Below are 62,252 nucleotides of genomic sequence, written 5' to 3' on the forward strand. Positions count from 1 at the left end.
CACACTTCTTTTTCTCATTTTTAAGGTGCAGATTTTTGCTGCCCCTGTCTGAGGAATGCACCTCTCCAGCCAGATCTAAGCAGTCTGGGTGACAGGATGTGACTTTGTATTCATTACAGTTTGTAGAGGATTCACAGCTATTCAGTACCTGAAGAAGGCTTACAAGAAAATTGGAGAGGGACTTTTTGTATGGGCATGTAGCAACAGGATGAGGGGGAATGGCTTTAAACTGGAAGATTTGGACTAGATATTAGGAAGAAATTATTCACTGTGAGGATGGTGACACACTGGAACAGGTTGCCCAGAAAGGTGTGGATGTCCCCTCCCTGGAAGCATTGAAGGCCCGGCTGGATGAGGCTGTGAGCAATCTGGTCTAGAGGGAGGTGTCCCTGCCTATAGCAGAGGGTTGGAACTACGTGATCTTAAAAATCCCTTCCAACCCAAACCAGTCTGTGATTCTGTGATTGCTTTGTGAATAAGCAGGAATAGTAGTGAGATGTCCACACTGATCATAGCCTTTAGCCCTTGATTTATAAATGCATTACAGCACAAATATACATCTCTCTGTTACACAGGAGAGAATGTTTTCACCCCTCTCCTATTCCTTGAGACTTGTTTTTCTAGCTTGAGATGGAAGATGATAAAAGTTTGAAAGTTCTTAGACACTGACACCATGACAAAAAAATGTAGAAATGAGTGTCCACTGGAATGTACTATTTTGAAAAACCTAAAATGATTCCCTCTCAAATTAGAGTTGTTTTGTTGTTGTTGATGTTGTTTTTTGTAGCTTGAAATTATAAATTAAATTAATTCAAACTGAAGTACGGTCCTTTCAGTTTTGTCAAACTGCAAAATTTCAAGGTCTGAACATTTCAAAAGCTGCTTTTTAAGTAAGAGGTTTGTTATAAGCAGTCTTCTCCCCAAGAGAGTGTAACAAAAAGGCATTTTAAAGGAAAAAAATCAGAGTAATAGAAATGCACCACATTCAACAGACTTCATTTAGGGTGGTGCTGGATGCTGGGGATACAGAACTGGAGTAAATAGAGGTACTTCAGGAAAGATATCTGTCTGATGCAGTTTTACTTACCCAAAAGTTTGTCTTTTTTTGTACTGGGACATCAGTAGAATGCGTAAGAGCAGAGATGCAATGAGCTTAGGGAAGTGTGACATCACCTTTGATGTACTAAAGTTCTGAACTGCTTTATTACCAATAAAGCACGCATTGCAGTAACACACTACAGATAGAGCTGTAGAACTGGAGTTAGCACAGAATAAATATTGCACAAAGAAGAGGGAAAGTAGAAAACTTAAACAGGGAAATAGCAGTGTAAAAATTTTCCTGCTAGAAAATCCACAAGAGTATAAATCATTTTAAACCTTACAGTAATCCACAGTGAGATTTATGTTAAACTCATTGTGCCAATAGCTGTATTTAAATACATGAGCTAAAGCTGGTTTTAATTTCTTGTGTGCATTTCAGCGTGACCCAAGGGAATGTTAATAGTTCCTTTTGTTGCTTCTTTCCAGCATTGTCTGGCAAACTCGTAAGAGACGCTTCAATGCTGAAGTGCTGAACGCAGGAGAAACAACATGAAAAGTAGATGTTTGGTCAAAGCAGAAGATGGGAGGGGAAGTCAGTACAGGAAAAACAACATGGGCAATTGGAGAGTCTGAAACATTCCTGTGGAGGATTATTATGGGCAGCCAGCTCATGGCACACACCATCTGTGCTGGGTAGTGACAGGGCCCCAGTGCAAGCACCAAGGGCTGCAGAGCAGTGGGAGGACACAGGGAGCTGCAAGGTGCTGCTGAAGGTCAGACCCAGCATTCCCTGTCTGGAGCTTCAGGCATGGGACCATGCCATTCTCAGCTTCCTTCTTCTTCAAGCAACCAGTGAAGGGGACTGTGGTCCCGGGAGCCAGAAGGGTGGGAGTGGAGACTTCTGGCACTTCTCATTGGGGTGGGCTTCCCACGCAGGACAGATGGCAAACTGTCCTCTCCCTTTCTAGACCCAGGACTCTTCTCTTGGTTCAACTTCATAAGGCAGAACAAGACTCATGCTTTTGGTTGTGGAGCCTCATGAACATGCTAGGACAGGTCAAACTAGTAAAGTGGAGGAGGATATTTAGAGGATTAGTTTGAATTAAAGCATGTTAAGATTGATGGGTATTTTCCTGATTTCAGTGGCAGTTGGCTTGGTTCTCCAAGCACTCCTGTTAATTAGTGACTACCTGTGTCCTGTACAGATACATTACTCATGTCAGGCTTTATCATTGTGTGTAATAGCAGGTATCCTAGAGGAGGCTTGCACATGAGGATATTTCCCTCTTCACCATGAAAACTTCCTTGAAAGTGTATAAGTGCAAATGCTTTAAAATGTCCCCTGAGAAGGACTGGATTTTAAACAAAGCTGTATGCCTGTTAGTTCGTATGGAGTGACGGATACAAACCAGATGAGTAGCTTTGCATGTGCTGCTTCTAGACAGTTGGAGCAATGAGTCAGCAGAAGGCTGTCAGTGCATAAGAAAAGGAGGACCTGGGGCTACCAGCCAGCTCATGCTGTCAGCAGCAGCCTAACATAGAAGCACCCACTAAATCCATCACTCTGCCCAGTGCCTTTGGCCCAGAAGCAATCAGGAAAGAAGCCATGCCCTTCTGCAAGAATTTCTTTGCCACCAACTCTTTGATAAATCTCGTCTGAGCGGTACAAAGCACAAACCCTATACTCCCTCTATTTTTTTTTTCCTTTCCACTAAGGAAGTTTTATCAACTTGTTTTCTTTCAAAATAAATACAGATTCAGACTATTAATCCAGCAGTTACTGATGCCCTCCTGGATAGAACTCCTCCACTCTTGGAACACTGTTTCTACTGGGCACTTGCCTGTTGGGTACTGGCTCAAACTCTTCCCATCAGGCTACAGGACAATGAGCCATGCCTACATTCTTAGGGCAGCTGCCAGATCAGTCCCTTACTGGTTTAATTTGGGCTTGAGACTCCCTCAGCAGCCCGGGTTTGAGGTCACTCCTTTATAGAATCATAGAATCATAGAATGGTTTGAATTGGAAGGGATTTTTAAGATCACATAGTTCCAACCCCCTGCTATAGGCAGGGACACCTCCCTCTAGACCAGGTTGCTCACAGCCCCATCCAGCCTGGCCTTCAATGCTTCCAGGGAGGGGACATCCACAGCCTTTCTGCGCAACCTGTTCCAGTGTGTCACCACCCTCACAGTGAATAATTTCTTCCTAATATCTAGTTTAAATCTGCCTTGTTCCAGTTTAAGGCCATTTCTCCTTGTCCTGTCCCTACCTGCCCGTACAATAAGCCCCTCCCCAGCTTTTCTGTAGGCCCCCTTCATGAACTGGAAGGCTGCTATAAGGACCCCCAGAGCCTTCTCTTCTCCAGGCTGAAGAGCTCCAGTTCTTTCAGGTGCTCCAGCCCTCTGGTCATCTTCGTGGCCCTCCTCTGTCCCTGCTGCAACAGCTCCATGTCCTTCTTGTGTTGGGGGCCCCAGAACTAGATGCAGCACTCCAGATGGGAGTAGAAGGGTAGAATCACCTCCCTCAACTTGCTGGTCATGCTTCTCTTAATGCAAGCCCTTGTTGAGCTCACACCTGGTTAAGCCTTGTGGTTCCAGAGCTGAACTAAATGGGGTTTTTCTGCCAGATGCTGTAGTTTGCAGCCCTTTGGATGGCTGCTGATGGCTGACAGTGTGGCTGCTACCGAGCGTCCTGCAGTGGAGCCTCATGCAGATCCTGCTTGCTCACTGATGAATAAATAATGAGATGGTGCTGGGGCAGCAAGTCTACCCAGTGGCATTTGCTCTGATGGGTTAGCAACTGAATGAAACAGAACCATGTTTATAGCTGCTCTTATGTTTTTTCCCATGTGTTTTCTTTTCTAGACTAAACAAACTCTCTACTTGGAAAGTTGCGGTCCTATGGATCTTGCTTTTACCACTGTACTCTGAAATCTCTTCAGTTTGTTTACATCTATATTTAAGCGAAGGGCTCAGCAGCTGATAACTGCTGTCTACTTTAGCAGCACTGACAGCTGCATGTGTGTTTCCTGTATTTTACCATAAATGCTTCTACTGATACAGTGCAAAATGACATTTTTTTAATATATTGTATGCTGTTGATTCTCTTCCCCTGGTTTTGCTGTCAAGCCAGGTATTTACTCAGTGTGCAGGTACCTCATTTCCTCTTTGACAACATACTGTCCTTCATTGTATTTAGTTTGTTATTTCATTCCTAGCCATTTCTTTAAATTGTTCTGTTCATGCAAAGCCTGATTCAGTCCTTCAGAAAACTTGTGCTCCACTCTTTTCTTATGGCTGAGGTAATGTCACCAGCTTTGAATGAAGCAAAATCAAGAGAAGACTATTTAGAGGCAAAATTATGGTAACTTTGGTTTTCCATTGTTCTAGGAACACCAGCAGGCAAGAACGTCATTCTTCTATATTTTTATTTCATCTCTCTTATATTTTCCTTATTCTCCTGGAATATGAGTTCATGTGCTGTTGGGGAAATGGGAAAGACCATAAGGCATCCTGAAGGTATCAGTGTTCATAGTTACACATGGCAAAGTTTTATATCAGTAGATAAGCTTGTCAGTACATTTTATAGCACTGTCACTGGTTTATTGCCATTGATTATGTGATGTGTCACCCTTGCTATTTCGCAAGCTATTTAACATCAGATGATTCATTACTTTCAGTCACATGGGAGGAAAAATAAAATAGTGCATATACTGAGTACACCGCATGTGCATGCTGCTCTGTGTGCTGTAGGAATGGAAGAAAATTAAGGATTAACTTCATGGAATTTGGAAAGGACAAACAACAAAATCACTTGGAAGTCTACCAGTGGGGATGATTTTCTTGAGATAAGCATGTCTATAGTTTATAGTCAGCTCTAATGAGATGCATTGAGGGATCCTTCTGTGGTCATGATTGCAAACACTATTCAAGAGAAATAAATACAATTGTGAAAAGCAGCTTCTCTGGCTATGCTGGCCTCTTCTCTGGAAAGTGAACTCAGACTATTTGCCTCATTTTATCTATCTTGCTGTCTGTAAAATAAATGAATTCCTTACCCTACCAACACAGTAGCTGCACACAAATTTAGTTTGACATATTACTCATGTATTGGCATATTAGGACAAATAAGATTATCTTAAAAAATATGAGTGTTTGTTAATATCTTGCCTTTTTGTTTGTTTAATGGGTGAAACTTTCTATTACAATATTTTAAAATCTCTTGCACAAATATTAAGATATTATGTCCTTTAATAAAATCACTTATTTCTTCCTGTTCTTTCCCTGAATAGATCCTTGTTTCAAGTCCTGGAAGCACACATGAGCTGGGCTCTTGCACAAGTTTCCTGTTTTGCCAAAGGCTGGTTGCATAATTTAGGTCAAGCCAAGGTTTTGAGTTGTTGGTCACTGAATGACCTGCTTTTTTTTTCTGTACTCCTCAGGTTCTATTGACCAAAAAACTCAAAGGTTAAACACATTTTATTTATCTGGCATAGATTTATAACAAATGCTGTACTCGTTCAAACCAGTATAGTGCCAAAACTAGTGGCCAGAAGCAGATGTGCAAGAAGATTTAAGGGCATAACATGTGTATGATATTTTGTTTTGATATTTGCCCATACCTGCCTCTGCCATCATTAGTTCAGGAGATTTCCTGAATGTATTGTGGTTTGCTTACTTAGTAACGTGCATGGATTTCTTTTCCAAGTACTTGTTAGTCTCCTCTTGAATCTCAGAAAGCATTTCATAACTGCAACACAATTTATCAAGGCCTGCCATGTATGTAATTTCTAATTCTGTGTGAAGAAATAGTGGCTTCTATCTCTTTTGAGCCCTTTTTGTGCTATGTGGTACCCAGAGCTTGGAAACACCAATTCACACCAGTATCTGTCCTCAGACTTGTGTCGTATTTTCATCCTGAATGGCATTATGCTTGGACAAAGCTGTGAGGTGTAAACTGATGCCACTGGTGCATGACACCTCTGTGTTGGGTTTGAAGACAGAGAAAAGTGAGTGTGTGTATTGGTCCATGGTCCTATTTCATTCCTTGCACTGGGACAAGCTCCAGCAAGCCTGGGAAGATCTCTCTGTTTGCCTCTGCAGATACTGCTGTTTTCAAAGTGATGTGATGTACTAAGTATATATTTAAAAAAATACCATCAATATTTGTATTACAGCCCAGATATTTAGTAAAAGAGTTTGGTTTATGATTTCTTGGGAAGCCCACACGGCTCGAGAAGTCTAACATCAGAGTCATTTGTTGACATTATTTTTATTGAAGCATGGATCTTTAGCTTGGTTCACCATAAAGTGAAGCATTTTATTTATGATAATAGACAGTTTAGGGCTATAGGGGCATTATAACGTTGCTGGTGTAAATACAACTTTATCAGAAGATACAAACATGACCCGCAAGAGAAACAAACACCTAAGAGAACACAATGAAACGTTCACTGTTTACAAACCACTTCATTACTACGGACACCAAATGGCAGTTACTGTAAGTAAATCAGCTGCAGAGAACTGACTACATTTAGAGAAGGAAACGGAACTTCTGGTTGGGGCTTCATCCACAACTGCTTAGTAGAAAAAGGTTTCATGTCAAGCATTCTTTTTTTAATCCACAAAACAATGCTAACCAACAGACATATAAAAGAATAGGACTGAAAGATATCAACGTCTTTACAACTACTTTTGCAATTATCTTCTTGATTAGGTACTTTGATTTTTTAATACATTTTGTCAGAAGGTAAATAGCCCAAAAGTCAGCAGCAAAAATATTACAACAACAAAACAAGTAAATACAGTGCCAATGTGTCATTTTGTAGAATACAAAGAGGACAAACAATGATAACTTAATCATATAAAATGACACAGAGCTGAAATACAGTGCACTTAAATACCTATGTGACAAAAAATGTTAAATTCTGTACTTAGTATGTACGTTCTTAAACATAAAATCTGAAAAGTCTTTGTGCTTAAACTTTTTTTTCCTGTTAAACAGAATTAGTTGCTTACTTCCAATACTGCCACTGTAACTGATATTACAACAGATCACAATTTTCACAGACACGTCAACATTAAAACATTTACCTATGAGAAAATAAGTCACTTCTCATTAGTTCACAGTGCGAAAAAGTGGTGTACACTCTGTCTTGAGAAAGGCTTTCAGTTATTCATCAAGCCAGTTGCAGAAAAGTCCTGAAATCAGATGCAGTGCTAGGTTTAAAGAATGGGAAGCAACACATCACATATTGGGAGGAAAAAATAAATTTCTCATTTCTTCATGGATATCGTCTAAGTGACCTTCGTCTTCTGTTGTAGAAATGCCTGAGCCCATGTTGCCGTGAAAAATTCATCATGTAATTTTGTTTGCGAGTGCTGTTAAAATCAAAAGGCGAGGGGAGGAAGAGAAGAATGTCAGTTTGTTATAGGTACTTGAATTCTTCTGGAGCAATGAGTTAGTGGGACAGATTCTTCTTGTTTCTTGCATAATTTTTGAAGCCTGTGTAAAGTAGTGTAAAGCACACCCTTGGTACAACAAGGTACAAGGCAATCGAGAATCTGTCCCACTTTGCTTTTTATTTACTGTTCATTATCTTGGGGAAAGGTTAAGAGCTTTCAGCTAATTAAAGCTTGAGATGTCTGGGGCCATATTCACTAAAGCTATATGCACTTCATACCCTCTCAATATAGGGTGTTTCTCTATTGCAGTCTTATACTCCAGTCACCTTCTGTCTCAGAACATTGGTTGCTGTAACTTGAGAACAGAGGAAAAGCTTTACTTCATTATCTTCCACCTTTACCACAGAGGAAATGAAGTATAATGCTTTTATGCAGATTTAATATTTCCCTCCCCTGTACTCCTCATCTCAAATTGAAAAAAGATCTGGGAAGTCAGCATCATTACATGGGAAGAGAGCAGGCAGGAGACTGCATCCTGACCGATGGAGAGACATGTGTTAACACCTGTGTGGAGAAGAATCATGTCATCTTGTTAAGTTTTCTGCTTCTACTGAGGGAAGAAAGAGCCATGAGAGGGCAGCAGCACACAAGACTGCTCAGCCTGGGACTTTGATACCTGAAACCTATCTAATGCCAAAGGGCTGGATCCTACCTTCAGTAGGTTGTCATTTGTGAGTTTTCCCAGTCCGTAAAAAGTAAATACACATGCTGTAATTGGTTACACATTCAAGTGCATAAGCTTATTTTTAGTGAATATGGCCCTTAGGAAAAAGAAAAATTGCATGCTTTGCAAAATAAGTATGATCCTCCAAAGGCAAAGATACCTTATGCTTTGTACCATGATAACGTCATCTACAAAAATATGTGTAGCAAAATTATACCCTTTTCAACAGCTAATCTAGAATCTCAATGATAAAATTAAATAAAAGCAGTTGGGTCAAAATCTAGAATATAAGCCACCCATAAATTGCAAGCTGTCTCCCAACTAGTTTGAAAATTTCTTCATCCAATTTTATGGAAAAATGAAACTACTTTTTTTTTTGCCACTGGAACGTACATACAAGAATGAAATAAGCCCAGCTCCTGATGACAATGGATGCATCCAACACAACTTTTTGCACTCTTGCTTAAGTTAGTGCTCTAGAGCACTTGAGTTTGACTTGTCCTTGAATTTCACATGACTTTTTCAATTGAAAAGTTCTGTGCTAATTTGTAAGTTATGTGTGAGAGAGTGACAATGGTCAGTTTGTATGGTTTTAATGCTACTTGGTAGCTTAAGTGCAACGAAGCATCAAAGGCCAGCGTTTATTCTAATCACATACTCTATGCAGCATCACCCTCAGTGTGCTCAGTGCCCCACACCAACCCCAGCTGGCCTTGCTGCGGGCACGTGGCACAGAACGGAGCCTGGCAACGTGTCTGGCTGAAACATTTGCCCCTTTTGGAACTAATTAAATTCAGGACTGAGTTTGGCCGTGAGATCCTCAGCGTAGTCACAAAAAAAACCCTCAAGCAGCCCGGGCACAATGAGTTGCTGTCCTTGGTCCTGGCCCCACGTGGTACCCTGCTGCCTTTCGCTGCTCTCATTCAGCTGCAGCTCAACGGAGGTTTTCACCATTTTGGACACTTCTAGCTATGTCTGACCTATATTTCTCTTGCAGTGCCTAACCATTTTGTAACTGGCACGCATGTTGTGATGAGGACATTTAAAACTATGAACAAAGACAAAAACGACAAAAAAAGAGAGGAAAAGAAATACATGAGAAAAGGAATAAAGGGTTACTTAAAATTTAAAAGTGATCGTTTTTTAATGTATATTCAGACTGTTTTTGTTATTTTATGAGATGATCAAGATGTTACAAACAAAGAAAATATATATTCCTCGTCTTGCATGGAACACCACAGCAGTGCAATGTGTGAAAAACAAGAAAAATCTAAACTCCCTAGAACTAAATGCTTTGGTTTTTTTTGCTTGTATTGACATGGTTCAAACTTGTTCTCTCCAAAACCTGAGGTAGGCTTCCCAACTGCTGGATTGAATGGTACATACATAAAAACTTCATGTCTGCTATAGAAAGCAGCATGGTTTTCACTCTTGTTAGAGATAAATTAGTGTATCCTATACAATACAGTACAGTATCGTATTGTAGGTGTAGGCTGATATTCACAAAATAAGTCCACATTAATTTCTCTCTATATTAATTTCTATATACATTCTCTGAATTAATTTTAATTACTGGTAGGAGAAGAAGCACTGGATTACAGAGACTTGTAGCACAGTTTATGAGGAGGAGTCACTCTGCCTCTTTAGCAGATCATTCTGACTATTGGATATTTTCTAGAGCATCGTCTGAACTAAAGCCTGCAATTTAAAACTTGTGAAAATAGGACATAGCCAAATTCAATGAGAAAAATACAGTCAAAAATTAATTTATCTAATGTCACTTATTTTTTCATGTTTTTCTCATTTTTCATGTTTTTCTTTTTGATTGACAGGGCACAGTAGGAACGAAACAGAAGCAAAAATATTTGGATAGCAAAGGAAAGGAAAACAGCAAAGGCATGGTCTCAGGACTACACTTCTGTTGAATTTTGTGGCAGAATTACAAATTATTCATTAGGAGAGTCAAGAGAAAAGCGATGTGATCATTGGCTCTAGTAAGATCAAGACTTGAACCCACAGCTCAGTCATGGTGTTGGCTATTAGAATCTAACTGAGGCAGCACGCAGCAGCATAACTACAAGTAACAAGAACCACCAGGCACAATCTTACTGTGTGTCCAAGAGACATGCATGCCTAGGCACCAGACAGATTCACTGACGTATGATACCTGGCCAAGGCTTCTGCTCTGTAGTCATTAATTACAGAAAAAAGTGGGAATTCCCCGTTGGAGCTGAGAGATTGCCCATGCAATAGGACGGGTGTCCTCCATTTGTACAGCTTATTGTGCTGCAGCTCCAGTAAAACGGATGTTGTCCAGTGGTGAGATGCTGAACACCTTTGGCTAATGTTAGCTATCCCTGATACTCCCTGGGACAGAGCTGCAGGATCAGGGCCCTAGAGAACGGTGTGGCACATCTCAGAGAACACAAAGGATTTTCCATGGACCCATCACCCACAAAACTTTGTGAAAGTACTGTAGCTGTAGCAGCAAGTTATATTTCATATTGATTCAGGGAAAGTACTTACCTTATTCTAGTGTAAAACCAATGACAGCAAACAATGAAATACAACACAAGTTAGAAAATGCCTTTCAATGCATGCAGCACTGTGATTAGTCATAAAACCCTGATGAGGTTTAGAGGCAATATAGGATTTTTCATCTCTTTTGAAAATAAAAATTGAACAAATTATTTCCTGATATTTCAAATCAATGCTTACATTTTTATTTTCTATAAAATTCAGCATGCACTTTTTAGAAACATAATAAAAATGTCATAAAAGCACAGACTGCATCAGTTTAAATTTGGCATAAATGTTGTGAATATTCAGATAATTACCTAATGTTTTAGTATTTCTGTTCTCTGTTATAACTGCGTTTGTACTTCAATTTAGATGCATTTTTCAAATAATTGCTTTTTATTAAAAAATAAAGCAGATGAAAACGCTTTTCCACATAAACACTCTTTGCTAGAGCTGGGATATATAATTTATATTTTAATGTTGCAAAACAAGGATAAGCATCCTTTGCACCAAATACAACTGAGTTCCTCACTAAATCATTTGTGCCAAAAGTGTGAGAATATCTTGACAATGAAGAGCATGGAGTGATGGCCATGGAGGGATTCGTTCTGTTTCCCAACAATTAACCATAATAAAGTAGGTGGGGTAATATTACTTGCATTCATTGCACAGCTCCAATTCCCATGGTTTACATCATGAGTTTTGGGGTACAAAGAAAGCAACACCAGACCATTAGTATTCAGTTTATCATTGTCCTTTTATTCTCAATATCTTTTATTAGAATTCAGATTTGAAGAAGTCAATAAAGGCCTTCCCTATATACAAAGAAATGGCAGTTCAAGTGCACATGCAAAGAAGGGTGTGGTATCTGTGCAGCAGACAGGCTGTGAGCTCTCCGAGAGAGGAACAATGTGCAGATGAAATGCAGAGTTGGAAATGGGCTGTTCTTAGGGCAGAAATACAGGGACACAAAAAAACACTCTTAAGTGTGGAGTAAAATCCATTTTTTTATCCTAAGAAGAGCCACAGTCATGGAACACGTGAGGGCTGTGCCCAAAGCTTTCTTTACAGCTGCAGAGAAAAAATGTGGCACTAAAATGGAATTATCAGCACTAGCTTTAAAGGGACCTCTTGCTAACTAATGTCTTCTTCCGTCATACGATACATACGAACCGTTATTAAAATAAGTTGGCCAATGGTTAGTTGGAAAGATCGATTTATGTACCCTTATTCAAAGCAGGTACTGTGTTGGAAAGAGGTGCTCAATGTGAGCACTATTTGCAGCTGCAGTACAGCATTAAAAATACTGCTTTTCAATGAGCGATTCAAACAATTAGTTAAAACGTGGGGTGATTCTAAGGAACGTACAAAAGCACTCATCCATTTCTTATCATCGCTATCTATTTTGCATGGACAGATAATCTGCAATCCCCCCAGCAAAAAAAGGAAGCAAATAGACTGCTTCCTGAAAATGTTTGCTGGTAAGAGGAGGATGTCCCTTGATTCAGAAATCAATTAGACTGAACAGTGCTGTGACACTGGCTGTGAATCACCTGTGGGCTGCATCTGTGCTACGGCATGGCAGCTGGGCTCATGACAGAATTAATTTCAAATCTCTGGATAGCTAAGAAGAGGCATGCAAAAAAGGTATCACATAGTTGTCCCTAGGTGGACAGTCTCTGGGGAGGACTGTAAGGAGGAGCAGAGATATTCCTCACACCAACTGGGGAATAAAATCATGAAAATCCTGGGCAGTACTACAACCCTACTGACCCGCTCTATCTGCAGCAGGTGCTTTCCTTTCTTGCCTTCCTACTCCAGCCCATAGTCTGCCCAAGGTGAGCACAGCTAACTTGCCCTTGGGCTGAGGGAAAACTGGCAGAACTCTGCACACTGCTGGGTCTGCAGGCAGCCAAGCCAAAGAGGTACGGGGAATATGGGAAAATGTTTGTGATTCTTCCACTACTCTCTGGGCTGACAAGATGAGTTGTATGGAAAACAAGGGATTTCTCTGTGGCCAAAACCACACCTCCAGTTACAGGTCAGCTTCTTGCTATAATGCCACACAGGTGTCTGCTGTGGTGATGTGGGTTTGTAGAGCACAAACAAGCATGAAACCCACAACATCTGTGAGCAGACATCACACAGGGCCAAAGAGGATAATCTGGATGGTGGCCAGAGGGGTGTACGTCTGTGTACATTAGCTGGAGTCCCTCAGGTGAGTGGAGGTGTGGGAGGGTTATGAGAGGACAGAGAGCGGGCTGTGTAAGAAACAGAGCACCAACACCTCCCAGAGCCAAGGTCAGAGTGCCAGCAGAGGTAACTTCCAGTTTGAGAACTACAGAAGTTTCTTAAAGTATCTCAGTTTTAAGAAAAATAAGCCAGGCAGAAACTTACTGACTCCCTCTAAAATCAATGGAAAATTACTTTATGACATCACCCTGCTAAATGATTTTAGTCCAGGCCATGCCTCTCTGCTGTGGGTGAAGAGGAGAACACACTGCCTCCTCTCTAGATGGAGAGCTGACTCAGTGAGTCAGCCTGTTTGCCCCAGGACTGTGGAGTTTCTGTGCCTGCGGTGACATTTCTAGCACTTTCACTTCTAAACCTCTGGTTTTTTGTTTGTTTGTTTGTTGTTTGTGTTTTTGTTTTGTTTTTTAATTCTTTTCCAGTTTAAATTGAATGGGAAAAAGCCCAAGAGAGCAGGCAAGGAAGACTAATGTGTCCAGAAAACAGAAAACTGCTGACATGTTGGTTCTACTCACAGCATCTTACTTTGTATTTTAGGTATCTTCAGGCCCTTATACTACTCATGGGGAGAGGTAGAGAGATTGGCAATGGCAAAGCATCTGCTGCTTGAAGGCTCAAGCTGCCTCTGATGAGTTTTTCTAAGACGATTCTTCTTCCTTGCCCACTTTTTTCTATTTCTTACAACCATTGAAAATCCAGAGATTAAGGCCCACACTGGTCATTGGCAAGTGAAGCAATATTAAGAATTAAAGCTAAGTCCTATCATTGCGATTCAGGACATGTCTTAACATAGCTGATAGCCCTGGTGTGTACAGGATCAGCTAGAGCTAGTGCTAACAGACTAACAGACAGAAGAAAAAAAAAAGGGAAGAGGCACTACCTGTCCACCTGGTTCCTTCCCTAGACAAGGTGTGATTGCTTGCTATAACATTTCTATTGTTTTTCCATTCTAACATAAAACAAATCTTATGACTGAATTGTCACAAGTCAATTTGTCTGTTTTGTTTATAACCTGGCAATTTCATAGTCAAAGAAGTTCTTCAGAATTCAGCCTAAGAATTCCTTATTATAAATCTATCACATTCCTACTTATGCTTCCCAGGTTAATGGGTAATATTAGTCACTATTTTTTCCCCACATGTGTATTCTCTTTTTATTTTATTTTAATTGCAAGGCAGAAAGAAATTGAAATATTTCATAACCAGCAATTCTGTTATCTGTGGTTTCTTGAACACTGTGAACCTCCTGCAGGTTTATGATTTTTTCTGTCTTTAATGGTGCAGCATCCTACAGCCACTGATTAACTAAAGCAGGAATCACATCCATCCCTTTGTTCCTTCAAGCTCTAAGCTTAATGTTATGGAAGCAGAGCCCAGCAGGGTGTAAAAGCAGCAGAGCGTGTGCAGTTACTCAGTGTTGGGACCAGTTTGGCTTGGGGTTGATATGAGTGCCATGCAAGCTGGTGCTGCTTGGTGGAAAGAAGTACAGGGCTAACTAGCAATCAGATAATCCACTTTTCTACTATTACAAAATGTTACTTGCAGTTTCTCTGCTAATTCAGATTTAAAGACAAAAACCTTATAATTACACATTCTGGATGTTATTCAAGCCTGATGTCTCATTGTTGGTTTGTGAATTATTCAATAAAAGGAACGTTTGAACCTATCTATGGAGCAGGCACGCCTCTCTCTGCCAACCACTGTCAGCGATGAGTTCCCGCCCGTGAAGCCACTAGCATTTCACTTCTACTGGAACTAAATTGTTAGAGAAAAAGCAGGTCATCTCTTCGTGATGTAACACAGGAAAATGGGTTAGCTGCGAGCGAAACCCATCTTAATAGTGGGAGAACCAGGAGAGTGAAGACACTTTACTTGGTAAAATCTTGACAAGGGGATGAATATAGCTCGGACCATAGGAACCTGATATAGTGAACCCTGTTTCTGAACAGTATCCTTCTTACTAAAAAAGGAAATGAATAAGGCATTAGTTGCTAATGCAAACTTTTCAGAGGCACAACAACATTACTCTGTGCAAAGAGCAATACAGCAGACTGTTTTATCTTTGAAAGGATATAAATCAGCCTTACATGGCAGCACAGTATTGAACAGAAATATCCTTTTTTTTTAATGCTCCAGCACAATATATCTCACAGTCATTGCTACACTACAGGAACACACAAACACTTGGTGGTGATAAAGCCCCACTTTCCCTCCTGTTTTTCCATGAGGCACAACACCTACGCCTGCTGTGCCATGTATTTCATTGCCATCTTAGCTGCTGCTGGTTGCAGTCAGGGCAAAGCATTAGCAAAGACTGATTCTCAAAGGTCTCCCTGGGCCGAAATGATTCTTACTGAGCTTAACACTTGTGCCATGCTGGAGGTATTTCTGAGATGGGTGGGATGAGGTGAAGCTGATACTCACAGGACGACTTCTACGTGGTCCAAAGCCCACTGATCATGACCTGTTCCGTTGTGACGGGGCTGCCACCAGCGCAATAAGACTCCTTTCATTCGTGCCTCCCTGTCATCACAAACACAAGAGCCTGTGAGAGCTCCAGACTACAAAGGCTTACACTTCTCTGTCTCCCCCCAAGAGGAGCTGAGAGCAAAGACAAAGCATTATTTGTAGATCCCTAAACATCAACAGCCTGTAGGCACAAAATATTCAATGGTGAACAATTGCAAACTCAAAAGGAAGAATTAAGTATACTTTCCTCTTATCCTTTAAACACATATTATGCTTTTTCCCAAGTATTTAATAAGCACTCTCCTGTTCTTTCTTAATCAGCCTTCCCCTTAAACTTCCTTTTTTGCTTACCCTCTCATCAACCTTTTTTTTCTTGCAGCGATGCAAAAATAGAGTCTTTCCTACCATAAATGTATCTTGTGCATTTAGACATAATGAAATGTGACTGGGTACTCACAGGGGAACATTATAAGACACTCTTTGGGCTTGTATAAAGTCCTTTGGCTGATGCTGTGCAATTACTTGCCATGTAATTCCATTATTTACACTGTATTGGAGAAGCACTGCCTTGTCTACAGTGTTAGGATCACTTAGATTGGTATTGCAGCTGTCTGTTTGCGATATGCTTCCAATTTGCAAAACAAACATGATTTTGCTGTAAAACACAGAGAGAAAAGGTATTGTCAATATGCAAAAAAATATCCAGACAAGAACAATTGTACTTCCAGGTATATTGCAGTTATTAAAAATTTCAGGATTCTCAAGAATCATTACTTTTAATATGTAAAATAAGTTTTCTCACATCTAAAACACAGGTCCTCTTTCAAAGTAATAATTTGTTGGGTACAGCATATTTCCATATATTTGAAGGCAATAGATCCAATTTTACAATGTACCTGCACTCAAATGAGATATACAAATAGAACATGCAAGTGAATGTATGAAAAGCTGAAAAGGGGCAAATAAAAGTTGAACAAAGTACCAACAGGATTTCAAATGTTCTACGTAGGCATTCAAATAAGAAACAAAGAGTCTGATTTATATCTGGCCCATTTGCTGATTCACTCTGCTTCTAATAATTCTTTAGACAGTTAAAGACAAAACCAGTCCAGAAAGCTGTCACTCTGTTAAGAGTCAGCACGGACTGATTACATTTGTTTATCTGTGGCTAAAGAGATTTAACAGAAGAAAAAGATACTCATTTTCATTTCAAGGTGAATATAATTTTATTTGACAACTGAAACAGGAAAATGAGTCCGTAATTACTGAGAGCATCTTCACTCATGACTGCCATTGGAAGACATGCAAACGTGGCATTTGTTTTATCAGATCAGGCACTGGTCCAGGCAGTCTGGTATCCAGTCTTTGCCAATGGCTTCATCGTCAGTTCTGGCTTACAAGGCAACTCTCTGTTGGACATGATGAAAACAGCTGACCTTTTCATTTGACATCGCTTCCTCCTCATTCTATCTCCCAAATCAAAGTCACAAAGCATTCTGTTTATCTGCCAACCACATCTGACTGCATGGTAAAGCCAAGTTAGTTTATCCTCTTCAATACTGCCTCACATGGCTCCACACGCATAGAAAGAATTTCCTTTCTCATGAGCTGCTGAAGGAACATTTTATGCTCAAAGTATTACCTTGCTCGGGTGAGATCCAGAGGCTTAGTCACAGCTTGTCGTACTTGACATCCATTAAAATAGAGTGAATCTCCATGGGCATAGGGTGCCAGCTGTCCACATCCATTCCCTATCACTCCCCCCTGAATGGTTTCCCAGTTTATTTCAGTGACTCTTTCAGATTCAAAATTATCTTTAATATAACTGGGTAGATCATGGCTGAAAACAGAGCAGTCATCACCTAAAAATGAAACAACAAAGTTATAAAGCACAAAGAAATGAAAATAATTGAGAAAATTCAGTTACAATCCATTGTAATTACATGCAAGTTATTGGCTCAATACACAGGGTGACTACAGGCTGAATAAGTTTCAGCAGATCCATTAATAGTGTGCACATTGCTGCACAGCATTCATTTTTATGAAACTGAAGCTGCCAATCTATTATTTTTCACAGCAGTACAACTTCAAGGATTGCAATAGAGCTTTCCCCATTTTTCATTGGTGCCAACATAAGAAACCTCAAGTTGATGCTTGAGGGGAAATGTCTTTAAAATTCAGAAGGAATCTGACCTCATAAATTTATGAGACTGCCCTGGAAGGCTCTAAACACTTTGGCTCCACTCCCATAAAGCAGTTACGATGTAATGAGGACACTCAGGTACCATTAGACATGTGCTTATCTGGATTGAGGCATTAAAGCAGAATACCCTTTTGTGATTGTGTGCAGAGCTTAATCTCCTACAGGTGCCATCAACTTCTGGATCCCATGTACACTTCCCCTGGGAGTGACTGCACCCTTGGAAGGAGTAGAAGGCTGACAGCCATATCTGGATAAGCAGGTAGCCACCTCCTAGCTTCAATGAAGATTGAATGGCTTTAAATACAGTGCCAGATAGCAGAGACTACTGATTCCATCCAGGAAGAATAAATGAAGGGAAGAGATGTTACCTGCAGCCCTGTTAAATTATGAATTTAAAGTCTGTTATCAAGCACTCCTGTGATGAATTAAGACAGGATATATCACTCTATCTTTTTGTTTAACTTCGGGCTATATTAGACTGCAGCAGTTGTATAAGAAAGAAAATGAAGAAAAGAAACCTTGATATCCTTCATCACAAATGCAAATAGCTCCAGTTGTGCAATATCCTCGACCACTGCAGAGCTTAGGGCATGCTTCCCCAATGTACACGTGGTCGATTGCCCAGCTTTGTTTCTCTAGTTCTTCTCCTTTCTGAATCCACCTGAACTGAGTTGCACTGCAAATATCAAAACCCAAATATGATATTATGATACCTAAAAGTTAAACACATTTGTACAGAGAACTTCAAATTTGCCAGCAGAAGATGAAATTAAAAAAAAAAAATTGCATGAAAGGGTTGTGAGTTTAATAACCAGAAAGAGCCAGCCTGAATGGGTTGCAACCATATTATTGGCAGTAGCCACTTCTATTTAAATAAGCTTTCTTAAAAACATTAATTCTACATCAGATCTAAATCCAGCAATAAAGAAGCATTTTAAATTCACCAGTTGTTCCAAAGCTAACAGTGCCAGCAAGACAGCTGACATTTCATAGGCCCACAGTGAGCTGACCTTTTGGTAGCCTACCTGGAAGAGACATGATCAGGCAGCTGGATAGTTATTCTTTTCCACATGGAGCTGTTGACAGAGTTATAGATGGTAGCTTCGTGGAATTGAAATGGGGAGCAGCCAATGCTATTAGATGAGGAAGGAAGACAGTGTGTCTGTACGAGTTGCCATGAATCTGTCCTATAAGAAACAAAAAATTATGTTTTTAGAACTATGGACAGAATAATGAAAGGGAAACAGGGAATCTCTAAAGGTCATGATGCCACCAATCTCACTAAACAAATCCAAAGTACTGTCAGCAATAGTTTTTGTACACTTTGCAGCCACAGAAAGACAAGAGCTGAGAGGATGAAAGCCTGGTGCAGCCATGAAAGACTTTCCATGCTGTGTATTTACTTACAAGCATTAAAGTACAGAATATGCCATCAATTTTACAAATTATAATGCACGATTATGCTACAGCACAGTGTTATTACAGAAATAATGTTATTGATTGTCAGTTAAAGACCAAATCAGAATTAAATAACCTCCGCCTGATTACAGTTTGGTCCTAAATATACACTCCTGTACAAGACTAAAACAACAGTATCCCATGAATGTGGTTTTCTGTGAACATATTTTTAACAGTAACACGTGCATGACTGCAACTGCAAGCTCTGTCAACATCTGGGATAAATTATAAAGAGAATTTATGGGAGTTATGTACAGAAATCCCAGTGCTTGCGAACAGAATTTGTTCAGATCCTATTACAAGATGAATATCAAAGCAAATGCTTTAATAAATATAAGCTCTTGAAGTTTTTAATAGCACAGTATTTTTTAAGTCTGTATATTCTGCTCTCATTTACCTCGCATCCTTCGTATATTCCAGCATCACAGAGTGGAGGTCCCCACAAGATGATGCCTCACAGCCAACCACGATCTATAGCACAAATAAAATTGGCAAATAAAATACCTGTAACAAGTCAGGTAGACATTTAATGTGATATGTGATGAAGTGTTGCTCTATTTTTTATTTCTTACAGGTTGCATAAAAGAGTTTGCAAACTTAGACCTTTGAGAAAATCCATCAAAAGCGGATGGATAACAAAAGACACAGCACTTCAGGTACTGCTCAATTGTGCCGCGCTGTTAATTTCAAAGAGAATCCTGACACTGATATCCCAAATTTCAAATAGCTACCTAAACAAACATTGTTTCTGGCACACAGTGAGGTGGGCGTACCTCAGCATTTGAGAAAGTGAAATACCTAACTTCGTATTAATTATCCATGAAATTTTTAAATCATAATGATTAAAATGGGGATGAGCAATCAAGCCAGTCCAATTTAGGAACAGAATTATCCTGCATGTATATAGAAGTAACCATGTTTGTGCCATGTTAGAATAGAAAGATTACAGCATCCTTTATGTAGTACTGAAGAGGTAACACAAAGCTAAATTTTAAGTATTTCAAAACCAAATGGCAGCCATGCATTAGAGCTGCATTCTTAGTTTAGAAATAAAATCCTTGCAGTGTCTGGGGAAGAGAAAAGAGGAGAGAGTCTGGAGAAAAAAACACTTTACTCAATAATGCAAAAAATTCAATGCTCATGGGTTATCTTAATTTTTGCCCTCAAAATAGAGGAAAAAGGTGATACGCTGGCTAAAATAAGCAGCAGCTCGGAGGGGTCTTGGCATGCCATAGGATCTAGCATGTCAGACTCCACTTTTATATAATTTCTTTAAAGACAGCATACTGTGTGTAAGTGGTCACAGCAATGCTTTGATGGAGTATATTAGTCAATATAAAATAGGCAACAGTGCTGAGAAAATATTGATTGAAAATAGGAAATCCTGGAGCTGTCTTGTAAAAAAAAAAAAAAAAGACAAGAAAAAATCATAACAAGAAAACAGACAACTATTTTTACAACTTGGCATTCATGTTATTTCTCAGCTCATTTAAGAGATGGTGACTGGGGAAGGACCTAGAACATTTCCAGGCAACAACTACAGAAGTATTTTCTTATTGCCACTGTCTGTATTCAGAATTCTACTTTAACAAAGTAAAATATCCAGAAACGTTACTCTGATTATTTAGAACACTGTCCATTACACAAATAAGCAGAGGTGTTCTTCTACACTGAGCACTTCTGCGTTTTTAGTAAGCCAGCTTGTTTCCAGTCCAATTCTGTGTTGCTTTTTTTATTTATTCACCAGCTGGAGAAATGGTTTATTCTGCATGTCTTATATTCTCATCTTAGAAAATAACTCTCACTGTATCTGATGATCCAGTAATGTGGGGAGAAAGGGATTAGACTGCCAGTCTCTCTCAGTAACCCCCAAAGGATACAGGCAATCAGAATTATCTGTCATTTAGCATTCATGCAACTTTTCAGGTACTCATTACCTACACTTGAACATTTCTCTTAAATTCTAATAATTAAAGTCATACTTTATTCATCCAATTGTGCTTCATAGCTGGAAGAAGGAGAATTTCTGGAGAGAAATTAGATGGTTTTTTCATTGCATACTTTATACTGTAGAGAGAGAACATTTCTTACTTTAAACTGCATCATGTATCCTGGTTGTATAATGAGCTCCCTGGAGGACAGGATGTTGTGTGTTTTGTCCTTTTTCTTATTTGGCCAGTAGAGATGGAACGAAGGATTTCCACAGAACCCTGCAGTCCTGACTGCATTAGGGTAGAAACTCCAGTTTTCTTCATGAGAGGTGCCTTCTGTTAACATGAGTTAAATGCAATTACTGTGTTGTCTTGGTAAATATCAAGGCTTAGCAATGAATCCACAGAATCACTAGTTATAAACATTAAATCTCTGCTCACTGTTGTGACATGCAGTAAGTAAGCTACTAAGAGACACAGTAAAAACATCAGCTCCAGACAGCTAATTTCAATTTTAAAATAATAGCATTTCAGAAAATATGATCAAATAATATTTCCCTGTTCAAAAATTCACATGAATTGAAGTGGACTGAAAAAAAAAAGCCTTTCTTACAGGTATATCCATACATATACACAAACACACCTGAATTCATGTGCATATATGTATTTACACATCAGGATATAAACAGTAGTTGTCTACAACGTGAAAAATTTGCATAGCTCAAAAAGGAGAAAAAGTATGTTTGCAAGTTCACAGGACTTTTCTCAAATAAAATCACAGCAGACAACAGAATATCTGTCACAGCCTTTCTTACCATCATCAAACGTATCCACCAGCTGACTGGGGTTGATCTCTGCTCCACCAATCAGAATGTTATCCAGAGCCCACTGTGCCCGATCAGGGCCTGAAACCACAATCCCGTTGCTGATGGTGAAAGGCTGCCACCACCGCAAGCGGGTTGTGTTGGTCAGAGCATGTTCAGGGAGAAGGATGTAGTCATGCCTGACTGAGATGTATTTTTGGTAATCCATCTCATGAAGCAAAGTCCAAGTTATTCCTAGAATGAAAAGATGCAGATTTTGTAATAAAAACAAGTGTAAGAATCTTCTAAAAGATTGAAGGGCGATAATAGGAAATCAGGAATAACAGTTATGGTCTTTTAAGGGTAGCCTGGTGACTGTTATTCATTACGAGAATAATCTTGTAATTGTATAAAACAATCAATTGGTTGGAAGCCACCAGTTAATAAAGTCAAGCAGGAGGATTATGGGAAACTTCGCCCAAGCAAGAGATGGAAATTTTAGATGGAGAAAAATACCTTTTCAATGAAAAAAGAGTCTTACTGATTTGTGTCTTTCTGATGACTTCTCAGATATTTATGGTGTTTGAATACTGAACAAGGCTGCAGTTTAGATGAAACTTAGATGTACTTGCCTCCATCAATGGAATAGTCTAGCAGCACTCCCTCCTTTCTGCAAGTTGGTCTGTGGCATGTTGTCATGTTGTTTTCACTCCCAATTCTTCCCCAGTATTGCAGAAATCTAAGAGTAAACGTACAGATTTACATCTAGTAACACACTTCATAGATCTAGAAATTTGCTTTCTGTTAACAAATATGCTGAAAATGTTCCAAATACAAAAACTCTTACATGTTGGAACACCAACGTAGAAGTAGAAAAAGGGTTTCAAAAAACATTGTTTTATAATTCCCACTGGAACCTCATGGAATTCAACAAGGACAAACACAAAATCCTCCTTATGGAAAGGACTAATCTCCTGCAATGGTACATGCTGAGGACTGATTGGCCAAGAGCAGCTTGTAGCTGCTTAAGAATTCCCTGAGCTACAAATGGTATTGCCTGCTGCTTTGTGAGTGTTTAAGAGAGTTTAAGAGAGTTCCCCATGACATAATATGACATACTTTGCGCCCCTCAGGTCCAGATCTTGAGTGACAGCCTGCCTCACAGTTTGACCTCCAAAATACAGAGTTGTGTCTTCTGCTAGAATCCCACACTCGGTACAAGTATTTCCTCCTTCCAAGGACATCCATAAATCTGGCTTAATTTCTTCATTGTCAAAGCGTTCTTTTAGGAAAGTCTGTAACAAAGGTATTTAACATAAAGGAAAAGCCGTTATGGTCTTAAGCCTTTCTGACGAACAGAGCTGGAACTGAAATTCAAAACATACTTGAAAGGCTCATGAAGACTGCAAAGATTTTTTTTTTCTCCCGAGTGGATGACCAGAAGTGAACTGAATTGACTAAACATGCAAATATTTTAGGGCTAGATTTTAACATACTGGGGAGCCAATCCAGCACACCGGAATTTGCATGCGGAAGGGAACAGGTCTATTTCATAAGTGTGGTCATTTAAAACTATATAGCGCCACTCCAGCATGTAGCCAGTATATGTGTAGATATTGTTACTCTACATTTTCTCCCCAGCAAAAGTTGTACTGCAATGAAATGTCAAGACTCTTTATTTTTTGCTTCAGTAAGCTCTTTCATGATAAAGATGATCCTTCTACAGGCCTTGATCAATTATAACCATGGGCAATTGTGATTTTTATCTAATGATAATCTAAGGATTAACAATGAGTGGCTTTATTAAGCAGTGTTATGTGAAAACGAAAAAAACAGTTCTTGGATACTGCAGTAATAGTTTCATTAAAAAAGTGATAAAAGAGATGGAAATGGACTTGAGTATCTTCAGACTGATAGAAACCAAAGTTCAATTTCCAGTGTGTTCAACCTCCTTCTCTCAGTCAAACACATATCTAAATTCACTCTTTAAAATGTGCAGTAAAATTACCTTCAGTGTTTGGGTCAGATAGCAGTTTGGACCCGAATATCCAGGATCACAGATGCATTGCTCTTTCAGGCAGTCTCCATGTCCTCTGCAATTTTCCAGACAACCAGGGCCCAGATAGAAATTATCAATGGCCCACTGCATATCTGAGTATTTCTGGTAGAACCGGAACCTCACAGGACTTTTTATACAGAAACAAAGAAAAACAAACATTTGCGAAAGAACTTTACTCAAACAACACAAGTAGTTGAAGTGCAATGTACTTATGACTGTACTATTCTCCAAACTTCTAAAAGTAATATCTGGCAGTGTCTGTTGAAATAACATACCCATGTTTTCTCCTTCACAAGTGTACTACGATATCTGGACACCATGAAAGCAGGAAAAGTCTATTTCAGCTCCCTGAATTTCATTTTTGGTTATACTTTCTTTGCAAATTACTCAAAGATACAAGAGATTTTCACTTTTGCAGAAAAAATCAACCCAAATAGTTTGCATATGTGTGGACTACTGCAGACAATAGGGGAACGTTTCCACTCAGTAGGGCCATAAATTTACTCTCTAATTGAATGCAGCTGTTTGAACACAGCAGAACACGCTACACTGAAGTAGGCTTCAGAAAAGCAAGGATGACTGTTCCATTTGTTCAGAACAAGAGTCATGATCAATCTTGACAGGAAACAAAACTAGGCAGTAAATGTTTCTATTCTGTACTTTCCTCGGAAGAAAATGAATAGGTACGTGTGCCCCCTGTTGTTTTTCAGGAGGTGAAAATCCAAGAATCTCAGATAAAACGAGAAGCTAACTCATACTTACTTGCCCACAAGGTTTTCAGGCAGAGAGTAAGTTACTCTTTTCCACCCTTTTGTGGGAAAGAAGACAGACGGCTGTGAAACACTCCCAGAACATTTTGGATCAGCAGGTAAACACTGAGGTACCAAATAACTCCAGCTAACACCGAAGTCAGTGGAGTATTGCACATGGACCTGATTTTGTGCAAGTTTTTCCGAGGTTTTACATCCAACAGAAACCTAATAAAGAAGAGAGCATACGTAAATTAGAATTGTGGTAGTGAGTAGAGTTTATAAAATATTTGAACTTGGAAAGAGGCTGCAGAATTTTGCTTGAAATTATGGCAGTAACAGTTCTTGTATGCTACTGTCACCTGCAGATCTCATCCCAGTATTCTCAAGATTGGGAACAGTCATCAAATTCAGAGTTTGGGGTTTTTTTTTTTCCTTGCTAGTTCATCTTTATGGATATCCAGGTTTTGTCACTTCTGCCTCATAGCCCAGTACCTCATAATTGATATTCTCCTCTCCCATAAAGTCTAACATTTGAGTATTTCAGAGGAGGCCACCCAGGTCAGTTATGTCCTTATGACCTTCTTCTTATATCCTTATGACCTTCTTTTTAAGAGAGAAGTGCAAAAGGATCTTACAACTTTCATGTATTGCTGGATTATTTCCTCTCTGTAGGTAAAGGGATGTATGAAGGGTGGTTTAGTTGCAGTTTTGATGTGAATGCATGCCCACATAGGAGAGGTGTGGCCATTTTTGACTTTTTTTCACTTCACCAAGCAGCTAAAACAAAACAGGCACCTTATGCATGTTTAATAACCTTATTACATGATGTCCATACAACTTCTGTGCTGGAAGAGAACAGTGTGCCACCTCTGAGAAAGGTTTGCAGTATTAAAGCTGGCCAAGAAGTAACAGATGAGACAAATGAAGACAGCTAATTAACACTTTCCCCTGCAGGGAATGGCTCATGAATAGGTATAGACATCATCTCAGTTCTTGAAAAATCTACTTAGATTTGGAGAAAAATGATTTTTAGAATATTTATGTAGAAGACAGTGATTTTACCTTGAACTGCATAATCCAGCCTTCTGTTGGAGTCAGGTCATGGGTGACTGCATAAACCTCTCTGCCATCATGGCTCCCACAGATCATAACACCATCAGGAGAATCACAAAACCTCTCAATTGAGCAATCATCATGGAACAACCAGTGTTCATTCACTTGAAAATAAATGAGGACATCAGTAAGTTACAACATGGGTTAAGAAACCAATCAGGAAGTAGAGTTAAACAGTAATGATATGTTATTTTTCAGCCTACATGCAAATTATTTAGTACTTCTGAGAATGTTAATGTCTTTCCCAATTGTATACACTTATTACATTCATTGCTCTTACAACTCTCTTACATAAGCATCATGGCATTATTTTTTAATGTTCATGATGTACAGGTCTGAGATTTACTGAAAACATGAACTTCTGTTGCACTGCATCTTACAGAAGAACTTTCTAATGTTTGTTGACTACATGCCTGCACAAAGAGCACCCGGCATTGCTAGTTGCTAAGCCTTCTGAAGTACTTCCTCTTCCAGGAAATTTATCTGTAAAATGTAACTTAACCTTCCTAAAGGATATTTAAGCCAGTTAGCAAATAGGAAACAAATAGGTAAAGAAAGCTACCTAGAATAACCTGGCTTCTTTCCATCCTTTTTTTTTTCTCTCTTTGTAGACAAATTCATCATCTAAGTAAATTCACTCATTAGAAAAAGGAAAAGTTACATTACATATTTTTGTTTTGCATTTTGTGAACAACAATAACAACAAAGCTAAAAAAAAAAAAGAAGCAAAGATACTCATAGAGACAGCATTGTCTATGACATCTGTAATAGGGGACAAAGATTCAGAGGTGCAGCAACAACCAGAAATCTCTGTACTGACTGCTTCCTCTTTTATTCAGATCCATGTAAAACTTTTACCTGTGGTTTTGTCTTCCATAAACATATCGAAGGCGATCCTCCCGGTGGGCCCTGCATCGGCAGGGGAGCGCTCGTGCTGCGGCAGAGGAGCGCTGCTGAAGGTGTCCAGCATCACAGTTCTCTGGTCAGCTGAGCCAGAGATCAACACGTTGTCGATAGCCCAGTCGTTCTGGTCCAGACCGTCATGTTTAGGCTGCCACCAGCGGAAGCGCGTCCCAATAGCTTTGGCATCGTAGGGAAGGAGGATGTTCACAAAACTGAAATACAGTGTGGAAATTAGTTGTAGGAAACCCACAGGGGAAGGCCATTTCTCAATGCTCTGTACTGGGTACTTTGACTGGATCCACTCCTGTTGTCTCTTAGAGCAAGTGGAAACTGGGAAAATTGAGAAGGTTAGGTAATCTAGCCTATCTTCTCCCATGAGAGACTGCCAAAATAAAGAACCCTCATAAATCCCAATGTCATCCCTTGCCCAGAGACTCACAGTAAGGTGAAGAGGGTCAGCAGCCAGTCTATGGCATGAGTTGTTCAAATTTGCTTTAAGGAACAAAATGCAATGGTCTATGAACATAAGATCCCAGGGAAATGTTAAGAAGGGAAGCGCTGAATAATAATTACTATTTTCAGCCTGAAGCCATTCAGTGAAATTTTCTTATTTCCATTACAATAGTAGTCAATGGCACACTTAAATCACTTGTCCAATTAAAATGCTAATGGTTTGTTTATGTATTCAAATTAAACGTCAAGCCATATGTCCTTCCCAGCCCCGTTTCTATGAGTCTTTTAAACTAATAAATGAGGAAAGGGTTCACCTATATCTGTACATGCTTTGAAACTCACAAATGTCTGAAAAGAGTGTTTGAGTGCAGTGTAGACATCTTAATGGCTATCTGTAGAAATTCAGTTTCTCCTCTATACACCATTTTCTAACAAGTTCAAAGAGCCAGTCAGTAAGGAGCATGATTGTAAGTGAAAGTAACTTGCAGAACAGGATCATTGCAGTAGCTATCTCCCTACACTTATGGCTTTGCATCTGAACTAATGCTGCTGCTCAAGCACATGCTTTAAAGCCATTCAGAAATTTCTGCAGCGCTGGACAGACTCTGTCTCTTGAAGATCTGACAAAAGCAGTAATACAAGAAATAAGTTGTTATAAAACATTCAAGACCATCTGACCTAGTGTAGGATATTATATATGCAAAAGAAAGCATTTACAAACCCAGGCTTGCTGAATTGGTCATAGAAAATTTCCATCAAGAGGCTCCAGGTAATTCCACCATTCACAGAATACTCCAGCAGCACTCCTTGGTTGCGATTGTTAGGGGTTATCAGACAACCATACATGAAATAAAACTGGATGAATTCTGCACTGGTGAGATTCAGATCCACTGTAACTAACATACGGCTACAGCCCTTAAAAACAATGAAAAGTTATATTGGCTGGTGCTATCTGGTAAGACTTAGAAAAGTGTAAGATTATGCAGTTGCTGTTAGTAAAATTACATATTGTAATATCTTCCAGAATAGTACAACTTCTACAAATTATAACAACAGTAAAGCTACCACAGAACAGTAAATTTTAATATATGTGCTTTCCAATAATGCCTTGTATATTTCACATACTTTGCTTACTGTTAATTAATGGTGCCTACTTAGTCATACTGGAAGGAATTGGAAATGCAATAATTCCATTAGTTTACTCCAGAAAACTTGCATTAATTTGCACTTAGTTATAAATGGGCATGAAAGAGCACAAGTTTTATGTTTCTAAATTTCCATCTAGTCATTTTTATAGCCCTGAGGTTATCTAAAACAAACTGCAATTCAGCAGCAGTCCGGGTTATGCAGCTATGTATGCAGCTAAAGCACAAGTAATTTTACTCCAAGTTTACACTGAAAATAAATAAAAAGCCAATGAAATATCTGAAGGATGTATTTTCATGGAATAAGTGCATGGTAAGAGCACGTAAATATCTAGCTATTCATTTACCTCTGTGGCCTATCAGAAGCAGCACCGAACTGTAGTCCCTGTGGAAAATTTAAGTACTACAGGGAGGCCATTATCACTGGGTGGGTCTGAAAGTCAACAAATTTTGTGCTTTGTTGTCTCAGGCCCCACCACAGCTACTTTCAGGAGGCCTCCATGCCATTACTCATTTTCCTGGCTGCAGAAAAGCTGGAAAATGCCCAGATCATGCTATCTGATTTGCTGGAGTTTATCTGGCTGGCGCTGGACTATAGAACCTATCTGACTTTGCACTTCAGCTAGCAACAGGGTATAATTTTTTTAATATGTTTTATGTTTACTGTGTTAATATTTTTTAACACACTGCTCTTTATTTAACTTTTTAGATCGAAAGCAGCAAGTCTGTGCTGAATACAAACCCCGCTAAAGTGAAGAGCCATCCCGGAGGCCACTGCTCCGCACACTGTGCTCAGCTTGCCTCCATTCACTGTCAGCCAGTTCTGGTTGGATGGCGAGCGATTGAAGTTATCTTTCAGTTGTGTCGGAAGGGGAGTCTCTGGCTCATCGCAGTACAGCCCCCCCCAGTGCTCATCACAGCTGTGGAGGAAAACAAATGCAAAATTCAGCTGGCAAAGGCGATGCACAGAGGTTTGATCCATGTCGTGTTATCCCACATCAAGGTGCAATGTTATTCCACACAGAGACTGTCTGTGTCATTCACTAGCTCACAACTTGCATATAGGGGTTTCAAACATCTGCCACTTTTTGAAGTTGTTAGTATGAAACAAAATTGATTTTAGGAAGGATAGGATTATGTAGATGTTTTTCCCACTCTATTTCTTAATAGAAAGTACTCCAACACCATGTTACCAGAAAAAAAAGATTTTACTTTGATAGACTAAACTAAAAGGATGTGCCAAGCCTAAGAATTTAACTAATGTTAAATTTACATGAGTTTCTGTAAAATGGATAGATAATTTCCTGTTGTTCCCTTATACAGTCCTCATTTTTTTTTCCTCTTCGAAAAACCTTGTAATGTCTTGAAATCTGGATAAAAGCACAGAAATGTGCTTTGCTACTATGTGTATTTCAACAAAGATCATGCCTTGGTACTTCAGTACTGTTGGGATAGAGAACAACACAATAATATACCTATTCTGCAGTGGAATATATTTCTAGTACACATAGTCACAGTAAAATTATACCACCATTCTCCCATTTCTGTTACCATTTGTGACTGGAAAAGCAATACAACCATCTGGACGACATTTCTCTGTTGCCAAACAGAAAAATCTGGGGAGGTCTGGTTGTTGTTTGGTACTTTTGCAAGGCTTTATGTATGCCTTTAGGCTGATAGTTTGAGGATCAAATCAGTCTGCTGCCATGGGCAAACTCACTTATGAAGCAAAGGCATCAGGCCATCAAGCCAACACTAGTTCTAAGGCAAAAATTGGCCTTATGAAGAGCTGGCATATATTCTTCCACTTAGCACGTGTTCCATTACCAGCCCTGGAGCTCCAGCAAGGATGAGCATCCAGCAGCAGGATGAGGGCAAAGGGACAACCCCCTTAGGAATCAGGGACTACTTCTGGGGAGCTTTGGAACTGTATATCCCCAGCAGGGCGTGTGACCTCAAGCAGACCTTTCTCCCTCCTTCGTGAGAGGAGAGTCAAGCTGCAGTGTAGCCAATAGTAGAGGCAGTGTGTGAGGAAAGGACCAGCAGCATTGTTCGTGGTGTGCTTACAGGCAGAGATGTGCCAGAACTAACCCCAGCACTTACCCAGACTCCTGAAATTTCTGTTCCCAAGTGGTTGCAATGCCCTGCTCAGTTTTAACTAAGTCCACTTAAAAATTGTTTGATACAATTTTTAACCTTTTCTGTGATTTTGTTATAATTACAGAGGAGTGAAATGCTGCAGTGCTGTGTACGACAGGGAAAAAAGTACACTTACACACAGTTGTCTTGTGTGCACTTCCCATGGCCACTGCACATGTCTATACAACCATCTCCAATGTAGACATTGTCAATTGCCCATGTCTGCTGCTTATCAAAAGGAGCAGGCTGGTGCCAGCGGAATCGAGTTGCTTGAGACCTTTGGGAAAGAAAGGAAAACAGAAGGGTAATACTTCTAGGCAATAGAAGCCCTTATTGCGACTGAAATGAACTGTCAGTCTTGTGGCTAGACTGCTCCTGGAAGATTTATTTGATATCAGCATAACCTAGGGCTGATTCCTGGCAGCAGAAAGGTCCCTCAAAGGCAAAGATGAGAGCTCCCACTGAGCTGCACCAAAGCTAAATGGATTTGACTGGCATAATAATAGACAGAGAGGTGGCTTCCTGAAATGTGTAATAGATAAGGAGGGCCTCCTAGCTGGGTTCTGGCACAAATCTGAGGCTGAGAACTGGATCAAGCTGTGATCACCCTAATCTTCCAGGTTTTACCCCAAGCCTGAGGTTCACTTTCTTGGCAATGAACTAACCTGACTTTTTCCTCTGTGAATGCTCCTTCCTACAGTCACATAGTACAGTTGTAGACAGAGGGTTGGCTCCTATACTAGATGCTGTATTTATAAACCTACAGGGGTAGGTAAGCCCTGTATGGAACTGGTGAGGCCAGTGGTGGTGTGACCCTGCTTTGTCGTTTCCTCCCTGTCCTCCATCCTGGGTTTGGCTGGAAATAGTAAAAAATTATCTTAGGTGTGATCCTGACTTCTTTCAATAAACCATTTTCATTTTATTGATTAAAGATAGAATATAGGTCTCTTTTCTAACACCTTATTTTGATACAGTTATATTAAATATTTCATCTCCCAGGGTAAATGGTGGCAACCCAGCCAAAACAGTCTGGGAACACCAAATAGCTACTCATCTCACACAGCCACATACACCTATATGTGAATACTTCTGAAGGGATGAGCTTCTGTAACTTTTCAAGAATACAAATTCAAAGTAGTCGACGACTTGCAGTACAGCACTAGATGGCAGCATTGAACTTTGTATAGTCTGCTTTCTTTCAAAACTCAGCTGCAAATCTCAGAAGAAAGAAACAGCAAAACCCCCCAAATTTATTCAGCCTAAAAGTAGACTCTTTACGATAAGGTCAGTGTTACACTATGAATTATTTCTTAATAAGCTTATTAGATGAAGTGAATGGAGAACAAGTTTATCCAAAAATAAATCTACTGCCGTGCTTACCAAATAGTGTTTTTAAAAGAAATATTTAAATCATGAAGAATTCCTTGAGGAGTGAAGGACCTATATCTCACTCTACCTACATTAGGTTTTGCACTTTACTAACAGTTTACAGCTGCTGGGAGAAGCTTTGTGTTTGCATTTTAAAATCAGCTCTAAGATATAACTAAACGTTCATTGTGTTCTGCAGGCCACAGGCTATAGAGCCCTCTGGGGAACATGAGCCTTAAAAAGCTCTGCCATTATGTGTGCTGTGTGCCAGTCCAAGCTGTTCACCAGGTAGCCTTCAGGTCCCTAAAATATATAGATACAAGTAGTCAGAAATACACATGCTATTTCACAGCCTGAAGTAATTAAATAGCACAAAAATTACATTGCTCTTTTACTAAAGATGCACTTAACTTTACTACTAGCTGTACTATTCCTTATACTAAAGCTTAATATCTTTCTTGCTTGTGAGCTAAGGATGTAATAACCTCTCTCACACAATCCCTATCTTACAGTCTTTGCGAAATGATATTACTTGAGCCCAGATGTGTAGTTATTAGACTGGAGAGAACAGCTTTTTTTTTTTTGCCTCAGAAAGACATCAGACTTCTTTGATGACATATGGCAGCCAAAAAAATCTCAGCCGTAAAAGCACACTGTGCATAAACCCAAGTAAATATCTGGTGGTATATTCCTTTCAGGTCCAAATTCAACTGGTTTGGAGTACTACTCCCAGTTTTTATTTATCCTGTGAAGCCCTAGAAAGCCCTCACTGCATGGATATTTACAGATTTCTTACAAAGACTGCCATGTTAATGGACTTTACAGACAGTACATAGTGAAGCAGTGTAAATGAGTTAGCAGAGGAGATCACTGCTGGGGAACAAGCCCTGCATGTACTATTAGTTGACATAAAGCACTGCAATGGAGATAGGGAAGAGTCTAGATGTCAAAACAGTTAGTAGCAGAACACGGACTGCCAGTTTCAAAACTTGTGGCAACTGCATAGATGCTCTCAGTACAATTTCTGAAAAATACAGGTCTCTGTTTCCAAACTTGTATATGCAGTAGTTGGCATTCTTTGAACTTCTCAAGTAAGAAAGTAAGAATAAGCTACACCTGCACTGTGACTGCAGTTAGCTCAGCCTAGGCTCGTGTTAGGAAACGGGGCTCAACTCTAGGAGAGAAGCTGGAAAATGAAGCTGTGCTGAGGGCCTGATGTCCACACTGCCTTTGTTTGCAGAGCTCTACCCTGGGCTAGCTTTGCCCTGGTTTTATCAGGTATGACCGCATGGGGGACAGTCACAGCTAGCACTGCAAAACAGTGCATCAAGAAGGACATGAACTGGAAGTCTGAACTACCCAGCTAGCTCTGTATAGATCTTTCTGGCAGAGAGAAAACCACCACCAACAAAATATCAAGCTGTTTTCAGGGTGTAATTGTGAAGTGACTGCACTCCAAGTAGCAGCAGTCAGTGCTCCTTTCACTGCACAAAATGAAGCCTCCCAGCAAATCCCTTAAGTTTTCTTACCCCAAAGACAAAAGAATGTACAACAAGGAATAAAAGGTGAAAACGAGGCATGTGTAAAAACATGAGCATAGAAGTTGAGAGAGATGCAAAGGCTACAAGGAGTGCACAGAAAAACAAGAAGCCTGCAAAGCATTACTTTTAAAACACCAGCTTATAGCCAACAACGGCAAGCACAGGATGCAGGTGGGGATTCAGACAATTAATATTAGCCATCAAAACAACCAAATATAGTGAGGATGCCGATACTATGAGATTCTTTTAAGAGCTCCCCCTGCTCCTGCCCTTCACAGGACAAGGCAGACAAGAATTTCCTATTTCTAAGTTACTAGAAAAAGTAACTTTGCAAAAAATGGCAAGGTACAATTATTTTAACACTAGAATATTTCATACTACGATACATAGTCATGTATTTGGATTTATTCTGCAGAAAACCAGAAAGACATACCTAGTATAGGGAGGCAGAGGCAAAGTAATCCGGGTCCATTTGTTGAAAGTGTCTGATATGAGAATCCTCTGGAGATGGTATTTGTTGCATTCCACATTAGTGGGAAGACAGTCTCTCAAAATTGGGTGCCAGGTAATTCCAAGGTCCACGGAGTACTCCAGTTCAATGGCTAAAGGTGGAAAGTTGGTAAGTTAGCTAATGTAGAGGCCCGCATCAACAGGTTAGCTGGTAAGCCCAGAGATCTTTAGTCACAATACTATGCTGACAAAAGAACCACTCAAAGCTTTCCAAAACTTCGTTTCAGGAGCATGAAGATAACCCCTTCAGTGGCAATGCTGACGGATGTGCTGCATGGTGCTGAGCAAGTACAACTCAGAAGGCTGCAGTATACAGCAGCCACCCAATGCAAAGGACTGCAGGTGCAAAGATAATCTGTCAAGTCACCAGGATTAATTCAAGCCAGTTTCTTGTAGCTGCTGTGTACAAGAAAGTGATGTGACAGCATCATGACCAGGAACTTTTTTGTTTTTCAGTCTGAATGATGAGATTCAGCTGGCTGTAATCTTTGTGTAAAGCATAGCAATACTCAAATTCAAACTTTTGGCTCTTCAACAAGATAGTTTAGTCATATTTTCAATCCACTCCAGACCAGATCATTTCAGTATCCAGCACAAACAATTTTAAAATGAGTTTGTTAGACAGTGAGCTTGTTTTCATTCAGACACAATCTAGCCATATTAAACTAATGTATTCATTTCTCACCAAGAATCAGCAATTTCTTTGTTTAGCAGTTTAGGGCTTATAAACTTTTATCATGAAAAACAAAGATTAGTCAAGCTCACTAAAAACTCCAAGATAAACTTTTATGCAGTCATTAAAAAGTAAATAATAGGCACAGAACTTGAAGTGAATGTTCCAGCTGCCAGGCATTCTAGCTGAGTAAAAAACGGAGTGTGGTTTCAGTGACAGGGGTGGTAAATTTGCTATCTTTCTTGATTACTACTGGCCCATTTCTCCTACTCTCGTACACAGAGAATGACCTTTAATCACCCAATCAGTTCTACTTCAGGTCTAACCACAGAACGCTGCTATAGAAACACAAGGATAAGCAGATACAAATGAGGGTAAGTGAATTTTTACTATTAGATCTTCATCACGATTGGAAGCATGACTAGGGAGTCAGTCCAGTAGTAGGGAGTTAGCCCTAGCCCTACCTGATTTTCTACCAAGGTCAGATAACAGTAAGTGTAGTAGATGAAGAAATAACATGAAAAAAGAAGAAACTTTTTTGGTTAGCACATAATTAAGGAGCCAAAGCACTTTTAAACATAGCAGAGATGTTCTTAGGGATGCTGTTGTAATACCAAAAGACAACAAATCTCAAATATGTGAAGAAAACCATGGTTAATTCCATAGGCTTCAGAATAGCAAAAATGGAAACGACACTTTTGAGACTTCACATAAAACTGTTTTCCATTTTTATGCAGAATTCCAGAGAATTCCAGCAACTCAGTCAATCTACACATGCTTCATGCTCCATCATACTACATTTACCTTCTCTTAAAGAAACACACCCCAAAAAACTATGCTTAAAGAATATCATTTTATGTATACAAGCAAGCATACAAAAGCTAGGAATACCCATTTCTGTGTACCTTAAAATCCACACAATAACACAATTTTTAATTTCCCTGTGATGTCTATTCAATCCAGAGCAGGTTTTAATTTATATTGGTAAATGTATGTATATAACTGTTAGTGTATGCGTACATATATATGTGTAAAAACATGCACTGCACTGAATATGCATTGAATGGACAAAACAGGAATCTAGCTATTAAAAATTGCATTATTACATGCACATATATGTATATATATGCATATGTGTTTATATGTGCATGCTGCACATAGATATATGCTCACATTCATACATGCATATATACATACATATATATTCATGCTTATTCTTTCCTATGGATTATACACATTTTCATAATTGATGCTGACTTGTGTGAGATGTAGGCTGATATATATGATCTCTTAGTTATTCAGATGAGAATGAAATGTGAACTGAGACTTCGCAAGAAATGCAAACCCACAGAACAAACACATGTGTGGGAAGCTCCTAGCTGCTTACTATTAAGACCAGAACAACATCCCAAGCAGTGGATACAGCACTGTGGCAAAGGGATTGGAGTAAGACAGCTGATAGTCGTTTTCATAAATGAGTTGAACTGCAACTTAACTGCTTAGTGGGAAAAACACGCTTTAGTTTTGTCTTAGGTTTCAGACACCAGCCATAAATGCCGATGTTACAATTCCTGATAGAAACATGTGGTTTTCCTTTGTTTCTTAGTTCTTGTTATGATGGATAATGGAAGAAGAAAACAAGTGAATTTTCCTGTGCAAGAGAAGAAGAGAAAGTGCAGGATATACTAGGAATTCATTACCATAGCAGGAGTCTGTGACAGAGCAGGATGCTGCAAAATCTATTTGCAAGAAGGAGTCTTCATTGACGACGATGTCTGTAGTTACAACATAGCGGGTGCTAGCTTTCTCAATGAACACTAAAGCATCCCCAGTAGACCCACAGACTGGCATTTTTGTTCCACCAGGATGGAGCAGCCACTTTCTACTATCCAGTGTAGTGAAGTCATCTTCTAATACTGTATTGCCAGAGATGTTTCCTCCAATAAGAATCTGAAATGTCATATAATGAATCGTTATTGAAATGAAACTGTGTTTAGAAGTCTTCACAAATGCACGTGACAGAAAATCCTGTAGGAGGAAAAGATTTAGTGATCCATGCACATGTATTCTATTGGTCCAAAATGGACAGATTTACTTTGTGTTTTATGTTGTAAGGGAGGGGAATAGATCTTTCCTATAGAGGCATCCTAAAGAGATTGTCTTAGCTTAGGGAAATGTACTTCATCCTGGATGAAGCAAAACTACTCATAAAAATGAGTGTTGGTAGGAGCAAAATGACTACATTGACATTTTTCCTACTGACTGTTCAGCTCTACCATAATCTGGAGCACTATTATCTGATTGCATCTGATGATTGAAATAGGGAAACATTCTGTTTTACCAGTGGATTTCAGAGATGAGGATTTTACTATTGAATAAGTAAGGCAGAACTAATTTGCTATTCTGCATTTGATTACTGATTGTCCTGGACTAATATGACTAACTAAATTCAGTGAAGATAGAGGAATGAAAGAATAAGACTTTTTTTTCGTTTTTAAATGGATGAATGGAAAGTAAAATCAAACACCATTAAATATGGCTAGAAGGTCAGCATCTGTTTTCTTCCTAACTAAAGGCTGTGAAAAATATTCATAAATATTTAAACAAATTCAACTGAGACAGCCCAATAACACTATTTTTAGTGCAAAGACTTCAGTGGAATTTCTTGAGATTTACACCAAGTCATACAAAGCGATGTAATACTGTGTACTGGACTCAAATATGAAAGAAAACTTTTACTGCATTGATATGAATTGAAGTTTTTCTATAGCTTTTTCTATTACATTCTATTAAGGAAATTCCATATTTCTATAGATTTGAAATAGTTTTATTTTATCAGACCTGGATTTTGCATGATAAGGACTAATGTAATGTAACCATGTGGTTCTACCTATGTATATAATGATATGATATAAGACCTTCCTAGCTCCAAAATAGACATTTGGTACCCAACTTGGAAACTATGAATTAAAAACACAAAATTAGCAAACAGTAATTCTGCTTATACTACAGATTAGTATAATCTCGGAATATATTTCTAAAACACATTTTTGGATGACCCAGAGAAATGACATAAACCAACAAAAGAGAAACATTAAGATAACACAGCATGTGTTATATCGCATAATTGCTATATACATAAATATATTCACAATCTGTGTATATATTTATATAAATAAACTTATATTAAAAACAAAACAAAGAGTGCTTACCTGATCAATGACCCAGGGACTGTAGAAATGCCCATTCTCAGATGGTTGCCACCAGCGAAGTCGTGTGGAGCTGGAACGGGCCTTCATGGGGATTTCCAGGGCAATGTATCGTCCTACATTGCTTGAGTTACTGAAGAGGAACTCCTGGAGAAGGCTCCATGTGAGACCTCCATTGAGAGAATACTGCAGAAGTACAGGCTGGCTTCTGGGGTCTGGCACCCCCTTACCACATCCCAATCTCATGAAGAACTGCACAAACCTAACAGTGGGAGGAATTACTGTAAAGGTTTCTTTTCTCCAACATCCTATGCAGCAAACTGGAGAGATAAGCCTCATAATTCCTTGGAATAAGAATTAACTTTAGGAGACCTTATGGTTTTAGACAGGCAGGTGGGATGACAAAAATTCATTTTGCCTGTTTGGTAGTTTGTCAGGTGCTGAACAAAGCTGGTTGTTTATGTTGTGAGCTTTTGTGTGTGTAGCAGATGGTGTTGCAAATACCAGAAACGTAATCCTGGGTGAAATTTTTATCCTGTAACCTCTGAGTACAGATTTTAGTGGCAGAAAAATGACAGTCCCCTAAGTGCATAGGTAGTTCTGAAAGTAACACCTCCTATTTATTTGCATGAAAACTACAGCAGATACAAAGACCATAATAACCCTATTTGATAGAGAAAATTCTCAGCTACAAAGCACTATTTTTTAACATATTCACCACCCATTAGCTATGTGTTTTTGCCAGCCACGAACAACAGCCTGTGTGCTGTGCTTGTAAAATTCTGCACCAGCAGAGATGAACCACTGTCACTTCTACCACTGCTGAAATGCACCACTCACCACCTCACTGTGCTCACAACCACTGTATGGTCTCCATAAATGTTCAGCAGGTGTCAACGAATGTTAATAGGTGCCACTATTTCCACGTAGAGGCATTCAGAGACACACCTCTGCTTCATCCACATTTCCTTGTCAGACGCCATTCTGTCAGACTGCCCCTCTGCTGCCATCCATCACATGTCAACAATGTGAAATGGGATACTGGTAGGAGAGCTCAGCCTCTACTGCCATACTACCTCTGAAGTTGTGGGCCAATAGAATAAAGCAGGAGGCATTACTTTCAGAGCAGCCCTCACAGATCATATTTTGCTATGAATTTGCTGAAATGCTTTAATGCAAAATAAAAACTGATTTTCCAGTGGTGTAAACTAGCAAAAAACAGTATAGGAGAACAAAGCATGTTTCACTCAGGGATCATTTTGTCCATTTAGTCAGCATGGGAAATTTGTCTAAATCACACCACTTAAACGTGCTGCCTTCCCTGAAGCCAGCTGTAGACACCCAGGGACAGGAATGCTTTCATCCTCTTTTTAATTGGCTGCTCCAAAGAGGTACAATAGATAGACCTGTATCAAACTGTGAAATTCTTCCTGTTAGTTGGTGCTTATAAATAGCACTCCAATGCACTTGGAGTGGAGGAACCACTGCTGTAATGATATTTACCCATCTGACTGGCAGGGATATTACAAGTATTAATTCATGTTTGCACATCTCTTGCACAGCTTTAAAGCACTCCATCTGTTCTAATTATGATTGCATTAGAGCTACCTGGCTCATGGTTAAATGAAACCCAGCAGAACAAGTTTTGTATCAAAAGTGCTGTTCAGTTTTGATCTGCAGGTATATCCCCTGGGAGTGAGGGCTGCAGAGGTGCTAAAGAGACAAAGCCTCAGCAAAATACCAGATCCACAAGTCAATTAATTCTAGTGCTCACTGCGACTCACCATTCTCTCGGAGTTATATATAACTTCTTTGGCTATAGATTATATCTACCTCCATATCCCAGACATAACATATTGCTTCTGCTGCAAAGCAGTGCTGGGACTCTCATGGATCAACACAGCATCTATAATGGATTGGACTCACTGCTGGCGAGCCTTTGTTCCTCTACAGACTCTCTTTGACATTCAACACATTATTTAAAGGAAATAAACCCAAGTGGTCTTTTCTCTGTTGAATCTGCTCTCAATGGGTTAATATTCTTTCATCTGAATTTCTACTAGCGTAGTAATAACTCTCTCCATCATAGGTAACATTCTGTTTAACTATCTTTATTAAAAAGCTAGTAGTTTTAAATATCTCTTTTCTCACCCCAAAGATATTTTGCAAAGGTTCTGCCTATTTTGGAAAGGATAAGCAAAGTTTTCTTATTGATCTAATAATGCTGAAATTCATCGATATTCCAGCAGTTCAGAACTGAAAGGGATTTGATCAGACGTAATACCTAAAATAACCATCCCTACTGATACTTCATGCTGTGTAGTTTCAGCTGCCGTTATCACTGTAATGGCAAGATATTGTCCCCGTTACATTCTTTAAAATGTAGAGATGATGATGGCAGATACTGGATTGGAGAGTCCATTCGATTTAAATTCCCCCATGCAGAGTGGCACACAGGACTGACAGCACTGCTCAGCTGCGTGTTTCAGGGGATCTCTAAGAAGAAAAGCGAAGGGCTTTTAATGTGATTACTGAGTCCGGCACTCTTTAAAAGATCTATTAGAAATGCTGGTTCTCGCTGGTTCCTGTCATTTCTGGCATAAATAGAAACCTCTCCCCAGGTCCCAGGCAGAACTTGACATGTCTGTATCAAAGCCAAATCTGCTGTGTTGTTTTGCAGGTGGCTGATAAAGTCAGACTGAAAATTAAGTAAATCCTACTGCATTTCCTTTACGTTTCTAAAGAGCAGTCCCAAGCAACGCCTTCACAGTCTACCTTGCTGTTCAGAGGAAGACATACAGTTATTTGTTGATAACTGTTATTTTTCATGGCATACACAAAAAATGGAACATAATGCTCTATTTTCCTTTTATTAGGACAGGAGCCATTTATCTCCATATAACACCTTGAGGTCAATATATGCAAATCCTGCTACAGGATTTCATGGAAAAGAGATAAATTACGTCCCTTTGAACACGAGCAATAACAAAAACATGTCATTTAGTCTAACGGAGCAACTTACAGGATCCCTTGTATCTTTTGTTAAACAATCTTTTAATTTCAGAACTAGGAAAACTAGGAAATCAAATTACTGCAGCATATTGACGTCTGTGTTCACTAAGTTCTGAAAGAAGTTTGCTTTGAGTAATCTCCTAAACTCAATACAGGGATCTCAACTATTGCACTTCACTGAAGGTCAGCTAATTGCTTATCTAAAAATGTAATGGTTTGAAATTAGGCTTCCTTATCGATCATGAGGCTCTTCAATGAAACTATTATTTAGAAGCTCAATGCTAATTAAGACAAGAAGGCAAAAAGAGATAAACTGCCCATTGAAGTGTTTCCCACACAACTTTAGAAAGAAGGGAGTTTGCAAGGCACCCATGGTAAAAAGTAATAAAATTAGGACAGACGCTAAGATACCAAATAAATCAGAAAACAATGCCTATTTGTCAGCACACACGCAATTAGGATGTGATTGAATTTATATGAGTGTAACATTTTTTTAATGTGGCTTGCTTAGCATGTCTCTCTCATTAAATATCTCCTCACTGGTAATGATACCACATGGTCTCTAAATACAGTAAAAGTGTTTGTTTTTCTGTTGCTGTCTACAGTATAGTTGGTGACAGCTTGATGGGAATTTCTCAGTGAATTATTGGAAACAAATGTGCACAATAAGAAGAAATTAAGCTTCAGAAATGAAAGAATTATGAGCTGATGAATGTAACAGTTACACTGGCAGCAGATCCTCCTGTTTTCACAATGGCTCATAATACAACAAACATAAGACAAGCAGAGTGTACAATGTGCAAACAATTACTCATGCTATCCATTTAAGAAATAAAAGCATGAACTACTGAAGATGTGGTGTCAGATCCTGGAGTTCCTATACAAGGAAAAAAGTAGCATTTAAATGGTTAATCCCATTCAAGTTCAAGTTAAATTTAAAATGGTAACAGTGTTTAAAAAGGAGAATGTGCTAGAGTAAAGAAGGCAGACTATCAGCTTGTCCTTACCACAGAAGTATCACATATGTCTTATTCTTCAGTACAGTATTTCTTCAATGACATTCTGAAAGGACTTAAATTGTGTTACCTTGCTTGTGACAAATCTAGGTCTCGAGTCATCAGCATACGTAAACCTTCTTCGTTAAAGAAAAGGTTGTTTCCTCCAGACATGATGCCACATTTCCTTGATGGCTTTCCACCACTCACAAGAAGGAATCTATCAGATTCCAGCTGACCTGAATACACAGCAAATACATATTTATGATTTACTCTGAAGTGCTCCTACTGCAGGAGTACTATTTCCAGAGGAAGAGAGCTAAATTAAACATTACATGCAGATTGAACAAACATTCATGCCAGTGTTTCTGAGTCAATGCTTTCTAGAAAACTGCCACAATTCAAAACCAAAAATAAACTGTAAACAGAAGTATTAAGTTTGGGACCTTAGTCTCTAGTTTTTCACAGGATTTCCTATTTCTTTTCATTTTTTTTTTGCACGACAACAGCAATGTATCCACCTCTATAAGGAAACTTTGCATGCCATATGCTAGCATGCGATCCAGGGCTGGAGAAACTTGAAATGAACAGTAGCACCTATGAATGGAGGAGTTTGCTTCCCAGGTGCTATTTCATTCAACGTTCTCGCAATGCTTGTTAGTAAGGGAAACCTCGAGGTGTTTTTAGAGGTATTTGCATGGATGCTGCTTACACTCATGTACTGGTGGGGCTTTGAGTTTCTTCCTGGCACTTTCCACTTGGGGTCCTGGTCTGCTATTCATGCTCAGGCATGAGGTCTCTTCTGAAATAATGTTTGCCTTGTGAAGGCCACTCAAATTTCCCTTGCAGTGAGAAACTGCATAGCCCTGAAGCCTCTCTGTTTCCTTCACTTGCATGTGTGCTGTCTGTGCTAAAGTCAAACTACCCAATCATATTTACTTGAACAATAAATATACGTTTTGCTAGAATTAGACTGACATACCTCTTTCAAAAAATTTTGTGTATCAACATTTCCTTCTACGATCCTTTTTTCACATGTAGAATTTTAAGAAAATTTGTTTCAGCAAAGATTTTATATTCCAGCATGAAAAACTAAGCACGGGGTCAGATTCTCCAAAAAAGGCAAGTGGTAGCCATCAGACACTCATAAGCCATGCTTGAGAACTACATTTAAAGAAGTTCATAGTCCCACAGAATAAATCAGATTGAGAAACATGCAGAAGGTGAGGAAGATGGTGCTATTTCATCTCTTCAGACCTTAATTCCACTAAGATATACAGGCAAAATTCAGGCTAAAAATAAAAAGAGATACCTTCAAAATCATCCTTAAGGAAGTCAGAATTCTTGGTACTTATTTTGCAGGTTGGCCCAGAGTACCCTGGGTCACAGATGCACTTTGTGCCATTGATACAGCTGCCATGCCCATTGCACATCTCCTCACACTGTGGACCAATGTACACGTTGTCAATGGCCCACGTCACTGGCTGGGATCCAGCAGGATAAAATCCTTGGTACCATCTGAACCTTGCCAACCTGAAAAGGTGTAGAGTGTACTTAATTCAAGTGATAGTTTTTTCTTTTTCTTTCTATACTATATGTATATACTATACTATATATATGCATGCAGTCTTTTTGGTGGAGCTGACTTAATAAATAATTTAATTCTAGAAACGGACTGCTATATCTAATTCCTTCATCTTGTCATCTTCATGTTGACATTCAATGCAAATACTGACAGAAATAGAAATAACATTTTTCATTTGCTGTAATTCCAAAACTGAATGACAGACTTGAAAATGCGATTTGAAATCTAACCACTCTTCTCTCTGTCATTCTTGGGGAGGATAACTGGCCATGGTCAAATGGATTTCCTTCTGCCTTGGTTTACAGTATCTGGGTCAGACCAGGCAACTTCCATTCTCCTTTGGAGAATGAAATCCTGCTTTACACTGCCACCTTGCCTCCAGAATGGACCACCTGTGGAACTGGGCTGGTAAAATCTCACCCTCAATTACATGGACAGAAAACATGATCTGCCATGTCACGGGGTATTCAGCTTGCTTTCATACAGCTCAATCTTAAAACAGACTGATAGTGCAAGTTGTTAATTTAAACTACGTTCTCCTTTGGGTGCTGGCCTGTCATTTTTAATTTGCTGCATAAGTACTACTTGCATCAATGCTGCATGTAAAGAGACTGGGGAAGGAGGGAAAACAAACTGAGCAGGGGAAAAGTACATGAGAGACTAATTTTATTCCCCATGAGAAAACGTTTCAAAGAAGGAAGGAAACTAAAAGAGTTAGAAGGGAAAAGAGCTTAATTGCATTATGTGTTTTATACAGCTTGTTAGAAACATTTAAATGCTGCAGATGAATCAATAGCACAGGCAGCTGACAAGTGTTTGTCTTTTTATTTGCTAAAAAGGAATCTTGATGATGTGATTCAGGTGGTAAGAGGGTACTGCTAGTAGTCTCAGGAAAGAAACCCATAAACCAACATCCTGCTGGGAGTAAAAAAACATTCTTTTTATTGTGCCCTGTGGTTAAGGATGTAAGTGTGAAGTTGAAAATGTTTTAAACCCTTCTCTAGAGGAAATCTCTGTCCCTTGGGTTGGATTCATTGCACCCCAAGTGAGTTCCTTGTCTCAGGCTCCCTGCTGGTATGAATGAAGTGTGTGTTGTAACTGAAGCAGAGGATTAAATGCTGGTTTTGATGAAGTCGGCAGGAGTTTCTTCACTGACCCAACAGGTCAGTTTTCCTTCAGGGCCGAGCTGGAGTACTGATTCTTAGTTACAGCTATCTGCTGGGTGCACACACTGATTCCCAAAACAGCACGCGTAGTGGAAATAACTGAAAATATCTTCATTTAAATAAATCACTTGACACCTTGGGGATGAAAACACTGGTTCTTTTAAGCATTATACAAAGAGTCATGTTTGGTATTTTTTCTTGTCACTTTGGTGGATTCTGGTGGAGAAAACTCCTCTTCAGCCCTCTGGCCCTAGAATAGAATAGGACTAAATGCTCCATGGATGCTGAGTTCAGGTGATTATCAACAACTAATTTCTGACCCATCAATAAGGAAGGAATAGGAAGGAAGTCAGGCAAATGGGACAGAGGACTGAATCAAAATAACTGGAAAGTTTACAAGAGTTAGGAGTCTGCATTGTCAACATTCTCATTTGGAGGGTTACATAGGTAGTTGGGTAAAGGGTCAAATAAATTGGGGCTAAAAAAGAGACAGCTGAGTTGCTGCAAGAGATGGTTAACTATTCCATGTTTGAAATGTTAACTGTCATGAAATAGAATATTCAAGTTTAAAAATTAAACATTTTCTTCAATTATTAAATATCTAGGCTTTCCAAATTTGGTTCTCATCTCTTATATAGGTCTTCTCATACTTTCAGAGGCATGTTTAAGGCCACTTATTCAGTGGAAGAACCACCGCATGCAGTAGATTCATAAACATAATTGCATAGCTCATTTTCATTCATACATACTACAGTTAATCCTTAAGAATGTGATCTTTTACACAAACTGTCTTGATGCTATCAGAGAGTTTTCTCTGAAAAAGTGAACGGTATTGTTACATACTTTGAAAAGTTATACATTAACATTCCTGCTAACACATAGTATTTTTCCATGCTGTATATCTCTTATCATCCAATGTAACTTGTCCCATGAACATAGAAGTACCTAAATGAGAGCAGCAAGTAATTAATAGAATCACAGAACTTTGTGACTATAAGAAAACCTACACTGGAGTAGAATCTAGTTTGTACTAGCCTACCTTTTACTGTATTTTCTACTAAATATCAGATTTAATGCAAAAAAAAAAAAAATCCTTGGTGAATTCAAATGTCTCATTCAGTAAAAGCATTCAAAGCATTTAAAGCCAGTGAGTTTTTTATTATGCAATCCACTTCCATAAAAATGTCACCAAACAGATATGAGGATAAATGGAAAATACTAGCATTCAATATTAGCATTATGCACAGCATATTTTTCAGAATCAGCTAAACTTTAACCGCCATTCAGGGCAAAAAGTGGAGAAACTCCTGTCATTTGGTTTTCTTAATGCCACAGTTCTTATGGATCAGTAATTCTAGGAGAATATTTTGAATGGAAAACAGAAGAAAAACAGAAATGCAGGTGGGTGGCACAGAAGCCAGACACTTACCCACAGAGGTGCAGTTTTCCAAAGTGAATGACCTCCCTTCTCCAACCCTGAGTGGTTCCTGTGTAGTAAGTGCTGCTTGGGTGATGTTCAGTGGAGCACAGGGAGCTGAGGTGGCTGCTGCTGCTGTAGCACAAGGGCAGAAGGAGGTGCCAGGTTGCTCCCAGGTCTCGTGAGAACTCCAGTTTTACTGGGTCAGCAGAAGAGCTGTCAGTGGTGCAGCCAATATTGATCTGGAGTCCAAGACATGAAATGCAGAGGATGACAAAGGGCAGGCTGGGACACTTAATCACTGCTCATCTTCGTCAGCCTCTCCTATCTGGTGCTGTATGTATTTAGCTCAGGAAGATGGTAGTTTAGGAATTAATTTAACAACTGTGATGACAAACTCTGGCCATGCATATAAACATGAACTCTTGAACATTATCCTACCTGTCCATGGGCATAATGCACTCTGTCTTTTTGTAAAATTAATCTGATACGGAATTCTGAAATACTACCACTAAAAAGAAAATTAATTAGAGAAAATTCCAAACGAAGAAAGCTGATAATGTGGTTGGAACAAACGCATCGGCTTATGCAGTTCTCTGTCAGGAAATGCATAGCACCAAAAAAATGTGTATTTTTAAAAACAGAAATATTAAACCAAAATGTGCAAACATAAACTTCTCTTAAATTACTGAGCTGCATTGTAGTCTTCCTTTATGTTACATTTCAAAAAAATGTTTATGTCAGAGAGATTACACTTCCGGCCATGTGCTGTTTCATTTCAATATGTTCCTTAGCTTTCAATGCTCACTACTCTTTCCACTCATGTATAGCAACAAAGCCTGAGGAGATAGCACAGAGAAGAGTGTCATGGCTGGACTGGATTTAGATTGAGTGTCAAACCAAAACATAATTTGGTAGAATCAAATGTCAGGTGTTCTGACAAGGTTCCTGATGTCCAGAACAGTAAAGATGAAGAAAGAAAAAATCTACATGATCAGCTGTGCTAATACTAGTTGCCCGTAATAAATAAGACATGTTTTATACAGATTTTGAGAAATTTTAAGACAATTTTTGGCATGCCTCTACTGCAAAGGTCTGCTTTTCTGTCATGATGACATTAAGATGTTTATTCTGCTTCAGATTGCTTTTGTAAGGGAAGAATTAGTTCCCTTGCAGGATGACTACACCGTATTAAAAAAATGTACTATATATACCATCCAATAAATAAAAACCCATTGCAGCTGAAATATGACACATTTTGTATGTTCATGCATCTTTGTAGTACAAAATAGGTATCTTTTTAACATACTGCTCCACAACAAAAATATTTTTACTATAGCCAGTAATATTCAGAACTATGCATTAATGTTGAAAATATATATCCTACACTGAATGTCCCTCATCATTCTTCAGCACACTTGAGAGCCATCAATCTACATTTGAATAGTTGTCTACTCATCTGGAAGCTCAGAAACATGCTTGACCCAATATAGTTCTTGACTCCTGAGACACAGAAAGAAACTCTTCTGCATTATGTATAGCTTCTTCATTTACACTAATGTCCTCAAAAACGTCAGCTAAAGTCATTTAAATTCCTTAAAACAATGTTCTTATCACATATGGAAGTGTGCATGGAGATTTTATGAAGTTAATGCTCTCAAGACTTACGAATATCTTAAACTGACCTGAAACATTTTTGTTCTACAGGCAGTAATCTATATTTTAAAACAGAAAATGGTTTGCCTTCAATAATTTATGAACTAGTTGCATGACAAACTGAAGCATGCATGAGTACATAGCTAAACCAAGTTTTCTTGGATAACTATTAGTATCATTTCAGTAATTGTTTATAAACCAGTATCATTTGCTGTTTAATGCTACAGCCTGCTACATCTTTGTTGAAATCAGCTTCGTAATTATGGCATTTACAAGAAAGATTATTTTACAATATCTTAATGGTCATTTAATGACTTCCCTAAACAAATACAGGATAGGTTAAAAGGTTACTTCTCACAGCATTTGTTCTAACCAGTGCACAATTTAGAGTTTAGGATAAACCAGAAACACAATTTAGTTTAGACTACATGCTGTTGTTGGATGTTCTGGTTTCTAATGGTTTTATGGGAAGCACAAAAAACATGCTCCTTATTCATGACATTTAGATTACTTCCTAAGATGGAATGAATTCACACTGTTGTGGCAAAGAACAGCTTCCAGAGGAGCTTCAATGAAAGCACAAGTGCAAGCAAAAGGAAAGCAGGACAAGGTAAAGCCAGCCTGTAAGAAAATAATTTCTAGTGACACAGAAAGTTGTAGCTCTCCACTGGGTCAGATCATGGAAATACTGCAACTACACTTATCCTGAGCAGGTTGTGAAGTGGCAATCTACACCTTTGTGTATTGTGGTGTTCATCATCTTGTCTACCAGTGGGAATTTCCAGCTTGTAGTACATTATGTTAAGAGTGCAAGTATATATGCATGGACAAAGTAGTAATTTAGACAAGAAAACAGGAGACTTTGAGGCAGAAATTTCCCTCTGATAAAAGCTTTGTGATACATCTACAAGAGGGAAAGTAATATCAAAGCAATTACAAAGGAAATTAGAGAGACATCTCTGCTTGGTAATCATAATAGCTGGACAAATACACCAAAGAACCTGAACAACGAGAACTCCTAGAGTAAAATGCAAAGTAATTTTCTGAGGACAAGTACCTCAAATTGGATTATAGTGTTTTCATTTACACTCAGATCCCTTGTTGTAATGGAGTGTTCTCCAACTTCATTTGAAACAAATACCATAGCTGAATCTTCCTCCCTGTGAAAAAAACAAGAAAGGAATATCTTAGAATCAGTTTATTCCAGTCATTTTTTTCTTACTAATTTATTGCTGAGAGATGCTTACGGAGCTCCCTTTGATGAATATGGGCAATAGAGCCCGATGTTTCCCCCAGGATAGAAAAACCAATTGTCCTCTTTGGGACCAAAGTCAAAGGTATCCAAAAGTATAATAGGATTCTTCAGGTTATTTCCATCAATAATGAAGTCATCTATAATCCAGATCTCTTCTTTTTTGCCTACAAAAAAAAAGGAGAACACCTCTATTAAAACTTAATAAAACTACTACTAAAAAGTAGATTAATAACCTGTATTTGTGAATTAAATTGAAAAAAAGGTGCTAAAGGAGAGACTCCACAGGCAATTTTTCCATACTGCCCATACTGCTCTACCAAATTAAACTTTATTCCTCTAAAATTTATAGAAGTCTCAACAAATTGAAGACTGAAAAACCTATGTTGAGTGAATATCTCCTGCTGAAATCACATTTGCTTTGAAATTATAGCATCAGTGTCATCATCTAAATGAGCCTATGTTTGGCAGCCAAGAGCTCTTCAAGAGAGAAGAAAACTCTGAGTGACCTTTTTTCAAATGGATCATGAATTTGAATGTGTTACAGAACTGGTGCTTTCAAACTGGAGTGGAATGATTAGATGCCAGATCTTTTGTGGAACTGTTTTTTTTTTTTTCAATCTGTCTAAAAATCGTCGTGTTGCTCAGAGAAAGTTAAAGGGCTTCTTTTAAATGAAATTCCTATTTAAAGATGATATTTAGAAGAAAAATCTAGTTAAATGTTTTAGGTAAGACCATTGGTAACATAAACTAGAACTGGATTCTTAGGTCTAGATTTGAATTTGCTTTTTTGTTAGAGCTGCAGTAGGAATTTGCCTGAGTGGCATAAATAATTTCTTTATCACCAGGTCTGAATGGCTGTTGGAATTCTTAATAGTCCTTAATGATAGCTTCTGCTAAGAGATATTCAGAGTAACTGAGAGCAGAAGAGAGTTTTCTTCAGCTGGCACATGCCCTCTAATTAGGACCAATAAGCTGTGCTCCTCTTGTGGTTTTCTACAGTCCTTTACAATTTAATCTAAAGATTAACTGCTCAGTACATTCTCTTTCTAAATGTATTTTTAATGCCTAGTTAATTCCAAGCAAGGTAGGCCCAATTCCCATTTACACCTGGGACATGTTTTATAATTTGAGCACTGCAATGGAGCCTCAGTGTAAATGCAAATCAGGTGCATTAAAAACAATAAGAACATGTGTGAACTTTATTGCTGTTGCTTGACTTCCCAAGCCATCCAGGACCAAAGCTGCACACCATCAAAGATAGTAGGTTAAGGTACTTCAAAGCATACAGAAGCTTTAGAAGAACTGTAAATATAATCTGACAATTTTAACTGAAGGACTTGAAATACAAGGAAAAAAGATTTGAGAGTCTCTATTCTTGCTGAGTCCAAAAATCCAGCCTTTTACAGACATGAGCTTTGCAAGTTGATCTGGTGTCCCACAGTCCTTGATTCCTTACCATTGTTATAAGGTTGCCAGAGTCTGAAACGTGTTGCATTGCTTTGGGCTGTGTAGGGCAGAGGAACATTGATAAAGAGGACATCTGTAGTCTGTGTGAAGTAAAACTCATCTATCAGATGCCAAGTGATGCCACCATTGACAGAGTACTGCAGTAGAATAGAATGAGACCTCTCAGGGGTACCTGGAATGAGAAGGACGTATATTTATGTTCATTAAAATCATAGGAACACAGAGTCACTAAGTTGGAAAAGACCTCCAAGATCACCTAATCCAACTATCCTTCTACCACCAATATTACCCTACAAAATCATGTTCCCTAGTAGAATGTCTAATCGTTTCTGGAACATCTCCAGATATGACTCAACCACATCCCTGGGCAGCCTGTTCCAGTGTCTTGCCACTCTTTTATACAAGAAAATTTTCCTAATATCCAACCTGAACCTCCCCTGACACAACTTGAGGTCAGTCCTTCTCGTCCTCTTGTTACATGGGAGAAGAGGCTGACCCCTACGTCGCCATAGTCTCCTTTCAGGCAATTGTAGAGAGTGATAAGGTCTCCCCTAAGCCTCATCTTCTCCAGACTGAACAATCCCAGTTCCCTCAGCCACTCCTTATAAGATTTGTGCTCCAGACCTCACAGTTCTGTTGCGCTTCTCTGGACACGCTCCTAAGCCTCAATGCCTTTCTTGTAATGAGGGACCCAAAACTAAACACAGTACTCAAGGTGCAGCCTCACCAGTGCTGAGTACAGGAGAACAATCACTTTGCTCATCCAGCTGGCACCACTATTTCTTATACAAGCCAAGATGCCGTTGGCCTTCTTGGCCACCTGGCCATACTGCTGGCTCGTGTTTACCCTGGCATTGGTGTGGCTAAAGTTCAGCACCTGGCATTTGGTCTTCTTGAACTTCATTCCATTGCTTTCAGCCCAGTGATCCAGCCTGTCTGGATCCCTCTGTAGGGCGTTCTTATCTCCAGACTGATTGACACTTCCTCTCTGCTTGGTGCCATCTATAAGCCTACTGAGGGTGCACTCAGTCCCCTCATCCAGGTGTCCAGGTCATCAATACAGACATTAAACAGGACAGGCCACAATACCAACTCCTGGGAAACGCTACTTGTGACCACTTGCCAGCTGGATTTAACTCCATTTATTATCACACTCCAGTCCTGCCCCTCCAGCCAGTTCTTTATCCAATGAAGAGTGTAGCTGTCCATTATAATCTATTTTTAAAAAGTACTAGTTCAAAATCATTTCTTCAAGTATAATTATAATGAGCTTACTCAGGTGTTTATTATAGAGTGTAAACATGTTTTTATAACAATTTTAGAGTTTTTAGAGGTTATATGTGTATTAAACATATGTATCCCTATGCTTTCCTGTGCTTTCCTCTCTGCTACAGAATTAGGGAGTAAATATACATTGCTGTTTATTATATGTACAGACAACCGTTAATTTACTTAGATGAGAACATATTTCACTGCCATAATTTTCTAGATTAGAACAAAACAACTCCTTATGCCACAGATATTTTTTTGACAATTCAGTGTTTATTTGCTTGTTCTTCCCAAGTACCAGATATTATCATCACCATCAGTAGCAAATCAACAGTGGAAACAGAGGAAATCAACAGTGATCTTACCTTTGGCTATAAACTTAAATGAAAACTGGATGTACACAGTATTAGTGCAATCTAGATCTCTTGAAACCAGCATTCTCAGTCCCTCCTGCAAATACAGAATGGATTGTGAGTAACAATTCCCATTATCAAAGATTCTCCGCAGCTTACAATTGTTTGGATGCTGTCTGTTATTGACTGTTGTGTCAGTGAAAGAAGTAGCTCTCTGTCCTCCCTCATTTTCTCTCAGACTACAAATGGTGATAGTGATAACCTTGGCATAGTAATGGCAGGTGCTAGATAAGGGTCTGCAAACACCAGAGGTACAGCTACGTGCTCAGGGACAGAAACAGTTACAGCTCATTCAGCCTATGCTCTTAATCACCGGGATGTCTTCTGATCTGCAAGCACTGTAGCTGACTTATTCAAACACTGAGTTCAAGCTCATATACACATTCTTTCAGCAAACTATACAGCAGCCAAGCACTCTAATTTCCAGGGAGGAAGTATTCTCTCTAAGAGGAGACTCTTTTCTGTACTATAGAAAACATCTTATTACAAGATTTATACAAGATTATTATCTCCTGACTTAGGAAGGGAGTGTTCTTTTTCCCTTAGTAAGGAAAGGGAGCAGGTAGGTAATGTCATAGTGACATTATAAGGTCCTGTCCATCTCTATTCATGAGCTCAGTGTTTTATGGATGCTAGAAACAGACCTGATCCCTGTTCTGCATCTAGCAAACTCCACCTCACAAGAGATTCCCTCTTTCTCAGACCCCTTTCCCAGGATGAACAGTTGAACCTGCAGGAACAACCAATTCAAGTTTTAGACAATTCACATTCTCTGATTTGTGATTTAGATTAGCTGAGGAGGTTGAACTGGAGTCCAGGTTTTGCAAAGACATTTTTAAAAAGAAATCATTTCTACACATGAAGTTTTTAAAGTTTGCTTTTCTGGGCCACCTAAATTTACCATGTCAAATGAAAAAACTCATGTAAACTTAAAATTTGTATACTTCTTTGAACAAAAGTCTTTCAAGGGTACAGATATTTATCTGGTTTGTTGAAGAACTGAATATTCAGAAAATACAGTATTTCCTGATTTTTTAGACCTTTTGTTAAAAAAAACAAAACAACACTCAGTAAAGAACACTTCACAAAAATATAAAGAAGTGAAACATATTCTAACTACACAAACACTGACTACTAAGGTGAATAATGCCATTCAAAATATTCAAAAGACTGTTGAAGTATTTCAAGACAGAGACATTACTGATTGTAATGTGTACCGTATTTCCACATCACTCACTTGGCCTCAAGAAACTCAACTGCACAGTTTTGTTCTTTTCCTTCGGAAGGTAAGGAGGAATTTACATCATGAAAAAAAAAAATAGTCAAAAAGTGGCATTTGCTCCTAAAAACAATCTGGACAAACACTGTGCATATTTAGAATAGAAAAACACATGAAAAATGAATGTCAAATTCTAGCCTAAAGACTTTGAAATTAACTTCTGGGGGAAACAACAAAAAATTTATTTTCTCTTCTTAACTCTACTGGTTTTATCCGTTTTTTTTTTTTTTTTTTTTTCAATGTAATGAATCTCTGACCCCTTTAAAAATGAGAGCTGTTCCAGACTTGATTGTGTCACCATTCAGGTTTCCCCTCTCAGCACCGTAGACCTCAGGCCAAAGGTCTGGATGCAAGTTACCATTGAAATCATCCTTCAGGACAGACGGCAGAGGAATGACAGGGACACAGTACGGACCACCAAAGCCTCTGTCACACCTAGCAACAAATTTGGAGGAAAAGGTATTATCCATCTGGCCTGGGTAAAACACATTTTTATATAATGCATGTAAAGCAAGTCACTACTTACACACAATGACCTGCATCACAGATACCATGGCCTGAGCACATCCAAGGACATCCTGTAGCCAACACCACATTATCAATAGCCCAAGAATCAACACCAGAAGCATAGTTGTATTGAATCCATCTGAACCGTGTTCTAGGAGAGCTAGAAACAACAAAGTGAATGCATTTCAGGCTACAAAATGTTGCTCCACAACGTGCTAAATAATAAAGTCCTGTATATTTCAGGAGAATAAAATCATTTTAATAAGCACAACACTTTGCATTTAGAAGATTTATAGTCAGGTGAGTTTTCAGGAAAAATTCCAGCAGATCTAAAGGAAGATGCCCAAAGTTAAACAAGAGAAAGTCACCATTGCTGTCAATCTTCCTGGCTAGCAGGGTTGTTGAGCAGAAACTGCTAGCTACATTAGCATTCAACCGTTCTACATTTTTCTAGTAGTGCTGAAATAATATGATTGCTTCAGTAAAGTATGAAGTAGTGAATGTTCCTGTATGCTTAACTTAATGTAAAAAAAACACGTACATTCATATGTATGTATAACAGTATGCAAATATATGTACAAACATGCACCTGCATGCACAATGTTGTAATTGCCGACTGTCTTGCTATGCTCAGATGGGGAAAGTACTTTGGGAAAAAATCCTTCAAGATCCTATGAAAAACCCTATGATCCCATGAAAGATCCTATGATCCTATGACGTATGACGTTCTGTGGAGCTGACCCTAAACCACTGCACAGTGAAATACCCTCTGACTTTCACAGGGTCAGGCAATCTTTGTATCTGTGAGGAAGATTCTTTGCAAGAAGATGCATGGCCCTGGGGAATGAACTATGGGATTAGAAACTAAAATGTGAATCCTAGTCCCCATTCTTCTAATGTGTGTCCATTTTTACCACCTTATTTTCTAGGCGGTGGAATTTACAATGTTGTGAGGAAGTTATCAAGAATTATAGAAATATGCAGACTAATGGTAAGTAAAATTATTGTCACCTGTCATTTCTGAACAAGAGTATGGTTTTATTCAGAAAGATGGATGCCAGCTTGTCTGCCACGTTCATTTACAATGATGTGATATCACCAGGAGGCAGGCAGAACTCTAATTCTAGTTAAAAGTGTGAAGGTGGGACATCTAGTAGCAAGCATTTTAACTTGCTGAATGCTGTGATTAATGTGCCTAACTCTTGAATGACAAATAACCCTATTACTTATGTGCAATAACAGAAAATACCTTATATCAAAGGATGGGTCAATGCATGAATTCTTGTTTCTTACTGGATAGACATTAGAAAAGCTTGGTTTAGCATTCTTGTTCTTGCTGCCACAGTATGTGGGCAAGACGTACAAATTCACTTGTCCAAATTTGTTACTTGCTAAGTTCCTGCAGTTAACATTACATCTGATGAAATATTCTGAAGCTAAATTTAAAATTCTGATGGCGTGACAACACACATTTAATAATTTAAAAGACATACAGAAAATTCCCAAGATGGGGGATATTTGCTCCAATTAAATCAGCAAACTCTGTATTCATGCTAAACTGCCAGAACAGCACTCACTTGGTTATGGGTGGAAGATAGACCGTAATTCTCTTCCAATTTTGGAACCTTTCTGAAGTGTAGATGGAGCTCTCAGTGTAGTGCTGACAGCCAATCGTTGGAGGCACACACTCCTCTGTCACCAAGTGCCAGTCTCTCCCATTGTTTAAAGAATACTGCAGGTGAATGCTATGAGAATTGCTGTATGGCTTGCTGCATCCCATGCTCAGCTCAAACTGCAGGAAAGTAGAGGCTGACACATGAAAGTCCCAAGTCTCTGCATAACGAGGTTTTTCTAACAAAAGAGAGAACCAAAAAAATATAAAATTGTATGCCTTATGCATGTGTTTTCAGTACTTTCGTTCAGATTTTTTATCTGCTTTTTCACCTTCTTTTCAGCTTCCCTACCCTGCAGATTACTATACATTCAAATTTCTCTACACCTCCCATCTTGTAAAAACACAACCCATACATGATTTATAAAATAAGCACATACAAATTTATCAGTATTTGGTGATACATACCAATGTTTTCACTGAACATGAGAGCTGTATCCATAGATAGGCAGTCGATGTCTACCTGACCTCCTTGTATTCTGTACCAGCTTGCTTGTAAATCCACAGTTCCATCAAATTTATCCTGGAAGCCAGTCTGAGAGCTGTCATTCATCCCTATAAGCACATCATCCAAAGCCCACTGAGCTGAATGTTTTCCTATAAAAAGCAGAATGGGTGAGTTAGTGGAGTCATAGATGTTTTTTTTTTTTCCTAGTCCACATTCTGCACTGACCTAGTGAGCTGTGGTCAGTCACATACACTGACCACTGTTAAACATGTCTAACACCTTTCTTAAGGAGGAACCTGGAGTATGAGCTATGTTTCTATTTCAGCTTCAATGTCTTTATCATTATACACTCTCCTTGTGCCTGAATGAGACACTCCATGAACCCTTAAACTGAAGATTTTCATTCTATGAGTCACAACTTTCCTGTCAATCCTCACAGTTAAATTAGAAAGGCTTCTAACAAGCTCCCCAAATACCTTTTGATTGGAAGAGGATCGTGCACATGGGAAAACATTACAGGCTCTTGACATAGGACGATATAGAGGACAGTCAAAGAGATGCTGTTCACCCTCTTCTTCCTGGAATCCTCTTTCTGGCCTACAGTCACATCATCTTCAGCATATTTCTCCAGTCTTTCATCTCAACTCACCTTCCTACTAGCAAGCTGAAAATGTAATTTTACTGTACAATCACTCTTGTGCCCTTACAGAAGAAGAAGGAAAGAGCTTGTTGTTAACTTGTGAGCTCACAATGATGTGCCAGGATTTTTGTCTTGCCACTGTGAGAAATACAGGTAATGACTGATAGGGCCACTCTGCACTGACTTTATGGCAGATAAAGAACAATCTACAAAGAAGTTAATATCTAAAATGAGGAATGGTTGTCACCAGTGGGCAATGGTATGGAAGGCTGTATTTCAGCCCCCAGTCACAAATTCTCTCTCTCTTACTGAGGTTCAGAGGACTGCTGGCAGTCTTACCGTGATCACTCTCAGCAGAGAAAGACATCATCTAGATGCTTTCATGTCTAGTGAGGACAATCAACTCCAGTATGTGTATTGTACAAAAATGTATGAATAAAAACCAGACATCAAAACGATGATAGCCAAGAAGCTCTGTACCATAATTACATGAATATAAGATGTGTTCTTTTCTCCCCCTAGGAACTGCTGCTAAAATGTATTTTGCTATATGCCTGAGTAACACCTGCAGGGATCCAGAGCTGCTGCTTTGCACAGAGTGAAAAATTTAATAAGGACACTTTCGATTGTAATAATGTGCTGCAGTGCAAGGCAGGAGCTGTAAATGCCAGTCAGCACCATGGCATTACTTTCACCTAATTATGCAGGAAATACCTGAGTGGGCCTTGAAGGTACAGATGACAGGAGGAGTCTTTGTGTGTGGAGATGTTAATTCAGGGAGATGGGAGCCACTATGCAGGCACATTCAAGGTCAGTTTATGCTTCTCCTCCAAAATTAGACAAAAAATGAGATAAAATGTGTAGGCCATTTTACATGCCAGTCACTTTACACTCAGGTAAGTCCTCACATATTAATGCTCTCAGGTGCTATAGAAGAAAATCATGCCTGCAGCATGACTAAGGAATATCTAAACACACACTTACAGCATCCAAATTCTTCACTTCAATGTATTTTTTGTAACCAGAGATTTCTGCAGAACATGCCCACACTGAGAAGTATTGACAGTTCTGGGTTGGTAAAGGCACTAAATGAATTTTTAGCATGGTGCTGCATACCGTGCTGTGGCTGCCACCACCTGAAAGCTGTGGCAGAGGTTTTGGCCTCCCGTGGTAAGTCTATTGAAACAACCTGGGGTTCCAAGTATGACATGAAGTCCAGTTCTCGCAGTAAATGCCAGGTGATCCCATTATCATTTGTGTATTGAACGACGAGACCTGTAGTTAACATTAAGCAAGGCAGTTAGTCAGGCTGTGTGGAAAAGAGAGGGCCAACTCCTCAGCCTACAGTCAGGAGTTGTCAGGCCTCATCCAATGTATACCACTGATGTGACTGTGCCTTCCATTCTCACTTAGCATTTCCTGGTCCAGGAGCATTTTGTGGACAAAGTCCTGTTGCGAAGGTGACAAAGTCTAACCATCTGCTACATATTATGTTGCTTGTCTTCACCAAACCCAAAGGATTAAATCTCTAACTTAGTGAAGGGTCTACAACCTCAGTGAAACTAATGGTTGTACCACAGAAACCATAGGAATAATGTGACTTTCTTATTATAATCAGTATTTATTTCTTATGGAGTATTCCTACTGTTTGTGCAGGACACTAAATTGTAATTCTGATAGCTGGGCTCCCAATAAGGAGTAGCACACAATGCTCAAAATATCCTGAAGAGTGATTTGTCTTAATATCTAGATAATTTAAGACAGTATTCATATCGTACACACAGCACAGTAAATACTAGCATGTAGCAGAATTTTGAAGTCATTTATGAGCTCACCACAGGGGACAGTACAAGAAATAAGCACTTCTTACGGATATTTCTCCTCTTGAAACTCTAGAGTGCTTTCAAATAACGGATTTTCTTTGCCTTATATATCAATGCAAATTAGAGAATGATGACAGTTCTGAATCAGTATCGATATAAATGCTATGCACCAAAAAACAGTCCATTGATGTTAAATGGTTTATACTGAAAGGAAAAAAAAGTGTCATATCTTCTAAATACCACTGATCTTTCCTCATGCAACTAGACCCCTGTACTGCTCCTAAAACTCTGCTGATCCTTCCCAAATCCAGATATCTGTCCTGTCTCCATCACAGCAATTCTAAGTTTGTAGGTAAAATAAGAGAGGATGCAGCTGGGAGAGATCAACCTCTTCATACTAAAATTTCCAGCTGCAGATTTATAATTTTGAGCTTCAGGTAAATTATGAATGGGAATGGTTTGAAAGACAATTTTTATCAGACCCTCTGATGGAGATGAAAAGATGAAAAAAATTTCTGGGCACACAGTGCTTCAAGTCAGAAATTGAAGCTGCAAAATTGATACTGAAATTGAAATGTATTCATTGTATTCACACCTCACAATGAATACATTTCATACTTACATTCTTCATACATACTTCATTTCTTCATACATTGCTTCATACATACTTCATTTCATACATACTTCTTTCTTACCTGAAGACTTGTGTACTTGTGAATTTACCTGTTTTCCAACATTATCAAATAATTTAATAAAAGTGATTTCACCTATTCTTGTCAATCTTTCTTAAACCGACAAAGATCCAACAGAGCTATAGCTACTGATAAAGCACCATTGGACATGTTGAAAATAAATATAAACGCAAACATAGATTAAATTATTATTGTTACATTTTAAAATTCAAAGTTGACTTATTGTTTATGAAAAGTGACCAGCTAATCAAATGAAACAATCATTTGATTTTGTAAAGACAGCAAAACGTGAAATCGCTATAGAAGACTCCAGATACAAAAAGTTTACTATAAGGAAAAGAGGCTTTACCTTCATTCCTGGATCTTGGTCTGTTGCAGGAATTGCCAGTAGCCTTGCTTCCAATTTGTACATAAAATTGAACCAGCCTGTTAAAAAACATCAAGGTAGAAGAGAAATGTAATTATCAACTGATAGAACAAAATCAGTCAGAATAACTCTCCTTAACTGATGTGGCATTTTCAATTAGGTAATTAGTCCAGGCTTATTGATCAGGTGGTGTTCCCACTAAAATCAAGCATTGCCATAGTAAACAGTGGAGGACCCAAAACAGAAGAAGGTGATGTAGTTTACTGATCCAGTGCCTAATTAATATATTGTTGAACTGAACAGGATGTTTTAACAGTTCCTTCCTTCACATGAAGATGCAAAAACGCTTAAGAAGCCAAATCTGCAATTTACATCAGATCTTACCTTGATCACTTCTAACTAGAAAGTGGTGTAAGCCTTAGAAGACAGTTTTAGAGTTTAAATAGAATTATTATATTCTCACTAAAACACCAGTCTCTTTTTGACTGTTAAATTCTTCATGTAAAAATATGTTATGAGGGAAAGAAGCATTTATGATCTGCTGGTTTTGTATCTTGTAGTTATTTATTTTACCACCTCCTTACTTTCATCCTTTCGACGTTAAATCATGGTAACATTTTCATTTGCATGAAACTTCCTCCATGCCCCTGGATTTTCCCAAAGCCATTTTCTAGGATCCTTCTAAAGCTGCAGCATCCTTTGAGACAGTATAACTGGTTTTATTGACAGAATTTTGGACAAGCCTGGAACATCCCTGAAAACAATGATTAACCCATCCTTGTGCTCTAAACTCTTGTCAATTTTATCACAGTCTGAAATAATACCTTGCTACACTTCTTGAATTGTTAATTGTGATTCTGTGGTGTCAGAGTAGTTCACATTTTTCTCTTAGATGTGCACTGTTTTGCTAATAAAACCAATTTATGTTAATTAATGTCCTGTTGGTCTCTCATCAAATTTCATTACATTTCTCTGAGATTCGTCTGAGTCCTATGTGGCCATAATGAAAGTAAAGAGCATTGAGATGACTGAGAAAGCCACCACCCTTTCACCTACTTCATGGGTTGTCTGCAGTACACACCTGAAACAGGGCCAGAATTGAGCAGAGATTCTGGAATCATCTCCATCTTGAGCTTTTGCACACTGAAAGTTGGCAATACCATTCTCCTTTCTGTTTCCTAGACAGCTTTTGATTTATACTGATGTCCACCTGCTGTGTTATGGTAGTACTCACTGATATTTTTGAGAAGCAATTGCTTATTTCCTGTGCTGGGGGGTGTCTTTGTGGAGCACATGGGGAGATGTGGGCTTATTGCCAAGCAGAAGCTTGGGGAAGAGAAGAACACAAACTGAAAGGAAACTAGGTTTTGTTAACTCCACTACTTGCAGATAGCTTTTCATTTTCAGTACTAGTTTTCAAGGTGGATTTACGGCTCTGTGTGAAGAAACAAGGCTTGATTTGTCACTCAGATAATTCCTCACAAGAATAACTCTTTTCTCTTTAGAGGATTTGGTATCGACATCAGAAAAACCACAGACAAGTCACAGGACTACAGACAGAGCCAGTGAGATGCAGCTATGATTCCAATTTCTATCTCACCACTACATACACATTATTACGACCCTTTTCTGATCCTAAGGCCAACCGCACTGCACTGAAATTGATGTTTCTTATGTGAGATGTTTCGTATATCCATAGGGTCTAAACGAGCCAGAATTTACTCATCAGTCTCATTCTTAATATAACCTTATAAATCGAGAACAGAATAATTCAGTGTTACACTGCTTAGCCAGTGTCTTAGTGTTTTCTGCACCTTTCCAACCTGACACAGTGTTCAGGCAGTAAAATAGTAGAATGCAGTCTCAGCGCTGAAAATATTTTTTTCTATGATGAAATTCTTTTTTTGGACTGCCAAATGTAGAGATGAAGTAAAAAATTAAAACAAAAGAAAAAAAATGTCTTCTTTCTGCAGAAGGGTGAATCAGCTCATCTGATCTGGAAGAGTTTGACCCAAAACAGCTCTCTGAAATGGTTGCATGGTCATTAGCAACAATGTCTGTAATGCAGATGGAAGCTAAGTCAGCTAACAAGCCAGATGTCGCTATTTGGAAAAATATATATTGCACAGTTTTTATCTAGCTGCCAGGTAGGCACTGTGTGTGATTGCTCTCACTGAACAAATAGTGAAGAGGGAGAGGCCATCAAAATGGGAGGCATCTCTAACCGAAATGAATCCAGGCATTGTACTCTCAGTCAAGAGGATGGAAACAGGGCTGGCAAAATTGTATCTTTAGTGCACCGGACCATGCAAAAGAGGAGGAAGGAGAGACTTCAGTGGGTTTCTGAAGCTTGGAGCAGAAAATGTTTTGGGCAAAACGAATTTTGACAGTTTTCTCTTAGCACTATGGGACATTATGTTTGTTATAAAAAGTGTAATCAATTACATAAGGAATAAGATGAAAGGGCAGATAAGGCTTCAGAATATGACAGTGCAGTGTATGCATAGAGTGCATGCTAATGGTCACTAGTCTTGGGGATTGAGTTTTAGTTTTAAAAGTTTGCAGCACTAAAGCTGAGTTTAGCATTGCTTTTCTAGGTTTCTCCTTTAGCAGTACCACCAAGGGCTGACAAATCTTGACCCCCGTGGAGGAGAGTGAACCAGGAGCACTGTGTCCTGGTGTTCTCTGCTCTGCTAGGAAGATACAGGTAAGAAGGAAAAGATCTTTCTATTTCCTACAAAAATTGGAACTAGAATTATGAACTAGATTTACTACAAAAATGAAATAGAATTATTTATGTTCTTTACATAAAAAATACCCTAGGCATATAAAAAGCTGTAACTAAAACAGAATGATACAAATACGAATAGATGGGTGTGCAGGAATTCAGAATGAAAAAAGAACTTTAATGTCTTGCTGTA

The 62,252-nt window shown here is 38.9% G+C and overlaps 1 protein-coding gene across 1 annotated transcript; it reads right to left on the reverse strand.

The window, feature by feature from the left end:
* Positions 1-6,283: 6,283 nt before the first annotated feature.
* LOC100545091 (reelin) lies at positions 6,284-59,419 on the reverse strand. The gene is made up of 34 exons (XM_010728799.2): positions 59,314-59,419; positions 57,566-57,724; positions 55,770-55,958; positions 55,267-55,540; positions 53,709-53,849; positions 53,440-53,617; positions 51,856-51,940; positions 50,211-50,393; positions 48,747-48,918; positions 48,557-48,659; positions 45,856-46,085; positions 42,988-43,208; positions 41,767-41,914; positions 37,672-37,930; positions 36,160-36,409; positions 33,710-33,878; positions 30,504-30,644; positions 28,971-29,148; positions 27,805-27,998; positions 26,586-26,842; positions 25,677-25,831; positions 24,625-24,839; positions 23,812-23,989; positions 22,923-23,098; positions 22,436-22,542; positions 21,816-22,058; positions 21,161-21,336; positions 19,467-19,540; positions 18,637-18,798; positions 18,130-18,287; positions 17,051-17,270; positions 15,866-16,063; positions 15,364-15,462; positions 6,284-7,422 (listed from the first exon to the last, which is right to left on the reverse strand). The coding sequence occupies exons 1-34, from the start codon at positions 59,402-59,404 to the stop codon at positions 7,326-7,328; spliced, it is 5,880 nt and encodes a 1,959-aa protein (XP_010727101.1). The 5' UTR covers positions 59,405-59,419; the 3' UTR covers positions 6,284-7,325.
* Between the last annotated feature and the right edge of the window lie 2,833 nt (positions 59,420-62,252).

The sequence above is a fragment of the Meleagris gallopavo genome, chromosome 1 (genome assembly GCF_000146605.3).
Source record: "Meleagris gallopavo isolate NT-WF06-2002-E0010 breed Aviagen turkey brand Nicholas breeding stock chromosome 1, Turkey_5.1, whole genome shotgun sequence".
Lineage (NCBI taxonomy): Eukaryota > Metazoa > Chordata > Aves > Galliformes > Phasianidae > Meleagris > Meleagris gallopavo.

What these genes read in the sequence shown, in the direction of transcription:
- LOC100545091 (XM_010728799.2), bottom strand. Translation starts at nt 59,404, where the DNA reads ATGTTTTTTAACAGGCTGGTTCAATTTTATGTACAAATTGGAAGCAAG. An exon ending in GACCAATTCAGCAAGCCTGG is followed by an intron (nt 26,843 to 27,804) that starts GTTTGTAAATGC and finishes ACTGTATTTCAG; the next exon opens with TTTTGTGAACATCCTCCTTC. An exon ending in GATACATGATGCAGTTTAAA is followed by an intron (nt 19,541 to 21,160) that starts GTAAGAAATGTT and finishes TTTGTGCTATAG; the next exon opens with ATCGTGGTTGGCTGTGAGGC.